Source organism: Mustela nivalis, assembly GCF_964662115.1.
Source record: "Mustela nivalis genome assembly, chromosome: 19".
NCBI lineage: Eukaryota > Metazoa > Chordata > Mammalia > Carnivora > Mustelidae > Mustela > Mustela nivalis.
Genome location: NC_139038.1, coordinates 847,284 through 905,682, shown reverse-complemented (window position 1 = coordinate 905,682; position 58,399 = coordinate 847,284). Strand labels below are relative to the sequence as shown.

The window sequence follows — 58,399 nt, the reverse complement described above, 5'->3', positions numbered from 1 at the left end:
GCTGGGGGCCCCAGATGATCCCATTCACGAGAGGAGGCGGGGCAGCCCTGAAGGATTGTGGGAGTGCGAGTATCCCCCAGTGAAGCTGTGGGTGCTGGCATGGGGGCCCTGCCCCAGAACTTGACCTGGAGGCATCGGGGCTGGGCCAGTGCCCCATGAAGTCAGCCCCTCACATGAGGCCCCAGTCCCTGGCTGCATTAGCATCTCACCAGTTTGGGGTGGGACTGGGGAGCCCACGAACCCTGGCAGGTTCCCAGCAGCGTCCATGGCACCCCAACCTTACCCTCCTACCGGCTAGTGGCTGACCCCCCACCCCCACAGGTCTCCTCCTGCTCAGTGGGGCTACCAGGGGGTGCCAGGGCTGAACTGGCCCCAGAGATGCTGGGCCTTGGTGGGGAGGCAGGACAGTCCGGGCTGAACCTCGGCCTCGGCCTTGGCCTCGGGAGGGCTGGCCCTCGAGGGTGGTGAGAGTTGGTGTGTGCCCGGCTGCTCCGTGCTCCTTGCCCCTCCCTCCACGGGCCTCTGCACCCCGGCCTGGCCTCCGCACAGGGACGGCTGCCATGCCCCTCCCTGTGTGCAGCCGGCTGGTGCCCCGTTCCTTCTCCAGAGTCCCTTCCCAGGTACCCTGGCTTGCCGGTCCTGAGCTCTCCGGAGGTCGGCCCCCATGCCCCTGGCCCCACGACAGCCCCCCAGGTCCAGATCCTGTTGCTTCTCACATGCTGTCCCCATCCCACGTGGCTCACAGTGCCTGGTCTGGGCACGTGACGCTGGCCTACCCCACCCCCTAACTACAGCCCAGAGACCCCGAGAAGGGTGGGCTCTGAGGGGCTGCCCAGCCCAGCTAATGGGATCGCGTCACAGACGTAGTACCCCAGAGTGGCACCTCCTCACCGAGGGGGCCCCAGGATTTCCAGTAGGTGGGTGGCGGGCTGCCCTCCAGCCGGCACACGGAACCTTTGGCACTGGCGTGTGGGAAGGGTCCCAGCAGGCAAGGAGGCAGCTCACCCATCTCTGGGCCTGAGGCCAAGGTCCAGGGGAGCTCAGGGCCAGATGCAGCCCAGGCCCCTGTCCACCTTGGCGTGGCCTGCCCTGCTGCTCCCCTCACTGCACGACAGCTGCCCGACAGAGAAGGGCGACAGGCAGGGGCTCAGCTCTGCCATGGGGAATGCGGGAGCCCCAGTGGTCCCGAAATGCCGCCTGCCCCTGTCAGCGTGGGGAAGACCACGGTGTCCTGGCATGGGGGTACGTGGGCAGGCTGCTCGCTGCGGCATTGGCCGTGGTGGTCACCCGAGGGCCCGCAGGGAGCCAGGCGCAAGGGTGAGACACGCAGAGGGATGGCGGGGCTCGACGCAGGTGTGCAAGCTCTGGCTGTTGTGGGCAGGGTGCTCCCGAGGCGCTGGCTGTTCCCTCGATGCAGGCGATCTGGCCGGATGTCCGCTCCTGGTCACCAGCAGTCTCGGTACTGCAGTCCAGGCGAGAGGTGCGGTGGGGGTAATAGGCTCTGGGTCTCTGGCCGGGACTTGGATGGTTGAGATGCGAGTGCTGGGGGCCGTGGGGCCAAAGTCTGTGCTCGTGACCAGCACCAGCGCCACTCCTCGCGTGGGGAGATGGACAGAGATCCCAGCCACCCGGGTGCACAGGCCGGGCCAAGTGTGGGAGAAGGGGCCCGGCAGGGGTGTGCACGCCCCCAGGTTCCAGCTTTGTGGGCGAGGGAGCGCACAGGAGCGAGGGTGTGTGGGGCCAGCTAAGCCCCCCACTTGGGGTCATCTCACCTCCCAGAGGGTCATGAACTGCCCTGCCCACTCAGCCCTTGGCCTGAGCATGGGGTCTTTGCCCCCACAGGCTTAGCAGGTACCTGGAGCTCAGCCCAGTCATGACCTTCGGGTCCTGATCATCTTCTCACCAGGTCAGCACCGTGGGCTCAGTGCTGCCTGTTGCTCCACGGCAGGCTGGAGGTGGGGTCCTGGCTGTGGGGCTGTTTGTTCCTGGTGGGGCTGCCGTGCCGAGTAGCCAAGAGAGAGGAGGAGGTCCGGTCTCTGGGAGGCTTGGCTCTAGACTCTGGGTTGGCAGCGGGGACTGGGGGCGCCGTGGTGCGTATGCTCCTGCTTGGCCCTTACACCCAGGCTCTCCCCGGGGGGCTCCCACTGGCGGGACGGGCTGTCAGCCCACCCGTGACCTTGGCCTCTGTCTCTCTGATCCCCAATGCCCCTCGATGGTGGCTACCCCTTTCAGAGCCCAGGGTCCCCAAGGTCCAGCTGTGGGGAGGGAACATTAACAGGACCCCCGAGGATGGGCCCCCACTTGTCTGTTCGCCATCAGCGAAGCTCAGTGGTAAGCCGGGTAGGGAGCGCCCTGTTGCAGGGGCCAGTGTGGTCAGGACCACTCCGCTCTGGGGCTCCGAAGCAGTCCAGCGCCAGACTCGGGGCCTCTTTCAATGTAGGAGAGAGGGGAGGCCCCGGTGAGGACGCCGGGCCAAGGCCAGCCCCACTGTGAGGGCAGCTAGTCACTGGGCTTTCTTCAGCAGGTGGGAAGGGGTGGGCCGGGTGAGGCGTTGCCATAGTGACCGGGCACCACTTCCCAACAGCTTCAGGACAAACACCTGGTTTCATTTTCAGTCCCAGGAAGGGGTGGACCCTGACCGGCCTGGCACTCTCCCCACCAGGCTCCCCAGGCCTTGTGCCCCCACATTCACCCTGGGAGGGCTGGCTGACACCCCGGTTTCACAGATGAGGGCAGCGAGGGCTCACAGGGCAGATCTGCTTAGGTCCTAGGTCAGGACCTTCCTCCTTGTCTCCTTAGAGCAACCGAGGACTGACCCATTTAGGCTCAGCCAGGCTGAGGTGGGGTTATTTCAGGTGTCGAAAAGGAGAGTGTGGCTCGAGGCCTCCCCAGGGCCTGCTGTCCCCTCCCTCCCTCCCTGAACAAAGGTCCTGCTAGGACCGCTCTGGAAGGACTGTCCAGTTCCCTTACCCCAGAGCCCACTCACCGGTCCAGACCCCAGTGCCTGGCCCAGCTTGGCCTCCAGGGGACCAATAAGGCCTATGCCTGGGGAGTCAGGAAGAGTTCTTCACAAAAGGTAGATTGCCAAGTGGGTCTTGAAGGATGAATAGGAGTTTTCAGCCGAGGACTCCGCCTATCAACCTACAGTTGGAGCTGCTGGGCTCTGGTCTCTCTTTGGGTGTGAGTAGTGAGCACACGGTGCTGGTTCTCTGCCTGTGCCCTCCTGGCCTGTGGGGTATAGTGGGGCTGAGTGGGCAACAAGGGGCCGGCCTACACATAGTGGGCCTGGGTGGTCACTTGTCTGGCAAGTGGTCTGGTCCTGCTATTCCCAATGGGGAGAGGAGGCGTTGTGGGGAGGTCACACAGCCACAGGCAGAGAGGATCTGGGTGAGCATGGTACTTAAGCTGCAGGGCCCAGGGTCCCTGTGACCGTATGAGGGCTGACCTCCATCTAGCTGCACACCCAGCCTGCTGCCCCTGACCTCAGCCTCCCTGGAGGCCTCCCGAGGATGCGGAGTTGGAGCTGGGGTACCGTGGAGGGGCAGCTGTGTCCCAAAGTTTCCTCAGACCCTCTCCTCTTTGGTCAGCATTACAGCCCGCATCCCAGGAACCCACAGGCCAGACTTGCAGCCCCGAGAGCCTCTGGGATGGCAAAGCATGTGACCACAGGAGCCAAGGGGCCGCCTGGTCAGAGGCCAGTGGGAGGGGCGTCCCCCAACCCTAAATTTCCGAGTTCTTCAGTCCTGCTCTCATAAGGCCAGGGCAGCCTCGCCTGACCTCTCATCCCCAGCCCTGGCTGCCCCCGGCTCTCATACCAGCCCAGCGGTGCCTCGGACACCTCCTTCTCCTCCTAGAGCCTGTGTCCACATCTGTGAAATGGGCCTGAAGCCGAGGCTCAGGGTGGCCGTGAGCGGAGTCTGACAGGAAGTGCTCAGTAAATGACCTGCTCTGTGAACAGAGACACTGCAGTGAGCCGCCCAAGGACACACAGCCATGAGAAGCAGGGCCGGGCTTCCGTGGGCCCTGGGCCTGCCGCCTGACCACCCCCACCAGCCCTTGCACGCTCTGTTTACCAGGGGCTGGGCAGGCCAGGCCTCATTACAAGGGGCTCCTATAAACGGCGTGAGGAGGATTAATAATGTATTTATAACACATCGTCGCGGTAGCCGAAAATGATCTATAAATGTGCGGTAAATGTTTTATAATGTTTTTGTAACCCGTTATAAATGATAAATGGCAGACTATGGATGCTGGATCAAATATTTATAACGCATTGTGTGCGACGTTGGGCTGCTACAGTTCAGGAAAGCCATTAATAATAAAGTGGATGGGAATGGAGAAGTTACCGACATGCCCAGCAAAGCCATTTATAATGAAATGTAAAATTTGGCTGTCGGAAGCAACCCACCAGCCCTCGCCGAAGCACTGGCCAGGCTCTCCCGGAGCCCAGGAAAGGAGCGGGGTCATGAATTATTTGTGAGGTGTTCCGACGCGAATGTGTACCACCCATAGTACGCCATATAAATATGCTATTAATATACCCCAGGCGGCCTGCATTATTCATTGGGCCTAATTAATTAATGGGTGGCCCCTGAAAATGGGGTGTCACAGCTTCCAGCTCCCTCCCCTGCCCGGGCCGCAGGCATGGCATTGGTGTCCCCTGCAATCTGGGTGAAGCTCTGGCCGACCTGACTGTGGCCTTGGGAACCGGGGACGAAGGACATCCCTGAGGTTCTGCAGTGAGGCCAGCATGACCCCCGTCAAATGTCCTTCCTGTGCAGGCCACGTGCAAGCGGGCTGTGGTCCACTTCGGGGGCACTCTGCCCAGCTTGTCCCGCCAAGTGTCCATCTCCTACAACCATGACTGCTATGGCCTGTGGCCCCGGGCAGGAAACCCTATCTCCAGCAGTCACCCTTGGTGCCATCGTGCCTAAACGCCTGAGGATGAGAGACCGTGTCTTACCAGGAAGATGAGGAAGCCCCAGAAATGGGGAGCCTTTCACAAGGTCCCAGGGCAAACTGGTGTTTGAGCAAGGGCGCCAACTTGGCCCACACATCTGACACCAAGCCATATCTTCGGAGAGAGCCAGGGCGCCCACTTCTGTGGAGTTCTGTGGGCACCCTTGTGCAGTGTGGCTGCTTCCATGGGCATCCTGGTGTACCGCGGGACATAAAGGCTCTGAGAAGCCCTGCAGAGAAAGCTGTAGGGCCAGGACACCTCCTTTTGATTTCAGGTCCCCCTAGGTACCCCCAGCCTTTGCTTCTCTCCCGGTTTCTCCTCTCTTCCTCAGAGGCTTAAAGTGCTGCTGTTCCTGCTTGGCCCATCAGTCCTGGGTCAAATTAGTTACTTGGGGTGGAATCCAGTTGACAAGTCTACAGGTCCCAGCCCACCACTGGGACTCTTGCTTGGGCTCAGTGGCCAGTGCCTCCTCCAGAAACCAAACTGACACACCAGCTGCGGTTAGCTTTTGGATGGAGATTAAGAATGTCTCTGTCCCTGTCCCTCCCCTTCCTCCCAGAATAGGCCCCATCATCACTAAGAGGGGCAGAATGTTCTGGAAGCAGGAGGTAGGGGAACTGATGCTGTCTGGCCTCGAAGTCCTGCCCCCACACCAGGGTGACCACGTAGGCAGGACAGGACGCTGGCCTGTGCTGATCCAGGCTCCTCGGGTCCTCGCCCCACACTGGGACTGGGGCTTCTCCGGGCTGGGTCCTTCCTGCTAGTCAGGTAGTCCCTTCTCTTCTTGGGACCTCAGTTTCTTGGGCTACAGGAAAGGGATGATCAACCCACTTATTATTATTATTATTATATTATTATTATTATTATTATTATTATTATTATTTGCTTAAAAGCAGGGCTTAAACTCAACCCTGAGATCAAGACCTGAGTTGAGGAGCACTTAAAGGTAAAAATCTTGGGGCACCTGGGTGGCTAAGTGGGTTAAGCCTCTGCCTTCAGCTTGGGTCATGATCCCAGGGTCTTGGGATTGAGCCCCGCATCTGGCTGTCTGCTCAGCTCGGAGACTGCTTCCCCCCACCCCCTCTCTCTGCCTGCTTCTCTGCCTACTTGTGATCTCTGTCAAATAAATAAATAAAATCTTAAAAAAAAAGAAAAAAGAAAAATCTTAAAAAAAAAAAAAATAAGTCAGACCCTTAACCACTGGAGCCACCCAGGTGCCCTGATCAACCCACTTCTAAAGGATGGCTGTGTTAAAAGGGGAAATGGGTGTGAAACTGACAGACTGGAGTAGGGGGCCTGGTGGCCCTGCCCCCTTCTCCCCAGTTCCTCTGTGGAAGCTGCCCTCGCCTTCTGTATTCCTCAGACCCATCATTCCTGCCTTAGGGCCTTTGCACACACCCTTCCTTCTGCCTGGGAAAGTGTTTCCTGCCCTCTCTCTCTGGATCCTTCAGGTCTCAGTTCCCGTGCTCCCTCATCAGGGATACCCCCTTGCCACCTTCTGAACCAAGGGTCCTTCTTCTACCATTGAGTGATTGGCACCTTGTGTGCCCTTGGGGTGCCATACCAGGGGCACTTTTTCTTTTATGATTTTATTTATTTGACAGAGAGAGCTCACAAGTAGGCAGAGAGGCAGGCAGAGAGAGAGGAAGGGAAGCAGGCTCCCCGCTGAGCAGAGACATGGGGCTTTACCCCAGGACCCTGGGATCATGACCTGAGCCGAAGGCAGAGGCTCTAACGCACTGAGTCACCCAGGTGTCCTGCTAGGGGCACTTTTACCTTTGCTTGTGAATGTGTCACGGGAAGGGAAAGCCAGCTGGCTGTGCCAGCAAAAGGCCCCCAACTGAGCCCAGTGCGTGTCCATGACTCACTTGCCCAGGGGCAGGGGCCCACATAGCCGTCTCTGGCCAGTGAGGCCGCAGCCTTCACCTGCGTGTCCTGTGCACCTGGCCGGCAAACCAGGCAAGATGGGGAGTCGAGTTCTGCAGGTGTGCCTGTCCCCTCTGTTAGCCAGAACTCAGCCCCAAGGCCCCACTGTCCTGTAGGAGATGCTAGAAGATTGAGCCCAGCAAAGGAAAGCGTGAATGTGGAGGTCCAGAGGCAGGACAGTGAGCGTGGACGGGCGGGGTGTGGGGTGGGAGAGGAGCGCAGCCATGGGAGGAAAGGCAGAGAGGCCCCGGCGGGAAGGAGGGGAGGATGGCCGCTCTGATGGCTAGAGGGACATGTCCTTCCTGGAGAGCAGACGAGACTTTGAGCAATGCCTCGCTCCCAGTGTTCCAGATTTTGGGTTGAGAATACACTCTAGGTAGCAAAGCTAATGCAGAGGCAGGGTCAGAAGTTTCCAGTGGGAATCCAAGCTCATACCAGGTGGTGGCGGTGGAGGGGGTGGCCATGGTTGGTTTTCTGCTGCACTGCATTTGGGCATGGAACAGACAAGAAGGAGCCATTAACCACTGTGTGGCCAGCTGTGGGTAGGGCCTGGATGGGGTCCTGGAGGAGGGGCTGAGTTCAGGGGATCAGCAGGGAAGAGGCTCTGAGGCCAGAAGAGGAGGGTGAGGCCAGGGAGGGCAGGCGTGATAAGGACCAGGAGGAGCCTGAACTTTATTCGGAGTGCTGCAGAGGCCAAGCAGAAAACTGCTTGTCCAGTTGGCTTTCTAGAAATCTCCCTTGGCTGCTGGGGAGGAGTGGGCTATGGTGGCTAGAGGGGGCAGTAGGAGGAAGTGGGCGGACTGGGAGTGTCCTGGCCTGGAGGTCCTGGAAGGGAGCAGGGCCAATGGAAGGACATGACATGCTTATGGGGACCCCACCACAAATGCTGCTCTCTAAGTCACTGTCCCTAGAGGAAGCTGCGTGTGACCAGCAGGGGCAAGAATGTAGCTTAAACCCCTGGGACCAGAGCTCCAGCCATTCCCCACTCTTCCTTCTGAGGGAGGTGGGCCTCTAGCCCTGTGTGTCTCTTGTGAGTCCCTGTGTTCACCCCCTGCCCTCCCCCGCAGGCCTCTCCCTTCCTCCCTGGCTTTTCCAGTTCTCCTAACTGCTGCCCTGGGGGGCAGGAAAACCCAGTTGGTTCCTCGTTCCAGGACCAGCTACCAGCCTGGCTAAACTGGCATGACACTGTCCTTTGTCCTCCTACTGGGAAACCCCCAGCAGGTCAGGGCTGTGGTCATTGTCAGCCTTGATCCCATGTCTGGGGGCTCCCTGTCTAGCACCCGCTTGCATGTCCCCTGTGATGGGGAGCTCACCACCCATACACAGGCCTCACTCGCATTGCTGGGCAGCTGGATGTCCACCCGTCAGGGCCCAGCTGCTGTAAAGAGCTGGAATGCCATGGACTGGCTCTGGCCTAGAAGACCATGGTTTTTGCTCCTTCAGGTGGGCACAGAGAAGCTACCCCTTAGCCCTGCCAGGGACCAATCATGGGAAAACACCTTCCTTCCTGTGGGCCTTGTCTGGACAAGCCTTGGAGCTGGGGGGCCGGGAAGGTGAGGTCATCTTCCATTTCTGGTATCAGTGTTTCTGGCTGTCCAGCGGCCTGGCCTTAGCCAGGGCTCCATGAGAATGAGAAAGGAGAATGAGGAAGCCGCCTGGGTAACTGGGAGTCCCACAGGAGGTGCGTCTCCCCCATGACTTCTGTCACAGATGCTCTGGGTGGAAAAGCAGGACACAATGGATCAGCATGACCTGTGAGGGTCGCAGAGCCCCGGGAACAGCCCTATGGACAGGCCCATGGGGGAGACTCCTGGAGGGCTTGACCTCTCCCCCACACTGGCAGGGCCACACGGGGACCGCGCCCCCTTCCCAGCCTCAGCGCCCTGGGCTGAAACCTGAGAGGCGAGATCACCGCCTAGCCTGGACCCCGGCCAGCGTGAGCACCGGGGAGGAAAAGCCCCTGAAAGCCCAGGAACGTGAGGGGCGTTCCCGCGCTGGGGTGCTCGGGGAGGCCTCCATGGGGTCAAGAGTGCCCAAGGTCAAAGGCAGGCCGGGGCGCTCCAAGACTTCCTAGCCTGTTTCCTGTCTGTAGATCGGATTTGTCCCCGACTTCTCCACGACTGTTGGTGGGAGAGCGTTTAAAAGAAAGTCCCGGGGGCACCTGGGTGGCTCAGTGGGTTAAAGCCTCTGCCTTCGGCTCAGGTCATGATCCCAGGATCCTGGGATCGAGCCCCGTATCGGGCTCTCTGCTTAGCAGGGAGCCTGCTTCCCCTCCTTCTCTCTCTGCCTGCCTCTCTGCCTACTTATAATCTCTGTCTGTCAAATTAAAAAACAAACAAACAAAAATCTTAAAAAAAAAAAAAAAAAGAGAAGAAAGTCCGGAAGCAGCCCAAGAGCAGTGGAGGTCAGAGGGGCTCCGAGGGCAGGTGGGGTGGGCGTGGCTCCGGGCGGGGGCGGGCCCTGGAGGGGCGTGGTCGGTTTAAGCGGAGCCTGGAGGGAGAGGACCCTAGGGGCCGTGGCCCTTCCCTGGAGGCGGGACTATTCGGGGGGCGGGCCCTTCAAGGGGGCGGGGCCTCTCGGGGGCGGGCGAGGGCCGCACTCCCGCCGGCGGCGCCGCTGAGGCTCGCTGTAGTTGCGGGGCTCCGGCAGGGTTCTGGCAGGGTTCCGGCAGGGCTCCGGCTGGGCTCCGGCGGCGGTGCGCGGGCAGTCGGCGGTGGGCGCGGGCAGCGGCCCGCGGCTCCAGGAGGCGCAGTCGGAGCCCGGCCGCCGCCGGGGCGCGCGCCGCTGCCCGCATGGCCGCCACCAAGGCGCTGCAGCAGTGGTGCCGGCAACAGTGCGAGGGCTACCGGGACGTGAACATCACCAACATGACCACGTCGTTCCGCGACGGCCTGGCCTTCTGCGCCATCCTGCACCGCCACCGGCCCGACCTCCTGTGAGTGCACCGCAGGCGGGGAAACTGAGGCGGTGGGGAAACCCCGCAGGCGGGGCTGTGGCGCCGCCGGGCGGGGTGTGTGTGCGGAACCGCGGGATGGGCGGCGCGGAGCGGGGTCCCTGCGGTCACGACCCGCCCGGTGGCCTCAGTTTGCCCGTCCACCGAGTGGAGCTGGGCTGGAGCCAGGCCGGCCGGCCGGCCGCCCCCACTGGCTTAGTCAGTCCGTGAGTCAGGCTGGGCTCCGGACACAGCCACTCGGCCCAGCCCGCGGCTTCCCTGGGAGAGCGCCGGCAGGGCTGCCCTTCTGCACACCCCCTCACCCCAGCGCCTTGCTGCCCAGGGACTTCCCCCCAGATGGAAGGAGCTGTGTCTCTGCCCCAGGGGGTCCAGGCACCTTTAAGAATGCAGCCCAGGGACAGTGTGGGAGAGGGACAGGCACAGAGCTGAAAGCCCCAGACTTCCTAGCTCTTGTCCCAGAGGCCTGCCTGGGCGCCCTAGAGTGACAGGTATGAGGTGGAGGCTGAGCCCCTATGCTTGGGAGACAAGTAACGTGGGCAGGGGAAGGGACTAGGGCGACTGCCCCAGGAGGCTCTTGGAGTTGGTGTCTTGCAGGCTGGATCTTGTCCCCACGTCCGTCACGAACAGCAAATGCTGTTTGGCTGAATGACTGGGACCTGGCTTGCTGGGGCAGAGGTCTGTGTGTTGATGGCCTGGCCCCCGACTCATGTGAACTAGAGATGGGTAAAGCTCCAGGGGAGCCTGGACTGGGGGCACCAGGGCTTAGGAAGGGGGTCCTCTGAAGGCCACCTGCCTTCCAGAAGAGGCATGATGTTCAAAAGCATTCTGAGAAGCTGTGGCTGGATTCAGGGGTAGGCTGGGGTGTGTGTTTGCCAGGGTGGTCTTGGAGCTGGGAGAGGCCAGAGACAGTACCTCCGCGAGGCCCCTGTCTGCCCAGACTGGGGAACTGTGAGGCCTAGAGGCCAAACAGCCTGCTGAGGGCACAGAGCACGTCCACGGAGCCGGGGCTGGCCCTCGGGGCTCCTCCCTTGCACTCAGAGGTACTCTGTACTCCCAGGCACTCTACAGGGAAGCTCGTCTTGACAAAGGCCTGCACGTACTTCCTGCTCCTGCCCCAGGTTGTGAAATGCATTACTGGAGACTCCTGGGGATGCCCCATGTGGCATTTAGGCAACAGCTTCTGCCCCTTGCCCAGGGGTGCACCTCAGTCACGCCTGGAGGCAGAGGTGTTGGGCAGAGTGGGTTTCCACAGTGAAAATCCTAAGCTGAGCTTTGATGGGGAGGAGGGCTAAGGGTAGGACCCGGACAGGCCGAGCCCCCCGGGGAGCATGGAGGGTCTGAGGTGAGGCTGGCTGGGGCCTGAGCCCAGGCAGCTGGGACCGAGCAGCAGGAGAAATCCACGGTTACAGGCAAATGGGGTATGGCCATTTCCGGGCCGGCAGCCTCAGAACGACACTGTGGGTGTCACTGGAGACTTAGGGCTTTTCCAAGCCCTGGGCCTTCTGTCTGCTCCTTGCTCTGCTGGAGTAGAGGCCCCCCTGTGGGTGTGTGGGTGTGTATGTGGCGCCTGAGCCTGTCCCAGCAAGCACTGCCCAAGCGTGAGCACAGGTGTGCACATATGGGTGTGTACCGTGCTGGCACAAGCAGGCGTCAAGCAACTGGTCCTTTAACCGTTAATGAGTGCCTGCTGTGTACTCAGCACTGCAAACTGAAGAAGTGAACTTGGCCCCTGCCTCCAGGAGTGACATTGAGGGCATCAGTTATCTTATTTACTGCTGACTTGGTTTTTGTCCGTCTGCCCCCACTGCCCTTTAGCTCCAAAAGGGTGGGGATGTCTTTTTTGGTCACTGCCTGCCCTCAGTGCCTGGAACTGTGTCTGGCACCTGCCAGGTGCCTGGTGGATAGGAGCACATAGCTGGAGAGCTACAGATAAGGGCGTGCACTTGGGGCTCTGTAGGGACTGTAGGGGTTTGGGAAGTGTCATTGCAAGGTTGGGGCTCTGCAGGTGCCTGTGTGCAGGGGGGAGGGGAAAGAGGCCACGTGACCATGGAGGCCAAGACCCAGTGATGGGACCGCACACCAAGCAATGCCTGGAGCCCATGGGGAGGTACAAAGAACAGATGTTCCCTGCGAGCCTCCGGAAGGAGCACAGCCCTGCCGGTGCCTTGATGTTGGACCTCTGGCCTCCGGAATTGGGAGGGAGTGGGTTTCTGTTTGTGGTCACTGGTAGAACGTTAGTAGTTTTTGATGCTTGGCGGGCGCTGGAGGGCTGGTGGGACGCTGTGCATGTACTTGGTGCTGTGTACATGCTGACTGTGGGTACACAGGTGTCCTTTGTTGTGCCTTACGCGCCCCTCCCCCACCCCGGTCCCTGTGCCCCCCTCCCCGCCCCCGCCGACCTGCCGCCTAGGGGTGCGGGGAGGGGAGGAAGTACTAAGTAAGGAGTAGTCCAGGATGCAGTCTCCAGGAGGATGCCTCCAAGGCCAGACTGGACGAGACCCTCCCCCTTAGGCTCCCTGTCCTTCAGAAGCCTTCTGGCCACAGGAGAGTGGACATCCGGCTCTGTGTCCCCTGACTTGGCCACCAGGAAGTCCTTCCCTACGCCCCATCTCCAGCCTTCCTGCTACACCAGAGCCGTTTCCTCCTGCGGTTTCCCGGGGAACAGCTGTGAAGGAGCCCAGGCGCTGAGCCGGACAGGTGGTGGTCAGCTGCCCGACGCTACAGCTCCGCTCCTGTGGCCTGGCTCCGGGAGGCACGTGTGACATGCTGGTGGCCCACGGGGACCCTGGGAGGCAAGTGTACCCAAGATACCCCACCAGAGCTGGCCGGGCAGCAGCGGCCAGGGCCCCTCTCTGGTCAGCTTGCCCCAGAGTGCTAGGCTTTCTCAGGTGGGCCTCATGTCCCCAGGGATGCCACCTCAGCCAAGCAGCCAGGTACATGCCTGAGCCACCCAGAACAAACAGCCCCTTCCTGCCTCGGGCGGTAGACCTGTCAGGGCTGGAGCGGGCGGCTAGGCTCCTTCCTCTTCTGGGCTGACCAGGGGTGGCTGAGGTTTTCAAGGGAGATGCAGGAGGTAGGGTTGGCGGCTGCCACCAGGAAGAGGGGGCAGGAGACCTTCCCAGCCCCTCAGTCCTGAGGTGGGGGGACCTGATACTTCCCCAGGTCCCTCCAGCTCGGGAGGCCGATGTCAGGGCTGGGGCAGAGCCGGTGGAGGGGACGGTGACGCTGCGGCCGCGGCGGGGCTCCCTGAGACGTGCATTGAGACTCACACGTAGTCTGCAGTCCGGAGAGCCCCTCACCCAGATGCTTGGAGACAGCACTGTTTCCCTTCCTGGGCCAGAGCAGAGGGTGGGCTGGGCCCAGGCGGCCGGGCTGGCCTCCCCTCCCACAGCAGCCTCTTGGCCAGCAGGAAGCTGCCTGGGGACAGAGGCCTTCTGTTCCCCGGCCTGAGGGCCTGCTGCCCAGGCCCCCGCGGGCCTCCTTCCGGCCAGACTCTCCAGGATGGACCCAGGAGGAGCTGCCAGCCCACCTCCTTGGGGCCACCTGGGGCCAGTGACCTGTGATACCCACCTCAGGCCACCACGGAACCCCCAGGGCTGACTCTTGGCTGGGCCCTGCCCCGGGTCAGGGTCGGGGTCAGGGTCTACTCCCGCCTGGGGGAGGCCTACGGCTGGGCAGTGAGGCTGAGGGGTCTCACTTGTCCACCGGGTGCAAGGAGGTGGGGCCCTGGGCCCTGCACCAACCGAGACCCTTCTCCCTGCCTCGGGCCTCCGGCGCCTGTCATGTCCCATTCCTCCCCGTGCTGTCCACGCTGCCGAGGTCTGTGCTAGAGTCTGCCCGGTGCCTCCCTCTCCTGCTGTGTGGCCTCGGTCTTGTCTCTGTCCCCCTCCATCTCTGTGTGTCTGTCTCTGTGTCTCCCCTTCCTCTCCACTCCCCTTCCCTGTGGGATTAACTCCAGATGTACTGGAGGTGCCTGGAAAAGGCGCCTTCCCTTCGGCCAGCCCCTCCCAGCCCAGCGCCCACCCCCCGCGTGGCTGCGTTTTGTTCCGGGAAATAAACAGCGTGAGGTCAGCTCTCCAGGAATTCGGAAGGGGGTACGCATTCCTAAGAGCCCCGAAAGCGTGGGGGCAGGAGGCGGGCTGGCGCAACAGTGTGAGGTCAACAGTCGTGGTCAGCTGTGGCCAGCGGTGGGGGGCCGTGTCCTGGCTCTCGTGGCCAGGCCAGGGCTGGGCCCACGCCGGCACCAAGCTGACGGCAGACCAGTCAGCGGCCACAGGACACACGAAGAGACCCGATGAGTCCGTTCGCTGGCCCATGTCAAAAGAATAGATGGACGCCCCAGAAGTCCCCTCGCTCGGGGAGCCTGGGAACTAATTCATCAGCCAGCGTGTGCAGAGCCCCAGGCACCTGGGAGTTGTACCGGAACGGAACTGAATTTAAATGACAGGAATTCGACTAAAACACGATCTACCCGGGGTAGAAGGGGTGGGGGTGCTCTGAGCCTCAGCCGCCTCACCGAGGGGCAGCCAGCACGGCCCCTGAGGGTGCAGCTCATGCATTTTGGTCCAGCAAGGCCTTATATGCCACCTTCCCACCGAGGGTTGGCCGAAGCCGGGCTGTCTGTCTGTCAGGCCTGCTCCACGAGGCACCACACATGGGGCGGCTGGAACAGACGTGTGTCCTCTGAGTCAGGAGCCAGCAGGGGGGGCCCCTTCGGAGGCTCTGGGCCTCCCCCCTGGGCTGGTGGAGGGCCGGCTCCCCTCTGCGTCCGGGGCCTGATTTCCCTTTTTATAAGGACGCCAGTCGTTCTGGATTAGGGCCCACTGTCATGACCTCATTTGAACGGGATTCTGTCAGTAAAGAAGATCCTGTTTCCAAAGGTCACGTTTTGAGGTCCCGGGGCAGGGGTTACTCTCCAACAGATCGTTGTGGGGGGCCCAGTTCCGCCAGTCCCCGCAAGAGTCCCTGATGGTGGAGAGCTGGTCCTGTTGGACTTCCTGGCAGGGACGGGCGTGGTCTCTCCTTGGCAGTCTCTGAAGGGTTTGCTGGGCAACTCAGTCCAGAGATTTCTGCCAGAGCGCCGGGCCAGGCGGCCCTCGGGGACAAAGGCGACGCCGACCGAGGCCCACTGCTATGGGGGTGTGAGCTCACAAGGCCACCAGCCAGAGGCAGAGAAGAGTCTGCTGGGGCCCTGCGGGGGGGTGCCTCTGGGGAGGGGCCGTGGCGGGTGCATCAGGCAGGGCCAGTGTATGCCCCACGGAGGGGGCAGCGTGGGCTGAGCTTAAGACGCTGGGAGGGCAAGACCCTGGGCAGAGAACTTGCTTCAGGAAGGGTGTGGTGGCCGTTTGAGACTGGCCTGGGGAGTCTGGGCCCACTGTGGAGGCCTTGAGGGCCCAGGGTCCTGGGGGCAGGGTGGTCCTTGACTTTGAGTGGAAGGGCCACGGGGCAGGCTCCGACCTGCCCATCTTGGCGCCTGCTCAGCGGGGTCGGCACCACCATGGAGAGGTGCTCCCTTGGGGTCTGGGCGAAGCGAGGCCCCCCTCCCCGCATTCCGCCAGGCGAGCCGCTGCGCCCCCTCCCCACGGCAGATGCAGGGACCGGGGCCTCCTTCCCCCGCGTGTTTGCAGACAAAACAGATCTTGTTATCCTGCCCTCCCGCCACCGGGGCATCTTGCTGAGGACACGGCCGTGCGGGTCAGTGACCCGGGGCAGGTCTGGAAAAGAGATTGAACTTTCAAAGGGATGGGGTGGCAGGGGGGGGGGACGGTGGACGGAGGCCCCAGCTGCCGAGAGCCCCCTGGGCGACGGGTGGAGATGGGCCCCTCCGTGTGCTATGGACACTGGTGGGACAGACCCCGGGTGAGCTGCGTGTGGCTGCGCTGAAGAACCAGGAGGTGTCGCGCCCGCCCCTCTGTCTCCTGGAGACAGGGCTGCCTCCAACTTGTCCCATGCACAAAAGCACCGTCTGTGCTCATGGGGTGGTCTTAGCATCTGGAACACGTTACCTGGGGGGTGGTCCGAGCGGATGGCGAGTTCTCCCCGAAGCCAGGCAGGGTGATGGACCACGGGGCTGGAGGCTGGCGGGGGCCTCCTTGGAGGAAGCTGGGCACACGGCAGCCCCGTCCCCTCCCTGCTGCACCCGCTGCAGCCAGACCCCCCAGTTCCGGTCAGAAGCTGCCATCCTCCTCCCAGACGGGGACACCAAGGCCTTAAGAGAGAGAGGAGAGGGCTCCCCCTGGGTCCAATAGCGCAGCCCGGCTGGGTCAGGTCGCAGCTCCCAGCCTGAGCCCCTCCCCAGGCTGCGGGGCTTCCAGAACCGTCCAGCACATACTGAAGGGGCTGAGCTGCGGCAGAGGCCCCGCGGGTGGGTATCTGAGTGGCCTGTGTCAGGATGGGCGGCTGCCGGGCCGGCCATATTTCCTGCTTGGAGCCACCTTGCAGGGGGGCAGTGAGCTGAGGTGTGCCCATGTTGGACAGGGACCCGAGTCCCGTCCAGGCTGGGCCTGGCACCTCGGACATTCAGCACCCCTGAGGTCAGGTTTTGGCGGTGCCCTGACTAGTGGGCAGCTCCATCCCCCACTGCCTCTTACGTCCACCCCCTGCTCTCACCCCTGGGACACGGGCCTCCGGTGACCCACGAGGCCCACAGGCTTCTGGGAATTTGGAAGCAGCCCACTGGGACATGTGCTTGGCTGTGCTGCCCAGGCTGGTGCCTTTGTCTTGACCAGAGGTGGCTCTGAGAAGACAGGGCCCTGCGGTGGCTGTGGCCCTTCCCCACCCTGTGGGGACCCTCTGCCTGGAGCATGCTGGTCAGCCTGGTTGCCCAGGTGCCGACCAGCATTGCTGAGCCCGGAGCAGGGCCAGCTCTGCCCGCTTGGGGTGCCGGGTGACCTCGTGCCTCGGTCTCCCTCCCTGAGCTACTTCAGACACCTGTCTTTCTCTCTTCCAGAGACTTCAATGCTCTCAGGAAGGAAAACATTTATGAGAACAACAAACTGGTGAGTGCTCCCGTTTCTCCAGTCTTCCCTGCACCGTCAGCCAGGTCCCAGATCCCCTTGGGCACCCCCAGGGCAGCTGTGGGAGCTCCTGGCCTAGCAGGTGAGCACCTGGTGGCCAGAGACGCACCGCTGAGCTCCGCAGCCTGTCCTGAGCCAGGTCACCCTACCCTAGGAATACAGCCTCTGGTCTAGTACCCCGGACCTCCTGGTCCCTTTCTTCCTGTGGGGGAAGGCAGGGGTACGGAGGGGCTGGGACTCAGTTCCCACCCACGGCAGACGGGGGCCAGAGGTGGCTCTGGGGAGGACCAGCCCTGGGGTGGGTCCTGGCGGGCCGGTGGCCCTTCCCTGCCCTGCGGGGACCTGCAGTGCGAGCCCGCCAACCACCTGGCTGCCGGGTCCTGAGCACACTGCCTGCCGCACTGCCGCCAGACCCTTCCCTGCCTCAGTTTCCTCGCTGCAGAACACACCCCATTGTCGTTGGAGGCCGTTGCCTACAGAGACAGACTCGAGCCCTTCCTCCCAGAGCCGGCTCTCCAGTGGGGTGTCGGACTGGGCTCTGGTGGTTTGCCTTTCAATTTGACTTAATTTAGATGAACTAAAGGACAGATTCAGTTCCTCAGCCGCGCTCTCCACGTGTCGCCCTCAGGATGGACAGCTTGGACGGGAGCTCGTCCGTCGCGGCAGGAAGTCCTGTAGCGACACTGTAGCGTGCGCCAGCAGGATGAACATGCAGGGACAGTGCGGCAGAGCTGTGTGCAGCCTCATGAGGGGACAGGGCAGGTCCGGCCCCGGAAAGATGGAGCCCCCTGGGCACTTCTGGGAGGGGCGTGCCTGGTGGGGGGGTGCTCCCCGGGCCAGGGCGCTGGGCAGGCCGGGACCTGGGTAGGAGGAGAAACAGCGAGGCGGGGGGTGCGGCTGGAAGAGAGTGGGGGCACGGTGGGAACAGACTTGGGGAGGCGGGGGGAACAGAGTGGGAGCAAGGCTGGAACAGAGTGAGGGAGGCAGTGGGAGCAGAGTGGGGCTGGCGGAGCATGGGAAGCGCTTGGGCTCCTCTCCTGGGCTGCTTTGTGGGAGTGCTCGGGGTGCACAGGAACTGTGTTGATAGCGGGCCGGCGGCAAGGGGATGATGATGGCCGCAGGAGGAGTCAGATTCTGAATATATTTTGAAGGGGAGTCAAAGGAGATTTGAGGCTTTTGGCCTGAGCATGGCAGGAAGGTCACCCCTGGAGCCCTGTTTCGGAGACCTGGAGACTGAGGTGTTGCCCTCAGGTGTGGTGTGGCTGTGTCAGCGGTTAGGGGAAGGGTGCATGTGGGGCTCGAGGACCATCAGGTGAGGGACGGGCATTTGCAGGCAGGAGACGGCAGGCTGGCCCCGGCAGGGACCAGCTCCTGCGTGGCCAGGATATGGTTCCTGATGGACGGACTGGTAAATTGAGGCTTAGGGAGGTCATGCAGCCTGAGCAGAGCGTGAACCTTGAACCCAGAACTATCTGGGCTCAAGCGGGTTTCTAGCCTCCTTCCTGGAGGAGCTGGTGGGCTGGCAGGGAAGGAGGAGGGGTTGTCCCCCAGCCCACTCATGCTGACCACCCCCTACCAGGCCTTCCGTGTGGCCGAGGAGGAACTGGGCATCCCAGCCCTGCTGGACGCTGAGGACATGGTGGCCCTGAAGGTGCCTGACCGGCTGAGCATCCTGACCTACGTGTCCCAGTACTACAACTACTTCCACGGACGCTCCCCCAGTGAGTCAGGAGGCCCTCTCCCACCTTGCCTCTGCACAGCCCGCATGGCCAGGCCTGCACAGCCAGGCCCACCTGCCCTCTCGGCCCCCATGACACCCCCTCACCCCAGCTCAGCACTGGCTGCCAGTGCTGCCCGGTAGGGCAGAAAGCGGGCAGGGAGGCCCTTCCGGTGCCCCATTTTGGGGCTCCCTGAGCTGTGGTCTCCTCCCCAGGGGAGCAAGGCCCTCCCATGCTCTGGAAGTAATGAGCACGGGTTCAGACCCTGCAGGCCCCCCCACACCTGTCCACCAAACGGATGCGCCCAGATCCTGCCTCTCCTCACCCCCTCGGTCTCAGCTTGCCCATCTACACGCCTGGAAACTGTGCCCACAACTCTTGCCTCAGGCAGCTTGGCAGACCCTGTGTGGGCTCCCAGGCCTGGCTCCAGAGGCCGCACCCCCTACCACGCCATTTGGTCCTGACATTTGGCCTTATAGACATCAGGCTGGCCCTGGCTGGCAGGGCGCGTGGGTGAGGGACAGGCCTGAGGGACTTTATTCCAGCTGCTTTGTGCACCCCAAAGCTCAGCCACTTCCCCTCCCCCCACATTCCTCACCCAGGCCTCAGAAATCCCCGGAATCACTCTGGGCACAGGACCAGCCCCTCCTTGATCTTTCCACTTTGTGGAGAAACAGAAAAGTTCCACTTCCCTGACCCCAGATCGGGGCTCTCAGAGCCAGAGGGCAGGGCCGTGGGAGAAGCCAGGCCCCCGCTGGGAATGTGCACCACTCCTCCCGCGCCCCTGGACAGCGGGAGCTGCCCTTCCCAGCAGCCCCGGGCTCCCACAGGAGACCTGGACTGAGGGTGGCCCCAGATGCTTTCAGAGCCTAACCCTGCTTATGTCATGGCAGTTGGGGGCATGGCTGGTATCAAGAGACCCTCATCCGAGTCCAGCGAGGAGCCATCCGGGAAGAAGGCCACATCCCAGCTGGCCAGGCCCTCACCCACTGCAGCCCAGGAGCAGCCACTGTCTCCAGCCAACAGAAACCCCACCATCCAGCGGAAGGACGGCAGCTCAGGGGGCCTCCTGCCAAAGACCGTGAGTGCCCCAGCCCCCCTCTCCCTCTGGCTCCTGGCACTGAGTGTGACCTCTACACCACCTGGGAGTGAGGTCCTATCCCGAGGTCGGGATAGGATACCCCTTGTACCCATAGGTCACTGAGGCCCAGGGAGGTGGTGCAGGCTGAGCACAGCTGGGACTCTGAGTCCTGACCTTTGTGACCTTCTGCCCCTCTGTTGTGGGTGGGCCAGGAAAGAATCCTGGGTGTGTCCTCCTGGCCTGCCCAGGACGTTAGGGTATCCCCACTTTCAGAGGCAGGGACGAGGCAGGGACTATGCTGTGGTTGGGCGCCCCCTGCTGTTCGAGCCTGCTGTTAGGACTGCTGCCCCTCCCGGGGCTGCAGGAGCTCGTGAACCTGTCCTCTGTGCCCCCAGACCCCCTATGCTGGGGTTGGGCTGCAGACCCTGAAGTTGAAGTCTGGCCGGCTGGGGCATGGGCCCTCCTGGCAGCATCTGGCAGGCTGCTCCTCTCGGGGCCTCAGTTCTCTGGTCTGTAAAGTGGGATCTTCTCGCCCACTGATGGGGCGTGGTCAGGAGAGAGGCCTGGGGGGTGCTCAGAAATGACATCTGGCACCCTTCCCACGGGCCAGGCCTCGCCGAGCAGCTCAGTCAGCAGCACCTGTGGGGTCTGCGGCAAGCACGTGCACCTTGTGCAGCGACACCTGGCTGACGGGAAACTCTACCACCGGAGCTGCTTCAGGTGGGGCCGGCGCATGCGTGTGCTCATGTGTGTGTGCGTATGCCGCGCTGATAGGCACAGGCACAAATGACCGGGAGGAGGGCTGCCTGTCGCTTGAGTCCCCGCCACACACGTGGACATGGGGCTGCAAGAACCTGTGCCCGGGCGTGTGCGTGAGTGGGGCGCGCGTGCCCGCCTGGAGTGTCCTCACGGGTCTGCCTCTGCCCCGCCTCAGGTGTAAACAGTGCTCCAACACGCTGCACTCTGGGGCCTACAGGCCCACCGGCGAGCCCGGCGTCTTCGTGTGTTCCAGCCACCACCCGGAAGCCACGTCCGCAAGCCCCACGTTGCGGACCCCGGGCCCCCGACGGCCAGGGGCTGTGCCCTCGGACTCCCAGCCGCGCAATGCCCCGTGGAAGGCCCAGGAGGCAAATGGGCTCCGAGACACAGGACCAAAAGCCAGGCCAGCGGCCCTGGAGCCGGTGGTGGGCAAATCAGCGGCCAAGGGTGTCCCCACTTCAGCTGAGCCTCTGGCCTCCGCCTCCTCCCACGTCCACGCGGGTAGTTCAGCCAAGCCCAGTTTCTCGGTGGGCCTCCAGGGTGGCAAAGCCAGCATGCGTGTGGCCAACAGCTCCCCATCGGGATGGTCACCACTGGTCCAGGACAAGGCAGCTGTCAGTCCCCGTCCTGCCCTGAAGCCGAGTGCCGCAGACTCTCACTTGGCCACCCCGCAAGGCTCGGTGACCCCCCATGTGGCAGCCCCCCAGACCAAGGTCAGTGTGGGCCCAGCATCTCCAGTCCCAGCAGACGCCCCAGACGGCACGCCATCAGCTTCCAAGATGCAGCAGGCCCGCGAGAAATTCTTCCAGACTCCTGGGCCCACCCCTAGCCCCGGCCTGGCGGGCAGGGTCCCAGCTCCAGCAGATGTGGCTTCTGGGGACAGCAGCAGGGAGCAGGCGCTCAGCTGCCTCCGGAAGGCCCTTCCCAGGCTCGGGGACACCGGGGCCCAGCTGTCTGGCAGGTGGGTGAGGGGCTGGGCAGGGTCAGGGGCAGCTGAGGAGGCTTCCAGGCCCTACCTGGGTGTGCTCTCCAGCCTCAGCTTCCTCATCTGGGAAGTGGGAATAAGACAGGACCCAGAGTGCCCAGTGGTCATCAGGAGGGGACACCATTGTCACTTAGAGCTGTGGTGGTTCGGCTTTCAGGGGCATGGATGCTGTCCCCTGGGGCCTCTACGTGGCACACGTGGAGGACACCCAATGGGGAACCAAAAGATGGGAGAGGTCCCAGTGTCCTGTCGGACCTGGGCAGAGCACATCCCCCCACAACTCCCCCGGTCCCCTCTGCACGCTGGACACGGAACGGGCCCTGATGGATGGAGTGTCCCCGCGGTCATGTGCGGAGGCTACCGGACAGAGCACCGTACTCTGGGGGCTCAAGCGACGGAACTTTGTTCTCTCCCAGTTCTGGAGGCCAGAGGGCGGAACCCAGGGCGGGGGCGGGCAGGGCTGCACTCCCTCCGGGGATGCTGGGGGAGGGGCGTCCCTCCTGCCTCGTCCAGCTCCTGGTGGCCCCGCTTTCCTTGCTTGCGGCCATACCCTCCCTCTTAGCCTCCAGGGTCACCTGAATTTCTCTGTGTCTGTGTCCTCTACTTTTCTTTTATAAGGACACCCGTCACTGGACTTAGGGCTTACACCCTGTTTTCCAATAAGGCCATGCTCTGGGCTTCCAAGTGGATGTGAATGTTGGGGGGTGGGGAGCCGTTCACCATGCAACGGTGGCCTAGTGAGTAAGAAGGTTGCGCACGAGGCTGGCTGACGATGCCATCCCTGCTACCTCGTGCGGCCCCTTATTTGGGGGCGGCATTCTGGCTTAGGGCTGCCCCGGTCACCGTGCACCCAGATGGCGGGGAGAAGCAGGAGGGAGAGACTTGTTTCCTAGGGAGCATGGGGCACATGGAGGAGCTGCTCTGGTTTGGGGAGGTCCCAGCCCCCTGCCCTGGGCCCTGTTGGGAGCTGGCAGTCCTGCTTCCTGCACGCATGTGCCCCAAGAGCGTGCAGGATGGCCGCTGATGGGCCACCCATGGGGAGGCCTCACACAGGTTGCTCAGATGGGGCTAGGCGGGCCCAGTGCATCCTGGCTCTGGGCAGGTAGTTGGAAGGGGGCGGGGCTGTGGGTGTGGCCCCTCCCCACACCCCGTGCACAGTGTGTTTTGGGGGTGTTTTAATCTCAGCCCGTACCAGAGTAAGATGGGAAGGTAATATCCAGGGCCGTATACACCTGTGCCAGAAGTGGGTGCCCTTGGCTACTCCCTTGGAGGGGCTGTCTGTCCCCGTCAGGAGGGTGGACATTAGGAATCAGCTGCCAGGGGAGGCCAAGGGGCTTCTGCCTGGGGGTCGTGGCAGGAAGGGCTCCTGGGTCCACCTGTGCCTGATGCCTACGCTCTCACCCATAGGCCCTCCCCTGCTCTGCAATCCCATACCAGCACGGAAGGGCCACAAGCAAGTCCATCAGCCAAGCTAGCACAGCTGGCACCTCCCCGGACCCTTAGTCCCCCGACGAGGCCTGAGCTTCCAGCCCCCCTGAAGGTGGGCACCACGTCAGGGGCAGCCACATCATCCCAGGCGGGCAGGAAGAGCCAGCCTGTGTGCTCCGGGGCCAGTCGGGCGAGTGCCGGCTCCAGGCCGAAGCCAGAGGCCCCACCGCTGAAGGGTAAGGGTTCCCCTGGAGCAGAGGTGGGGTGGGCGCTCCCTGGCCTGTGGTTCTGCAGTGATTTTCGGGTTCCTGCCTGGCACCTGGGCTCGCCAGCCCTGAGTGCCTGTCCTCTATCTCCTGGGTCACAGCCCCCACCCTGGTCCTTGCTCTCTCCCCGCTCTGCCGGACTCAAGTTTCGGGGCGGCCGATGTTCTTGGGGTGGCGCGGCTTTATGGTCACTGTTAGCCGCCCACCTGCCCCCACCGGCCCTTCTTGCTGAGGCCCTGTGGCCTCGGTCATCGGCGTCACTGTCCCTGGTGACCACGCCAGGGTGTCCGTGATTCCTATCTTGCCTTGCCCTGGTCGTGGCCTCACCCCCTCTTCCCTGGAGTTTCACATCCCTGGTTCCTGTGTGTGTCTGTCCTTCCTGCTCTGTCCCAACAGCAGTGCCCCGGGGCTCCTTGCGTCCTGGAGCCGCCCCTGGGCCTGGGTCCCTCCCAGAGGCCCCTCCCCCCGCTTACTACCATCTTGTGGCCTCGTGTTCCTGGCACCGTTTCATACACTTTTGGGGGTAACTGTGGAGTTACCTTGTTTCTGGGTGCCTGGGTATCTCTTACGGGCGCCCTGGCGTTACTGAGCTCGGCTCACATGACACCCCATGCTCAGTGTTTTACCAGGATCTTTCCCTCAGCCGAGGCCCCCCCGTAAGAAAGCCACTCTGTTCTCAGCCGAGGAAGCCAGCAGATGGGCTGTCCCACGTTAGCCATCCGTCCCACAGACACATGGGCACTCAGCATCCCTGGGGCTCACCTGGCCTCCCCCTCACCCGTTTGGCATCAGGGAAAGGCGAGGCCCAGAGAGGGAAGCGACTCCCCCGAGCGCACACAGCACAGTGTAGGCATGAAGTCCTGAGCCCGACTCCTAGCCCGACTCTGTCCTGTGGGCCCGGCTGGCTGTGCGGGTATTCGAGAGGCGCTGGCTGCAGGAAGCTGGGGTGGGGGTGGGTGAGATCCAGTCTTACCCAGCAGAACACCCCCTGTGACCTGTGTCCCTGCCCCCAACCTAGGCATGAGTGCCAGCCCCCAGGAAGACCCGGAGGACGGGCCGGCAGGATGGAGGGCCCGCCTGAAGCCCGTGAAGAAAAACCCTGCTGAGAGGTGAAGCGGGGGGGGGGGGCGCTCCCCTGGACCTGCACCTGCGCCTTAGGCTTTGTGCTTATGGGGTCTGAGGGCTAACCCAGGGTCAGGCACAGAGTAGGGGCTCACCAGTGCTCGCAGGTGAATAATGGCGCACAAACGGACCGACTGACATACCCATGGGAGGGATGCGTGCACATCTGCCGGGACCTCTCAGCAGTGGTAGTAGAAGCCAGTTCACACCAGCATGAGTGATGGGGGGGGGCAGTCACACCGGCCTAAGTCACGGCAGGGGCAGTCATACTAGCCGCCCTAAGTGCCCTGTAGCAGTGTGTGGCCCGGGGGCCCGCAGCAGGGGTGGGGTCCTGTGCCAGGTGTGCGGATGGGGCTCACACCCACAGGTAAGTGCTCACGGGAATACACATCTGTGCTCTAGGAGGGTCACAGCTGGTCACGAGCTCATCCCTACCTCAGGGTCTGCACCTGGGTGTGGGGGCAGCCTGTCCTTCCCTCAGCTGACCTCCTGCCCTCTGTCTAGGGTCCTGGCAGAGCCCCGGACTGGTGAGGCACTTGGGAAGGCCTGTGAGAGCTCCAAGGGGCCCGTCCACGTTCCCCCGACCCCTCTTTCACCTGACAGGACAGTGGGTGCAGCTAGACCTCCGCCCAGCCCCTCAGGTAATGCTGGGTGCGAACCCGGGGGCTCCAGATGCCCGGCCTGGGAACACGACCCAGTGGTGTCAGAGGGGTTTCAGGTGGGGCAGCGGGCTTGGAGGACCCTGTCCCTGAGCCCTTGCCCACCAGTAGGGAGGGGAGTACCAGATAGGCCCTCTTGGCGTTGGTGGAGCATTTGCACTTGGGGTACCCGGGCTGCTGACGGGGGGGCACAGGGACCGGGGGGTATGATGCCTGGATCTGTCCGTGAGCTCTGGCTTTTGGGCACCAGCAGGGCACCGCTTAGGGCTGCCAGAGTGAGGGGCGAGCAGGGCTGCTGGGCAGGCAGGGTGGGGTCAACACAGCTTTGGGCCTGGTGCCGCCAGGTCCAGGAGACTTGTTTCGCCCTTAGTAGGGAAGCCCTTGGGTTCGGCTGGTGTCCCCTCTTCACCCGGCAAGGCAGTGACCAACGCCACCAGGGTGAGTAAGCCCCCGTACAGGGGGGCCAGGAACACCGCCCAGCGGGGCATGGCCCGGCGTCTCCCACAGCCCCTCACCAGCCCTCCGTCCACAGCTGCCCCCTAACTACATGCCCCCAGAGGAGATCCAGAGGCAAATGCAGGACATCGAGAGCCAGCTGGACGCCCTGGAGCTCAGGGGTGTGGAACTGGAGAAGAATCTCCGTGCTGCGGAGGGAGGTGAGCCGATACTCTGCCTGGTGCCCCAGCCTGGCCTTAGCCAGCTTCGCCCTGGAGCCGCCCTGGTCCCAGCTGAGCCATCCTGGCCCCCCCCCCCCACTCCCCACAGATGCCTCCGAGGACGCCCTCATGGTGGACTGGTTCCAGCTCATCCACGAGAAGCAGCTGCTGCTGCGGCAGGAGTCGGAGCTGATGTACAAGTGAGGGGTCCAGCCGCTCCTCCCCCGGAAGGGGACTTCTCCTGGACGGCCGCCTCCTCTTCCAGCCGCCCCAGCTCAGGCACTGGGCGGGTGGGGGTGGCCAGCCAGGCGGGCTGGGCCTCACGCCTGTGTCCCCTCGGCAGGGCCAGGGACCAGCAGCTGGTGGAGCAGCAGTTGGACCTCGAGGGGGAGCTGCGGCAGCTGATGGCCAAGCCCAGTGAGTCCTGCCTACCCCAGGGAGCCACAGCCAGCGGGGTGGGCGGGTGGGGGCGGCCTCTCCCAGGCCCCTCCAGGCTGCCTGGGCAGCCAGCTTGGCAGAGGCTGATGGGTTGCCCAGGGTCAAGTCTCAGCACCTCTTCTCCTGGCTGTGTGTCCTTGGCCAGGGCACTCACCCTCTCTGTTCTCCTCACTGCAGTGATTACCACCTCCACGCCCATCAGCTGCAGTGGTTACGCGAGCTGATTGTGCGTGCAGGCTGTAAGCCCTGACTAGCACGGCCTCTGGGTACTGCGGATGGTGGGGCTGAAGCCCGGCAGTCCTGCCCTGCCCTTCCTTGCTGTGGGATGGGGGCAGCGGCACTTGGGTCTGATCTGGCCGTTCTTCCACGGAGTCATTCATTCGTTCACTCACCCACCTGTCCAGCGGTCCACCCGTCCATCCGTTTATCTGTCCATCTGGCGTAGCCAAGAGCTCACCGCAGAGGGGCAGACTCTGTCCCCATTGCTCCCAAGACCCTTCCCCCACCTCCAGGGGTGGAGCCTGACCCTCGAGGATGGGGACGCTGTGTCCCTGAGCAGGGTGGGGATAGCAGGGCTGCCACTGAAGGCGGGCTGTCCCTGCAGAGTATCTGAAGTCCCTCCAGGACCAGCAGCGTGAGGAAGAGCTGCTGAGCCAGTACATCAGCACGGTGGATGACCGCAGCAACATCGTGGACTTCCTGGAGGAGGACCGGCTCCGGTGAGGGCGGGGCTTGGGGCCCAGGTGAGGGGCAGCCAGAACCCCAGCTCCTCCCTGCCAGGCCTTGACTGGTCACCTTCTGCACAGAACCTCTCCCTGCCATCAGCAGGGAGGATGCCCCCCGACACTGTGTCCTGCAGGAGTGGGGACCTGAGACCGAGGGCAGACCCAGGCTGCCTGTCTTAGAGGTTGTCCCCCAACCAAGCCCCATGTTCCCTGACCCTCAGGGGTCAGCACCTGCTACTGGAACATTCCACAATGTGAACGGCTCCCTGGGACCCATTCAACAGGGGAATGGAACTTTAGGTTTTATTTTTATTTAAATACACACAGCCACCCATGTTTCCTGGTGCTGCACTGGGCTGCTGGCTTCCTGACCAGCCCTGGGGGTGGCCTCTGGCTTCCAACCAGCCCTGGGGGCAGCTGCCGGCTTCCTGACCATTCCTAGGGGCACATCTGTCCCTATGCATAAAGGAGGGACCTGCCAAGGTCACAGAGTCAGTGGCCAAATTTAAATGTGTTCCCATCTGAGCTGAGGGAGCCCTGGTCCAGGTCCTTCCAGGGCCCTCCTGTCCCTGTGCCACCGATGAGGGTCCGGGCCCAGAGGGGGCAGGCGCTGCCTTATTGGCCAATGGGAGACAGCTGACCCAGGTGTCCCATGGGCTGGGGGCTCGGCTATGAGTCTGACTGGGAGCCCTACGCCCCTCGCCCCTGAGGGCAGCCCCTCACTGCTGTGCTTCTCCTGTTTCAGGGAGCTAGAGGAGGACGAGATGCTACAGAACATGATCCAGAGGCTGGGTAACGGGGGGCCAGGGCAGAGTGGGGGGGTCCAGGCTGGGTCTCCCGTGGGGGTGGGGGCCAGGACCCATGGACAGATATAGCCCGAGGACAGGAAGGCTCACCCCAAGGGAGCTAGCTTCCCATCATTCAGCAGGGCCGAGAGGCAGCTGCTGACCATGTGGTCAGGGTAGGAGGGTGCCCAGGCCAGCGGGAGCTCTAACAGCAGGCACAGAGGCAGTTCCCCAAGGGAGGGCTGAGGCTCAGGGCTCCTGTCGGGGGCTGGCTTCCTCCAGGCTCTGGGAGCCCAGGGAGGGCTCCCAGGGCTGGGCGGGAGGGACAAATGTGGCAGGGGTGGTGGCCAAGAGGTGGTGAGTATCCTCAGTGTCGATCCCCTTCCCCCACTAGACCTCCAGAGAAACAGTGGAGACCAGAAGAAGAAGTCCAAGTTCAGCTTGTCCAGGGTCTTGTCCCTGAGGAGCAAAAGCAGGACCCCTGAGTGAGCTGCCTGGCCGGCTAGAACACCCTTGCCCCTAGTCTGGGCAGGGCGGGCACCGTGGGGGTGGGGAACTGCACCCTCCTCCCTGTGGGTTCTGAGCCGCCACAATAAAGAAAGTGACCACATGGCCTGGGCTCGCTCTCTTACTCGCCACGTGTTCCCAGGAGGCCTGGCACCTGGGCCTGAGGTCTTGGCCAGCGTCTACTTATGCATCGGTGGGGATGTGTCCATGGCTTTGAGCAGGCTCTGACCCTCTCTGAACTGGTCTGGATGCTCCTAGATGGGCACTGGGGCTGCTTCCTGACCTGGCTGCATGGATTGAGCCAGGGACAGGACAGGTCTGTGCCAACTGCACTCAGGGACTGGCCCCAAGTGGGGATCTCCAAAGCTTGAGATCTGTGACCTTGCCTGGGGGCAGAGGGGAGAGGGGACAGAAGAATCCAAGCCCGGGCCTGGTGTCGCACAGGGAGGGGGGCTCACTGCCCTTCCCCATGTCTGCTGGAGAGGGCACAGTTGGGTCAGCGAAGGCCAAAGGGGAGCAGACCCCCTGCAGCTCACCCTGAGTCCCTGCCCCATGCTGCCCTCACTCGGGTACCCCAGGAGAGGAACTTCTCCATGGGCCTGTCTCCCTGTTTGTCTGTGCTGTCTCCAACCACTGTGGGAGCCCATTGTGGCGGTCCTGGTGGACCGTCCCCAGGGGCTCAACACCAGCACTCCCCAGGCTGGTGGCAGACGGGGTCCCCGGCTGAGTATGTTGGGGACCCATAGAGCTCCCACTGCATTCTGTTGCCCTTAAGGGGTGCTGGAGTCTCAGCCGGGCACCCTGGGGACTTGAGGCCAGGGTGTGACATGAGACAGGGAGGGCTGCTGCCTGGCTCGGTGGTCTTGGGCCAGGGCCCTGCCCTCTCTGAGCCTTTGGTGACCGACAGAGGGGCTGCGTGTGGGTCATGTGGGTGTATCTGGACCAGCGGCAGTGGCGGGGGGTGGTGGGAGGGGGGTACTTGAGGCCTTCTGCTGGCCGGCCCATCATAGCAGGACCCCCACTGGAGAGGCAGGAGGGCCCACAGTGGAGGGGTTGGCCGCCAGATCGGTCAGCGGACAGTGGGCCACGCAGGCTCGGCATCGTTCCTGGGTTCTGGGCGCAATGGGCTCTTCTCAGCAGAAGTCCCAGGGTGAGATGCATGGTGGAGGGCAGCCTGGAGGGGTCTGCTCCACCGTCCGGTGGAGACCCGGGCCCACGGCAGTGTAGGCTCTTCACCACCAGGGGGAGGCAGAGGGTCACCCAACAGGGACCGGGCTCCAGAGACCCCGAGAAGCTGGGGTTCTCAGACAAGGAAAGGGGCGCAGAGAGGCCACGGGATCCTTGAAGCTACACAGCAAGCTAGGTGGGGCCTGAGCTTGGTCCCTGGGCCCCCCCCCGCCGAGGCCCTGGGGGCCCCGTGGCCTGGGACCATTGGTCGGGGGGTCTCTGAGACGGGGCTAGGCATGTTGTCCGCCCCGGTCCAGCCAGGGATACGTGTCCCTCAACACGGCTACTACCTGGGGTGCTGGGTGGGTTCAGGATGGTGCTGGTGGTGGAGGCCTGAGCAGGACGTCATGCTCTCCACCAGGGGCCCCTGTGGACACTATCAGAGCAAGACAAGCATGGGTGTGGACTTGGTGGAGTCCCAGGACAAGCACGGGGCTCCCAGGTCCTTGCAATATCCATTCAGCAGGGGCAGAGCAGGAGCGGATCCACAGGTGTGACCGCTTGTGGGGTGCAGGTGGGGCCTGGCTTCTCCGCTGCCTCCCCAACTTGGAGGATTCGCCCAGTTCCCACCCATAGCAAGGAGGCCAGGGGGCTCACACCCCAGTGAGAGAGGGCTCGGCAGGTTCCAGAAGGCACAGCGAATGAGCAGGAGGCCCAGCCAGATACATGTCTGTGTGCTTCCCAGGGCTGCACTGTCTGTGCATACAGGAGGCCCTTAGCACGTGTCTGGGCTTTTCTCTTCCCACATGAGGCCCGGAAAGACCTGGGGTGGGGTGTAAAAGGTTGAGCTGTTCCCTGGATGAACCCCCTCTTACTCATGGCACACACATCCTTGAAGCCCCCCGCTGCCCCATGGGTCTAGGGCTCATGGCTGCAACTTCTGGAGGACATTCAGGGCAGAGGGAAACCATGGACTAAGGGCAGACGGGGTAGAAGTTTTGGGGGAATCTCAGGGTGGGTGTAGCCGGAGGTGGGGAGGGAGGGGCTCATCCAGGCCAGGGATGGGGTGCTGGTATGTGTGTGAGGGGCACATGGGCTCCTGCACCCCTCACTCCCAGGAAGGCAGGGTTTGAGTTAGCTTCCTGCCGTCCCCTCCTCTGTTCACTCTGCCACAGCTCACTGGCCTCCAAGCAGATATACAGCAGGGCCTTTGCACATGCTCATGCCTCTGTCTAGAATCCATCCTCTAGCAAGCTGGCTCCTTAGCTGTGCCCTCCTCAGGGAGCTTTCCTGATGCCCCTGGCTCTCTGCTCGCCACCCCAGCAGATTTTCTCATTTGGAAGTCACCTTCTGGATTCAGGTATTGGTTTTGTCCTAAGACAGACATCCCCTGAGTCAGGGAGCTCATTGGTCCATGATATCACTATGTCCCTGGCGCCCAGAACATGGTGGGTGTGTGGATGGAGTGAATGACATGCATACGTTGAGCTGTGACACTGGACCTGCCAGGGGCCTTCCCAGGCCTCCATTTCCCCTCCCGTGAGAATGGGCGGCCATGGGCCCTGTCTGGACGCCCGCACAGTCACAGATGCGCTCCCAGGGCCTGGGAGAATCAGGGCCTCACCCTGGCAGAGCACCCCCCTGCAGGCGCCAGGGATAAGGAGGGATGCAGGCAGGGGTTCAAGGTCTCTGGGGGACATTCTGGGGCATCTTAGCCCCCTGCCCACGTTGGCAGCATGTTCTGGGGGCCAAAGGACGTCATAGAGAGCAGCTCACTCTGGCCACACCTCACCCCTGCAACCTCCACTGACTTGGCCCAACCCCCCTCCCTCAGTCCCTGCCCTGGGTGGAACCCCCAAGTTGGGGGTCTCAGGCTCTGACGGGTAAAGCTGGCTTGGATCTCCCATGGATGGTGCCTCAGCCCCTGCAACCCCCTCCCATTCTAGAGAAAGGGATCAAGGCCCAGAGAGGGAAGGGCTTTCCCCCGGGTCATACAGCAGGGACAGGCGGGAGGAAGAGGGGGCAGGGCTGGGCAGTGCTAACAGAGGCGACCCTGGGGGGCACCTAGTTTTTCCACAGAAACTGAGGAGTATTGGGCGGCACTCTGTCCCTTTGACAAGAGGGGAAACCGAGCCATGGAGGAGCACCCAGGGTCACATGTCAGGAGTGATGGGTTCTGGGTTTGGCTGCCCTTGGCCTTGACCTGGAAGGATACAGACAACAAAGCTTGGACTCCCTGGCGGCTCAGAGACCCGGTATGGCTGGGCCCACACAGAAGCCCCGGTCACCCTGCACATGAAATCTCTGTGTGGACTTATCTAGACACCCATGTGTCTGGGGTCCGGGAAGAAAGGGCGGGCGGTGTCCTGAGCCTGAGCTGGGTTCTTCCCACGCACCCCATCCCTCCTGCCCCTCGCAAACCTCAGGGCCGTCTGCCCCTTCATCATGGCCACGGACAGGTCCTGGGGCCGGGGCCGGGTCTGCTCACCCAGCAGGCTGCCTCGCTTCCTGCCCAGGACTGTGCACGCTGCTGGCTAGGGGAGCTCATCAACCCCTCAAAGAGGGTTTCAGGGCATCCTGGAGCCCCAGGTACCCAGAACACTCTCCCGGCTGTGGATGTGCATTCAGGTCATGTTCCTGGGGCCCAGCAGGCTCCTGACCCACCGGCAGGGCTGCAGCCAGACCACAGGGGCCTCAGCCCCCCTCCTCCCTTGCCCATCGTGTGCTGCCTCGTGCAAGCAGGGACCTCCCTCCCCTGCCCCCTGGGACCCTGCCTGTGCACTGGTCCACCTGGGGGTCTCCTCCTAGCCTCCCGCCCCAAGCCCCGGGGTTTGGATTCCACACTAACGAGGTCTCCCAGGTGGGCCGGAAACGCTGATGAAGACGGATAGAGTGAATGTGGCCCATTACATTGTTAATAAAGAATATCACACACACACCTTAATCTGCAGCCGGCCTGACACTTTACAAAGTACATTAGGATGTAATCCAATTGAAGCCGCAATATCGAGAACATCTTATCTTATCACAAATTGAAATTATATCATATTCCTCTTTTCTTAAATTAAAAAGCTAAAACCTTTTCGTTTGCTTTCACACGGTTGTGTAAAACTTAATCAGTGGTTTTAACAACATTATATTTCCATATGGGCCATTTCTATCCTCATTTATTTACAAGGGAGAACTTTCTGGAAGGGGCGACTGCATCTGTGGGTGGAGGCCTTGGGCGCTGGGGGCTGGTACCTGGCATGGTGGCTGGGGTCAGGGCCTGAGGCTCTGTAAGGATAGGGTGGGCTCTGGTGTCTGCATCACACGAGGCAAGGAGAGCAGGTTTGGGGGTTCCCAATGTCTTGGGGCGGCTGGAACAGAGTGCTAGGCCAAGGTCTCCAGACAAGCACACTCAATCATCTCCCCGTCCTGGAGTCCAGAAGCGTGAGCTCAGGGGTCGGGGCTGTGCTCCCTCCAAGGGCTCTAGGAGAGGCTTCCTCCTGCTTTGTCCAGCTCCTGGTCGTGGTGCTGGGCTGGTGGCTGCGTCTCTGCCCCCGTGGCCACGTGGTCTCCTCCCTGTGTGCGTGTCTGCGCTCCCCTCTTCAGCTGCTGCTGTGTGACCTCCCCTTAACCATCACACCCACAGAGTCCCTGCTTCCCAGGAAGCTCACGGGGACCAGGGCTAGAACTCGCACAGAACTTTTGGGGGCACAGTGCACCCCATAATGGATGGCACAATCAGCATGCTCGCCAAGGCCAAACACCTGTTCTGTCAGGTGTGGGGTCCACTGGGGCTGAGGCCTGTGATTTGGGGTGGCTGTGGGTGGGGGTGCTGGGAGCCCAGGGGCTGAGCTGTCCCATGGTGAGGGCATCTGGACCCGGAGCATGGATGGCTGAGGATCACCCTGCAGATAGATCTGTTTCTACCTCATGCTCCACTCCTGGCCCCCACTACACTCACTTCTGTCTACTCTTCTTGCAATCTGTCTGCCACTCACTCCCAGGGCCCTGGACACTCTTCCCCACAGGCCACTGCTTTTCCCTATTTTGTTCAGACGTGCCCCCCTCCCAGCCCAGAGAATGAATCATCCTTAGTATAAGCCAATCATGGCCATCCACACCCCTGATATAGGAGGCACCCGGAAGGCACATGCTCTTCTTGGCTAACCATGCCTGCCTGGGATGCATGGTGCTGCAGCAGCCACTTTGTGACCATGAGGGGGGATATGACTGATGTGCTAAAGATGGCAAGACAGAAACATGAAGACACCTGGGTCTTTCATGACATCAGTGAGTGACCCACTGAATTAACCAGTCCTAAAACCTCCTTATCTCTGGATTTCTTGTCTTAAGGCATATAAATCTCCTAGGGTTGTCATAACAAAGTAAGACAATCTTGGTAGCTTAACACAACAGAAGTGTACTTGCTCACAGTTTGGAGGCTAGAAGTCTGAAATCAAGGTGTCAGCAAGTCTGCCTGTGGGGACAAGTGTTGCAGCCTCTCTCCTGGCGTCTGGTGGCCACTGGCAATCCTGGGCCATTCTGGGCTTGGGACCACATCACTCCCCGCTCTGCCTCCATGGGCATGTGGCCTTCCCCTTGCATGCATGTCTGTGTCCAAATGACCCTTTTTTATAAGGACACCCGGCACAGTGGGTTAGGACCCACTCTAATGACCTCATCTCAACTTGATCATCCACAAAGACCCTATTTCCAAATACAAGGCTCTGGCAACTCTGAGGTTCTGGGTGGACACAATGTTTTCAGGGGCAGCATTCAATCCACTACATATGGGGTAACAACCCCTTTTGTGCTTAACCTTTTCCTCGGTTTTTCTGGTATGTGTGGATGAAAGAGCCCTAGCCCATAGGGAATTTGATTCCAGGACTGGGGGCGTGATAATTTACCGGAACCATGGCCGGGCACTGGGCAGTGAGATCCTGCTCTTCGGGTTGGGAAGCAGGTCACTGGGAGGCACCCACGTCAAAGGAGACCCAGCTGACCCCAAGGGGCCCGGGGTCCAAGACCACAACTCAGTAAGGCTGGGAAAACAGTAGGGAAACAGTATATCAGGATTAGTGGACTGCTTTTGCAGCTCTTGGTGTCATACAGGAGGGTCTCATTGAAGGGACTAGTGGGAAAGCTACAGGAGGAGACTTTGGGATCTGCTAAGAGGCCACTTTTGGCTGAAGCCAGACTGATCAAGCATTCCCTGAGTTGGAGACTTACCATATGACAAGCCAACCTTGTGGTTGAAACGGAAGTGCTTGCCAGAGTTGGAAAAGGAAGTAGGAGGCCTAACAGGAGAAAACCTTGAGGTCCCAGGCCTCCCCACAAACCACCCATGAAGACAGTAACATGATTGCGTGCGACCCCACCACCGCCGTTTTGCTGGGGGCACCATGGCAAGGAGAAAGGGTCGCACCGTTGGATAGTCAACCGTTAGGATGCTCAGCTTGGCTTTCAAAACATTCAAGTCAAAGAAACCCAAACAATCCTGGATTATTATCGGCTAGGACAAGAGGTCTACATGAAGGAAGGTTCTAGACTGACTGAATCGGGGCTCATTGACATCAACAGGACGTCAACAGAGACCCAGGCACCTTTCCTGCTTCTGCCCTGCCAGTCTCTGCATGGCGGCTTTATCTTCCCTGATGGTCCCAAGACGGTTGCTGTGGCACCGGGAGTCCCAAGTCCCACCTGGGACTGGGAGCTCCTTGGAGGCAGAGACCTGATGCTGACCATGTCACCCCACCTACCAGCGTGTCCAGGAGGGAGTGGCCCCTGGGCAGTCCTGATGCTTCCCTGCCCTCCCACGGGGTCTGCCGTGGCTCCGTCCTGTGGCTGCCCGCAGGGCCCTGGTGTCCTCGCCAGAAAGGTGGGGACAGAGTGCTGTGCAGTGTGCAGGGCTGGCTTTGTGGGCGGGAGATGCCGCTGGTGGTGGCCAAGGCTGGTCGTAGGGGCGGTGGCCGCTTCACCAGACAGGTGCGGGGGGGCTCAGCAGCTCCCGGTCCTCCAGGCTCAGGTCTGCCTGACACGGGGGCAGGGTTGGGACAGTGTGTGTGCAGCATGTGGTCTGGGGAGCGCTGGCCAGTGGGGGCACAACACAGAGAACTTCTCCCAGCACAGCTTCTGCTCCTTGGACCTCAGAGGTCTGGGGAAGCAGGGTCCCTACCTCACCCCACCCTCTCCCTGCCCTCCTGGACCTTGTCCGTGATGAGGGATCATCGAGCTGGCCCAGGAAGTCCACCTCCCATCTGACCACTGCAGAAGCCTGGGGTTTGCCAGAGCCTCTTCACCCTCAGGATGCGGAGGCTGGGAGGAGTGTCTCCTCAGCAGATTGTTTAGGCTGACCTTTGTGTGACCCTGGGCCAGAGCTCTCAGGCAGGGGCTCCGTGGGGGGGGGGGGGAGAGGGAGGGGGGAGGATGGGATGGAGGAAGGGGAGGAGGCGGGGGAGGGGGAGGGGGAGCAGAGGCTGTGGGGCTGGGCCCGCCAGGAGCGCCTGGCTCTTGGCGGGGCTCCAGACAGCAGCCAGGTAGCCGGCTGCACTCCTCCCTCCCTGGAAGTGGGGGACCCCAGGGGACCCCCGTGTCACATGACCCATCAGCTGACAAAACAGGATGACTCAGCCGGCAGCTGTCGGCCCCCTGAAATAATGACAAAAACAATTAGCAATCCAAGCAGTAGCCTTTCCTTAATTATCTCCTCCGAGTTTAATTAACTAGCTAAATTATCAGCAGTAATGTAGGCATTAATTATGTCAAATTACAGTGTAAAACTCACAAAGTGTGGAAAATGTCAATTCAGCTTGGCTCACCTGCCAAGCGGGGGTGGCGACGGCGGGCGCGTACCTGTGCTGGAAACTCCAGGCGCCGCGGGCGGCGTGGGGCCCGCTGGGGCCGGCGGGCCTGGGGCAGGGGCCACGTGCACCGGGTGGGACGGTGGGAAGGTGAGGGGACAGGGTGGGCCAGGCCCTGGGGACCCTGGCACGGGGTGGTGGGGCTGCTCGGGCTGGGACCGGAGGAGGGAAAGGAGCCTGCTCCCGGACCAGATGGCCAGGATGCTGAATTATTAAATTATGAATATTAATACAAATCAGACACAAAAGAGGTAATAATTTTGCTGCCCTACAGAAATAATTAACATAATTTTGATAAATTACATGATAAGAGAATCTCAAAATTGAGGTAGATTTATCTTAATTAATATCTTGGACCGGCTCGGAAAGGTAAATTGTTCCTCAGGGGTTGGGGCGGGCTCAGTCCAGGGTGGGTTGCAGCCCCCCACCCCTGCCCAGATTTCTTTCTGTCATGTGACTGGGGGGGACAGGGTGGGAAGGTGCGGGGACCCAGTCTAGCCCAGGTGCACTACAGCATCTTAGTGGAGGGGCAGGCCCTCTCTGGGCCCCCGTTTCCCTTTCTGGAAGCCCAGCGGGTCTCACAGGACCTTCAGTTCCAACTGGTGCTTTCCCCAAGTTTTCCCATCAGAATACACTTCTGCACCCTGGGACACCTGCCCACCAGGTGAGGCCCACACCTGTCCATACCTGGTCGAGGAGGCGGGGACCCAACAGGTAGTCCCAATAGCTTATCCCGAGGTTCTGGAGGATCGAGGGGATCCTCATGCTCTCTGGGCCTCAGTTTCCCTTTGGTACACTGGGAGTTGAGCTGCATAGACTTTGAAGACAATTGACTGTCCCTTCTGCCTTACACCTTGCCCGTCCCCCATTTCCCTGCTCATCCTGTGGTGACAGGGAGGGGGAGGACATTCACCAAGCTAGAAGGGCCTCTGAAGCTGGTTCAGGACATCTAGGATCTGCCTGCCCGGTTAGCCCTCAGACTCCAACAGCCTGGCCTTTTGTGGCCTAGGACAGAGGCTGTCCTGTTAGAGGGCTTGTCATCCAGGAGGCCATGGGGTTAGTAGACCCCCTCACCAGTCTCCTGGTTCCCCTCACTCTGCTCCAGCAATGCCAGCTTCTCTGCTGTTATCAAACATGGCATTTGTGCCCGTGCCTCAGGGCCTTTGCACCTGCTACTCCTTGCCTGGGACGTTGCTTTCCTGGAGTACTTGCTTGGCTCCCTCAGCTACTTGAGGTCTCCCATACTCACCACAGGGCTTCCCATCCCCTCTCCCCGTTGCATTCCTATTGCTATTTCTTTTTTTTTTTTTTTTAAGATTTTATTTATTTATTTGACAGAGAGAGATCACAAGTAGGCAGAGAGGCAGGCAGAGAGAGGCTCCCCACTGAGCAGAGAGCCCGATGTGGGGCTCGATCCCAGGACCCAGAGATCATGACCTGAGCTGAAGGTAGAGGCTTTAACCCACTGAGCCACCCAGGTGCCCCCCTATTGCTATTTCTATGGCTACCTCCAGTAAGGGCATCACATGTTTGCTTGTCTGTTGTCAGGGCTCCCCCACTCCCAAACACACAGAATGAAAGTCACGATGGCAGGACTGGCTCCGTTCACTGCTATATCCCCGGACCAGCACATACTGGGGCTCAACACAATTGTGCTGAATGAATCAACTGACTGATCCATCGACTGATTGATTACCATGGTGTCCTTGATGCTATGTATTGATTGCACTGGAGACATACAGACACAGTGCTTGTCACACACTGTGCGCAGCAGTCAGCCTACAGTCCACGTGCGGGCACCGCCCACCCTGAGTGTGGTGCGCCCACAACAGCCAGCCTGTCTTTGTACACGTGTGTGCATCCACATGAGGAAAAAACACTTTGCCCATCCACATGCTGCCTGGCAGGGAGTACGTCGCGCACACGCATCACCGTGCGTTAGGCTGTGACTCCTGGCACGTCACACATGTACACTGTGAGGAATGCAGACCGGGGCCAGCAGCCCACCACAGACCTCCAGCCCTGGCGTGTGCTCACTCGTGATTACATGCATGTGCATGTGCACACAGGTGGGCGTTTCTAGGAAACCTGAGCTTTACAAGACAAACTGGGAACAAATGACAGTTAAGCTGTCCCTGAACCCCTGTTTGAGAGCCTCCTTCCGTTCTCAGCCTCGGTTTCCTTGCTGGCGTGGAAGCGAGCACTGAGTATGGGTCGCACCCAGCAGCAGCCAGCCAAGTGGGGATGGCGCAGGGACCCTCTGGTGAGGTGAACCCACAGGTGTGGAACCCGGGACCCTCCCTTCCAGCGTTGGACTCACTAGAGCTGCAGCCTGGGATCTGGTCCAGGGGCCAGAGCAGGGTGATGGGAAGGCACCAGCCCTGAGTGGTGCCTGGGGTGGCATGCCAGCGGGAGGGTCCCCGTTCACCTTGTGGGCTTGGTTAAGGATTTGGGACTTGACGCTCAGGGCTCCAGGGAGAATCTGGAGGGCATCAGGCCAGGGTGATGCGCTAGATCTGGGCTTGTTTTTTCTTACGTGTTTAATTATGAAACATTTCCTACGCACAGAGGAGTGCAAAAACCAATATAACAGATCCCCATTAACCCGCCACCACGATGAAACAGATGTCAACGATTCTCTGTATTTCAAGCAGATCTCTTGTACGTGCTCCCTCTCTCTTTTTAAAATAAATTTTTTATTTTAGGATAGTGCGGGTTTACGGAAAAGTTGCAGAGACAGCATGGAGGTGACCCGCGCGCCCCACCGCGTCCCCCCTCCCTCTGGTCCGCGGGTCACCGCTGGGGAAGCAGGGCAGGTGCGTGCCCAGGAAGTACAGCCCGCACGTTACTCAGAGTTCCTGTTTCCCTCAGCCCCTTTCCTGCTCGAGGACCCCACACAGGACCCCCATGACATGGTATCATGGAGCCCTGGGTTCCCCTTTCCTGACTTTCCTTGCTTTGATGACGCTGGCAGTTTGGGGCCATTTTGCAGAATGCCCCTCGATCTGGATTTGTCGGGGGTTGTCCTCATGGCTCTGGGTTTTGGGAGGAAGATTCCCATCATCAGATCTGGGATTTGAGACTAGGAGTCTGGCTGCCCAAACAGGTACAGCCGCAGACCCATAGGTGGGCAGGGGTGGCCACATCTGGGCACTTCGGGGTGGGATAGGCAGGACTTGGGGACAGGAGGGCAGTGGGAGAGGGGCTGGGGGAGGCCAAGAACAATGAGTGCAGGGCCAGGTGGGGGTTCAGGTGTGGAAAGCATGGAGGTCGGGGTGACGAGGAGTGGGCCAGGAGGACCCCCATTTCTGTGCCAAATGTCTGGGTGGGTGGGAGGCTGTGACAGAGTTGGAGGGGGGGCCTGCAGAGGGTGAGAGCTGGGTCTGCCCCTGTCACACCCTGCCCCCTACAACATTTCCCCCCACAGAAGGCTCAGGACCAACACTCCACACTCAGGAGTGAGGATGCAAAGCCGGGGGTCTGGCGTCCTCCTGATGAATTCCTCAGACACCGTGCTGGGAAGTCTGATGTTTAATTACAAACTTCTGGGTAACAGTGAGCTTGAAGAGCCTTGGGTGGGGGGATTTTGGGGCCCATCCCACCATGCCTTGCTTCTGAGAGCCTTGTGTCCCGCCCCGGGTGGTAAGGGGTCTCGGGAGAGCTGGTGGAACGGGTCGGGGGGGAAGTCCCCAGGCCCTAGAGTCCTGGCATGCAGGCCCAGAGGAAGATGTGCATGGCCCTGGACCAGACCACGGGACGTGTAGGGGCGGGTGCCCATCTGGGGGTCTCGGAGGGTCTGCGAGGCTGGACTATGCCGACACCACCTGTGCCACCTGTGTCGGGCAGGTGCTTCTGTGAGGATGGGCCCTGAGCGTGGCTGAGAGCCCTGTGGGCAGCCCATCATCCTTGCCTCCCACTTGGTTTCCTTACCGTCAAAGGCAGTTCATGGCAGGTCTTAGAGGAACCCACCTCCAGGACCCAGACATGGGAGCATTAGCCTTGCACTTCTTCCTTGGTTCCTCTAACCAGCCCCCCACGACCTGTGTCCATCTATCCCTCCCTCTCCATCCACCCCCTCATGCCTCCAACAACTGCAGTTGGGAGGTTGTACTGGCTGCCTAGCATCTGACACACCTGTACAAAAGACACACCTGTGGTACGTGGGTGGGCAGGTGTGAGCCTGTGCATACCTGTGTGTGTGTGTGTGTGTGCATGTGTGTGCACATGTGAGTTCGGAGGGAACCGGCAAGTGCTTACAGCCTGGAGAGACATCATGGTCGGGTCTGAACCATCTTGGTCTCAGGCCTCTTGCCCAGAGCGGGGCCTGGGATCGAACTGAGGGGGCTCTGGCCCTCCTCCCCACCCACAGCTGGTGGAAAGCAGGACCCTAACCCCCGCTCTTGCTACTTATTAGCCAGGACCCCAGTGGGGCATCTGTGTGCCTCCATGTGGGAGTGTTGCTGTGGACAAAGGGGCTGTAGTGGGACTGGCCTGCTGGTCTTTGGAGATGAACATATTCTTGGCTTCCGGCCGCTATGCCCCGGCCTTGGGCTGTCTGCTGTAAAACAGATCGTGAAGGCCCGGCTGTGCCTCTCAGGGAGGAGGAGCCAATTCCCAGCATCTGTGAAGTATCTGGACTTCCTTCTTCCCAGGGTCCCAGAGTCCAGGCAGGACAGATGGAGCCTGGGGGACCCATGGGCCCGAGGCTATGGTACAGTGGCCCATGATGGGCTCTGCTTACAGCTGACTCATGGATCAGAAACCTGTTCCCCTCACCTCCTTGGGAAAACCACACAGCCTCTCTGAGCCTCCATGTTCCCACCTGTAAATGGGGCAGACCATGGCACTCCAGCCTGGCTGGCAGGCTAGTTTCGGAAGCAGTGGGCAGCAGCAACATGGAATCTGATGTTGGCACACAAGAGGGCCTTCTGAGACTTTCTGTGGTCCAGCCAGGGCGTGCAGACCTGCCCTCTACTGCTCCAGGCTCCGGTTCTAGCCGCACACTGGGGCTAGAACGAGCCCAGGATGTCAGCCCACTTTCCCCATGAGGACATTAAGGCCCAGAGAAGTGAAGTGACTTGCCCAAGGCTGCACCACTGGCCAGCATCCCAGCTGGGGTGTGCCTGGAGCTGCGTGTCACTGGGTCACCAGTGACATGGGGGTGGATGGGAGAGTTGGGACAGCAGAGGCCTGGGGACTGTGGGAGGAGGCTGGGCAGAGGGACTTGCCCAAGGTCATGCTTATCTGGGGCACTGCTAAGCCAGCTGTTGTCCTCCCCTGCCCCCTCAGGTCTCCCTCTGCACAGCCTCCCCCATCCCCACATGCCGCCAAGTGCAGGGCCTGCCTTGCACTTGGCCGATGCTCTCCACGGCAGCAGGCTCTGTGGTACCCAGGCTGGTACCATCTGCCCCTGGCAGCCCCTAATCCCCGGAGATGCCTCCCCTTGGGATGGGCCACTACTACAGATGGGGGTGGGGCAGGCCGGAGCTGTGGTGGACAGAGGCCCTCAGATTCCCCCTCAGGGATAGCCAAAGGCACTGGGAGAGGTCCGTGGGGGGCTGGCAGGAGGAGAGAGCAGGTGGACCCCAAATCTTTGTACCAGCACAGTCCTGCTGGATTCCTGGAGCAGCGCTGTCTGCGGAGGGCAGGGGTGGGGGGACAGACCCTGTGTAAGGATGTCAGTTCCCACCCCACACTGCAGGGATGGGGAGACTGAGGCCACTTGGAGAAGAGCAGCTGCAACCAGGGGACCTGCCTCTCAGTCCTGCCCAGGATGTCACCCTGAGCCCGCCCCACTCCTGACTTCCTACTCTGACATCCTGAGAGTCCTTGACCTCTGCCCCCATCTGCCCCTGTTCCTGCTGGAGTGGGGTCCTGGTGACAGCTCAGCAGAGGTGCAACCTGCCCAACGCTTTCCCATACTGGTACATCTGTGCGCCTTGCTTGTGAAGCCGGTGTCAGCATGCCTATTGCAATGCAGTGTGAGGGTCACAATGGCTCACAGCTGTAAACAACTTAATTACCAGGTAACAAACCCATCTCAGTGTACCGGTCCTTGCGGAGTGCGCGCTGGGCCCCTGGGCTGCGGGACGCAAAGCCCACTCCTCCGTCTCCACCCTGGTCTCTCCATCCTCATCCGTAAGATGATGGGACGCGGTGAGCGCGCGGATTGGACTCCTGGTATGCGTTTGTGCCCACTTCAGACTGAACCCCAAAGTGGAGACCCCGCTGCCTGCTTCTCGTGGGACCCATAGGATCAGGGTTCCCGGAGCCAGCCTCCAGGGGTGCTCCCCAACAGAACGGGGTTGGGGCCTGGGTCCCACCCGCAAGCCTGGCGGAGGGCGGAGCATCGGACAGATGGGCGGGCCTGGTGGAGGGTGGGGCGGGGCCTCGGGGAACTGGGCGGTGCCGGCAGGGGGCGTTGCCTCGGGCAGGAGGGCGGGGTTTCGAGGAGGGGCGGGGCAGGGCCTCGGGGCGGGGGCGGGGTGTGCGGCGGGGGAGGCGGCCGGGTATTTGGGGCCGGGCCTGCGACTGATAGGCAGGCCTGGTGGAAAAGCGGGCCCGGGTGGGGCGGGGCCTGAAGCAGGTAGGCGGGCCTGGTGGAGCCTCGGGGCGGGGCCCGGACGAGGGGCGGGGCCTGACGCTAGCCTCGCGCCCTCCTTGTGTCCCGAGCGCGGTCGGTAGGTGGCGCTGCGGCGTTTCCTAAGCCTCGCGGGGCAGGTACCGAATACAGGTACCCCGTGCACATATTCCCTGTGCTCCGGGTTGCATGTACACGTAAGCCGCGTGCCTGCGCACCCACTACACACATGCGTACACGGGGGTAGACCTTCGCTGCCCGCTGGTCACGCTCTGCGCCTTACGCAAACCCGTGCTCCTCCCTGAATTGCGGGTGCATTTGTCCGCAAGCCTCCTGCCCCCTCCGCAAGCCATTGCACCCTGCAAATCTAGGCTGGAAAGCCTTCCCCTACCTGTGTCTCACCCGACCTGGCCTCCAGCCTTCTCTATTCAGGGCACTCAGAGTCTGGGGGACATCAAGGCCAGGGGCAAGTCTTCTCCCCAACTTGCAGGTGGGCAGTGTGGAGCCTAGAGCACATCCCTCCAACAGGGAGTGAGCAGCTCTATTTGGCCGCCCTGGGGGCAGGCAGGCCCTGAGCAGGGGTGGAGGCTGGAGTGGGCACTGTCCCGCAGGCACACTGCAGAGCCCAGCCATCCGCAGGCAGCGGGGTTGCTGACCACAGCAGCAATGATAGTAGCAGCTTGGATGGAGCTGTACCTACTGGGAGCCTGCACAGGGCAGGAGCTGAAGGGCAGAGCTTGCTACCACAAGGTTCTCACCAGCGCCTGCTGGGTCCTGTTATCCCCCAGGGGAGTAAGTGAGTGTGCAGAGGGGCAGACCTTGCCAAGGTCACTGGCCGATGGGGCCAGAACTCGAGGTCTGGGGGTCCCAAAGCTGCCCTCGGACTAAAGGACATGTATGCCCGCCCTTGGCCTCCTGGTCCTGTCTGAGCTTAAGTGAACTCCTTAAAAGGGAGCCCAGTGGTGGCCTGCAGGGTCAGGAAGGCCCAGCGCTGCCGCCAGCCCATTGTGTGTCTTGGACAAGGCCCCAATGTCTCTGGACTCCAGTTTTCCCATCTGTCGGGGAGGTGAGAGTTTTCACCTGGGCTGGTCCTGGAGGCCACAATGCAGATCTGTGTGTCATCTGACTGCCTGAGCCCAGGTCCTGCCCTTCCAAACATGGCTTTCTCTGGTGCCTGGCAGCTCCTTAAAGGCCACTGTGGGGTCCCACCTGAAGGCACACGCCCTCAGGGAGCACCAAGGCCTCAGTTCCCTCAGCTGTGCACGGGGCACTCACAGGGGAGACACAACACTGCTGAGACCGGTCTCTGGCCCTGGGAGGCATAGAACACGGGTGTGGTGCACGTGTGTGCACACACATGTTTACATAGAAGCACACAGAGAAAACGACTATGGTCAGCACCCCACAGAGGGTGCCAGGGTGCCTGCACACAGGGGCGAGTGGCGGGCGGCAGGGCTCGGAGCCCCGGCAGAAAAGCACAACCAAGCAGCCCCGCCCGCAGCCCCCCGATCCACACGAGCACAGTTTATCTGTGCAGGTCAACAGCTTGCGTCGTCCGCTCCGCGTAGTTGTTTGAACACCCCGGATACGCCGAGAACACGCCTTAATTAGATTCTGCAGAACCCTGACACACAAACAAAAGATATTAATATCAAGCCGCGCGGTATCCAGCAGCTTACACAGATCAGAGAACGTTTTGGGTGCAAAGAGGTTGTGCGTGTGACAGGTTGTTACTTCACAAGTTGGGGAGGTGGACACGTGACAGGCCTGGCTGGGGGGAGGTGGGGGAAAGGGGATACTGGGGGACCCTAGCCAGGAGCGGGGACCCCTGGGGAGGGTGGGTGCTTGGGGGGCACATGCCAGGGCCATCACTGTTATCATCGCCCTTCTCAGGAGCTCCCGGTGCCTGCTGCCCAGAGCCGATCAGGCTGCCGCTCCCTACCATGGCCCTTGTTCCTTCTCTCACTCTCTTTGTACTTTATAGCTTAAAACTTTCGAGAAAAATAATAGCTTTATTGAGATAAAAGTCACATAAACTGGGTTGAACTGTGCCTCCAAAGAGAGACGCTGAGCTGCTAACCTCTGGTCCCTGTGAATGGGGCCTTCTTAGAAACGGGGTCTGTACGGGGGTGCAGAGGAGGTCATTGGGATGACCAGTGTCCTTGTAAGAAGAGGAGAAGGTCACATGCAGATGGCGGAGGAAGGAGGGACAGGGCAACAAGCCAAGGATCACCCTGTGTTGCCAGGGCCCCAGGAGCGAATCCAGAAGGCTCTTCCCCTATAGCATTTGGAGGGAGAACACCTGCCGCCACCCAGATCTCAGACTTGGGACCCCCAGGGCTGCAAGACCATACATCCCTGCTGTTCCATGTCCCCTGGCTTGTGGGGTTTTGTCACCGCAGCCCTAGGAAATCCAGACCACACAGCACTCGGTTCTTGTGTCCAAAGCTCACTCACATGTTCTCGGTGCGTTCACAGAATGGCACAGCCACCCCTGCGCCCACCGTCTGATTTGAGAGCACTTTCATCACTTCAGAAGAAACCCCGAGCCCATTAGCAGCTGTTCCTGGCTTGCTCCCAGGCCACCGCCCTGTCCCCAAAGTTCCCCCATGTGGTACATCTCAAGTAAAGGACTTGTGGGATGAGGTGCGTTCTCTGTGACTGGCTTCCGTTTCTGGGCAGAAGGTCTTCAAGGGTCGCCCATGTTGGGGTGGGCATCAGAGCTTCATTCCCTTTGTGGACAGACCACAGCACATGTATCCATCCGTCCATCAGAGGACATCTGGGTGGGTTCCACTTTTGGGGCTACGGTGAGTCACGCTGCTATGAACACTTGTGTACGAATTTTTGCGCAGATGTACATTTTCCATTTTTTGGAATATATACCCAGAAGTGCTTAAAGCTTCTCTAAAATAATACAGGTAGCTGGTGTAAAAAACAATTATAGGCAGTATGAAGGGATGAGCTACAAATGCTTCGATTCTACCACGGACCCCAGACCGCCAGTCGCTCGGCTGCTGGTCTCGGTGTCCCATGTATCCAGAAGTGTTTCACAGTTGTATAAGGACTCGGGGAAGCTGTGTCCCCTGAGTGTGCTTCCCTGCATGGTCCCTTTTGCCAGCCACTAGGTATGCTGATAGAGGATGTGACCACAGTGTCATCCACCTGCTCTCATGTGATTTGTTGCCAGGTGTTTGCTGCCTTACACGGGGTGTGGGGAACTGCTTGGGCCTCCCACCACCACCCCTGGCTCCTGACTATGAGAGTATAGATGGGGTAGGTTCCCAGAGTGAGGGTGCCAGGGTGGACGGTGTGTGCCATCTTCCAGCCTGAGCCCCGGGTCTGACCACTGCGTTCCTCCAGGGATAGAGAGGGAAACAGAGGCGTGGGGAGGGGCTGGATCTTGTCCAAGCTCATCAAGAGAGTGCTTACCAGGCACCTGCTAGGCAACACAGATAGGGCCTCACTGGACCCAGACACAGACCAGAAGCCTGGCGTGCAACTCCACATGCAACCCACCACTGGCGAGCTCCTTCCTTTCTCTGCCAACCCTAAGGACACTGAGGTCACCCTGGCCCAGCCTCATTCCCTGGGTGACCTCAAGCAAGTGGCTTCCATCGCTGGGCCTCAGTATTCTCAGCTACATGCTGGGGTCAGCACTTCTAGGCTCTAACTGTGGTATCCACAAAGCCAGGGGAGAGAGCTGAGCACCCCTCCAGCAGGACGCGAACATCCTGTGCACTGCTGGGATTTCCTTGGTATTAGCTGTGCTTTCTTATTGCCTACATGTTGGATGTTCTGACACCTAGGCCTTGCTGACCCTGGACGGACTGCCCCCTCAATTAGCAGAGTCCCAGAGATGAGGACACACTTTCCAAATGCAAACCAGCCCACACAGCCCTCATCTGTGGGGCTCTCACCTCCCAGGCCCTATCTGCCTTCTCTAATCACCCCAGACCAGGGATGGCCCCTTTGCCCCAGAGCCCCATGAGATCATTCACACTAGTCAGTCCCAGACCTGCCCACCCTGCCCCATGTTCCCCACCCCTGCCTCCTGCCCTGAGTGTGTGTGGCCTGCTTTTTCCAGGGGACTGTGAGGATAACACAGATCCTTCCTTCGTGACACTCCTGTCTGTGTCCATGTGTCTTTCTGCACCTGATTAAAGCCAACCCCCCACATACTAGGTGCTCGTGCTTCGGGCCCAGAGGACACACCAGTGTGTCTGGACACCGAGCTCTCTGAGCGTGACACTCTGAGTGTGCAGCACTGAGAACCTTCTAGGCCTTGTTCTCTAAACCTCACACCAGCACATTGACAGCAAGAAAACAGAGGCTCAGAGAGGTTAGGACACTTGTAGTGGGTCACACAGCAAGCCAGTGGTGCAGTGGCAGGTGGACCCCATGAAGGGTGGATTCCAAGGCTCCCATCTCCCACAGGTAAGGTGGGCTGGGTAGTGTGGGGACCCCCCTCCTCCTTCTAGGGGCACTGAGGTGAGTTCTGAGGAGTGGGTGGCCCAGTTATTGGGAAAGGGAAAACATGATTGTTTAAGAGAAACTGCCTCTGATGGATTCAATTATATGTAATTTATATAATGGCCACCGGAGTTTCCAGCCAAAAAAATAATAATAATAATCGCATGACTTTGCTTCCAGGGCCCCAGAGACAAATTAAAATAATGTAAAGTGAGTTGCTAATTGGTGTGGGCTGCGGGGCCTGGGCAGCCTCCAGGTGTACGCCTGACACGGCACCAGCCTGCTCCCCCGGCCGCACCGTGCACATGCACCTGTCTGTGAGCACGCGGGTGTGCACGGAAGCCCCCAGCACACACGCTGGCCCCTCCAGGAGTCAGAGGATGGAGACCGAGGGGCCTGCTGAGGGAGAGCCGGTCCAGGACGCCCTTCCCACACCGCTGTCCCCGCCCCCAGCAGGCCTCTGGGACTCACCCCTGCTCAGGGACTGGAAAACTCATTGGAGCACTTGCCTGAGCAAAACAATCCTTTTCTCCTGCTGGGAGAAAAAAATCCTGTAACAACATCCAGAGGAGATGGTCTGGCCGGGCACGGAGGAGAGCAAGCAGAGCACCCCAGTGACCCTGACCGACGACCCTCAGCTTCACTCTCGCACCTGTAACAGGAAGCAGGCCCCCAGCCTGGGAACTGGGATCTGTTTTGAGAGCTGCATGGGGCCACATCCGTGGGCCTGTGGTTTCGGTGGCCTAGAAGACCCTGAGCCTTTTCCTTAAAAGCACACTTGCAATTCCCTTTCTGTGGGTTTGAAATCACAGGACTAGGGGGGGTTGAGGACTGACCGGCATTCGGCATTCGGGATTCGGGGGTGGAATTGGGGGCGGGTTTCTTGTAACTGCAGGCAGGGGTCTGATCAACGGGCCACCACCTCCCTGCAGGATTACGTGCTTGCATACGTTCACAGGCATGGGAGAGAGCCATGCCCTTTAGGGTCCCCCACCCCCAATGTCTCTTCTCAAGCAGCAGCCCCTAGCTTTCAGGCCACAGAATACACCCCCAACTCCCCTACCCGGCCCATCCATTAGTCTACACCTCACTCCCTCCAAAGCTACCGCCCTGGGACTCTCCTGTACCCCAGTGCCCTGTGCTTACACCATCAGTGCACTTGTGGGGAGCTGTGACTGCTTCTTCTGTCCCAGCGCCTAGGAGCTCTGCAAGGTCAGGGATGGCCATGTGTGGGTGCTGGAGACGTGGTGCCCACCATGAGGGGCACAGCTTACAGCCACGGGTTAATGACGCTATTCTGCCTTGTTTCCAGTGGGGAGCAAGGGCGGAAATGGATATATTTTATATGAATCAATCAGTTGAAAAACAGACCAGCGGACAAATGAAGAGGGAAGGACAAAGAGGGAGAGGAGGCCTGTGCCCCCTGCCCTCAACCCCCATCTGTGGTTCTACGAGGGACCCCCACCCCCTGCCCTGCTCTGGGGAGAGCCATTCTAAATGGGGGCTGGGCGCCCCAGGAGGCTGGCCTGGAGGGGCCAGATCGATCAGCTCCTTCCTTCTCTCCCCGAATCAATCATCCTGATCTGAAATGAACAAAAAGCATCCTTGACTTAGGAGACTAAACTCATTGCTCTCAAAGGTGGGAGGGTGAGAGCTGGGCAGGGGTCCAGGTCCACTGCCTACTGGCCCCATGCGTGCCCAGGGTTGCTGGCCTCGACTGTGTCCAGCTCTGGGCCTGTTCCTTACACCGGGCCTCTGGGTCATGGACCCGGCCATCATGCAAGGCCCGGCTAGGCCCTCCGTGCCCCTGTGTTAGAGATGGGCCAGCAGAAGGGCAGGCCTCCTCTGGGATGACATGGCCTGGGAGTCATGCTGGGGATCCTGCCACTCCTGGATCATGGATCCCAGATGGGCACATGGGGGGCTGGTCCTCTGAGAGCCTGCCGTGAGAGCCAGCCCCCACCCAGATCACCTCTGTTTCCTGCCTCACCTCTTCTGGTCACCGGTCCCTCCTCCCCTGCACCTGTCTGGGGCCCTCCACGCCTGGGACCCCGCCATCCATCTGGCCCCGGTCTCCCCCTTCCTCTCCACTTCTGTCCTCACCCCTCTCCTGTCTCTAGCTGCAATTACAGCTAATCAGATACCTGAGCCGCTTGCGAAGCTATTAGCAGCTCTCCCTGCCCGGTGGGAAATCAGCCGGCTGGACAATTAGCTTTTTAGTTGCAACTCAGATTCTGATGCAAGCAATAAACAAGTCAGGCTGGGCTCCTCCCTCCCCCTGTTCCCCTTCCTCCCCGCTCCCTCTTCCAGCGGCCCTCCCCCTTGGTCACCCTGGGCCCCCAGGTAGAGGTCCCCGGGCCCTGCAGGAGCACTCCAGCCGCACCTCCTCCCCCCTAGCCCGCTCCAGCCACCTGACCTGGCCCGAAACAGGCAGATCCCACAAGGGAAGGCCCCTCTGAGCCAGGCCCCTGTGCCTGCCCTCTGTGGGTTTCAGATCAGGGGTGGAGGGCAGATGGCCTTGTGCTAGTGATGGGTGCGCTATTGGGGGTATCACGGCCTCACCCCCCCACCCCAGGCTGGCCCCTCCCTGCCAGGCTGAATTTCCTGAAGGCGTGTTCGCGCGTGTGCGCGCGCGCGCGTGTGCGCGCGCGTGCGCCTGTTTGTAATTAAGCAGTTAATTGCGCCGGGTTCTTGATTAGCTTTGGGGGATGGTGATGTTCTAGCGAGATGAGGTGTTGTGTACAGTTCAGAGTCATTCAGAGAAATCGGAGCTAATTTTGCTGTCTGTGCTTATTGCCGCATTAATTTAATTTGGGTTGCTTTTAGCTCATTAACACATCTAATTAATTCGTTGACATCACTATTAAGATGTCTCTTTGAAATTGGCGTCTCCAGATAATCAGGATGGAGAGGCTGACACATCAGGCGCGGAGCTGCCTGGGAACGCGGGAAGGGGAGGGAGAGACTAATGAATTTTCCATCAGAATCGCAGGGTTTGTCAGAGGAGGTGCGAGGGGCGAGGGGCGGAGGGGAGCGGTGGAGACAAAGGAAGGGGGAGCCCGAGAGCTCCGCGGCGGCTGGCCGCGTCTTAAATATTGAATTGCTTATGAAAACAAACAACCTGCGGTGGGGCCCGACTGTGCGCGGGGCAAGGCTGCGGCCTCGCGCCCTCCAGGACAGCCCGGCCCCGCCCCGCCCCGCCCCGCCCCGCCCCGCCTCGCCGCGCCCCACCCCACCCCACCCCGCCCTACCCGGTCCCTTATTTCTTGGCCGGTACCCTGGACAGAGGCGCTGGCCAGGCCAGTGTCAGGGTCAGCCTGACGGAGGGCCGCCACAGTGGGCTTGAACTGGAGGGGAGTCCCCAGGGCATGGTGTGACCCCTTATTGAACAGATGGGGAGCTGAGGCCAGCAGGGTGCATGGTTGTCCAAGGTCGCAGGGGAGTTTGGGGACATCCATAGGAAAAGCAGGGACAGCCCACATCCTGGGTGACTAGAGTCTACCCACCGCCCACACTCATACCTTCTGTTTCCCAGAGAACCCTCCATTAGGTGCACATGCCAGCAGGGGCCCATTAACCCTCCAGGGCAGCAAGGATGGGAGACTGTGGGAAGCAGGGACTGCAGTGTGGGGTGGGGCCTGCTGGGGACTCTGGGCAGCCCCTCATCACCCAACCAGTCTTGTACCCCACCACCTCACTTGCTTCCAGAGTCCTTTTCCTTCCTCATCCCCAGGGTAAACCAATTTGTGCTTCAAAGAGTGTTCTCAGATGTCCCCTCCTTCACGAAGACCTCCTAGATTTCCCCTTAGACTCTGGTGTCCAAGTGGCACCCCCGGTAGGGCACCAACAGGCCACATTCTCCTTGTATTTAGCAAAATCAGGTTTTATTCGTTTCCTTAAGGGCAAACCCAGAGACTCAGCTCGATTCCACTGGGCCAAATCCATAAGACCAAACTTTGGTTTGTTGTTCACTTAACACACATTTATTAAGAACCCACTGCACATTGGATCCTGTGTTGCGTGCTAGGCCACAGAGACAAACAGGATTCCCAGGTGCTCACAGTTCTGTCCCTTTTATTTAGGGCCCCACAGTGAAAGTAAGAGGATGCTAAGGACACAGGTCACATAGGGTGTGGATCTTCCTCTTCTCTTTGGAAGTTGCTAAAGGGACACCTTCAAAAAGAAGGCAACCTCTGAGCTGGGCTTTGGGGGACAAATAGAAGTTTGTGTGTTGTCATAGTTGAAGCATGTGTGAAGCAGACAGCAGGTGCTCAATGTTTGTCCCTAGAAACTGTTGGTTCTCAGTGGTGCAGACATGAATGCTGGCCGATATGCCCACCCAGTGGGTGAGCAGTGAGAATCCTGCTTGGACACACAGCTGTGCCCCTGTCTAAAGCCCTGAGTCAGGGCTCCCCACCCCACCTAGGTGCCTCCACTGGGGCAGAACTCGGCCGCCTAGTTCATCTGAGTAGCTTCCACTAGGCGGCTCCCCCAATGGGCAGCTGGAGACTGAGGCCCAGGTCAGTTACCTGGGGGCCTGTCTTCACAAAGAGCCATAAACCAGGCGACTTCAACAGTGTCCCTGCTCTGGAGGCCAGACATCTGAGATGGAGGTGTGGCAGGGCTGGTTCCTCCCGGGGGCTCTGGCGAGAGCCTGCCACAGGCTATCCCTGAGCTGCAGGTATTTGCCGGGAGTCTTGGGGTTCCTTGGTTGGTAGAAGCACCCCTTGACCTCTGCCATCAGCCTCCTGTGGTTTCTCACTGTGTGTTGTGTCCAAATGTCCCCCTTTCATAAGGCCCTATTGCGCTTGGAGCCTGCTATACTCCAGGACAAGCTCATCATAACTAACGACATCTACAATGATGCTCTTTACAAATAGGGTCAGACCCTGAGGTTCTGGGGGAGGGGGACACAATTCAGCCTCTAAGAGCTTGGAATGGGCAGGACCTTGCCCACACACATGGCTGGTTTCCCTGCTTGCAACTTGACCACACACTCTAGACCCAGAACCCAACTCGCTGCTCCCCAGGGTTTCCCAAAGTGAATCCCAGACACACCCTTCCCTGCTTGGTCCTTTTCCAGAATGCCGCAGCTCAGCCTGTAGCCCTGCCATCCCCATGACAAACAGCCTTCCTGGTCTGTTGCCTGTCCTATCTCATCCATCTGGCACACAGTTATGGCTGCAGTGCTAGAGGGCACCAGGGTCCAGCCTTCTATGTACTAGTTATCACCTGCTATGTAACAATACCTCCCCAAACCTACCGGCTTCCAACAACAACGGATACTTATTCTGCCCTCCAGTGTGCGATGTGGACCGAGCTCTGTAGGACGCCCCACGTTCAGGTCAGCTTGGCCACAGTGGCTGGGAGTCCAGCTGGACGTGGCTCTGTTTTGGCTCTTCTCCATGTTAGGCTTCCTCAAAGCATGGTGACTGGGTTCTAAGAGCAAGTGTTCCAAGAGAACAAGGGGGGGCCTGGCTGGCATTTTTATTACCTACCCTTGGAAGTCGCTTCTGCTCGTGGTCAGACAGTCACTGATGTCCACCCAGGTTCAAAGTGGGGGGGGGACGTGGAAACTACTTCTTTATGAGGAAGGTTCTGGAAGATCATGTGGGATGGCAGCCATTCACGGGAAATGTAGCCCACTGTTCCAGTAAGAAGGAAACACACCTGATGTACCAGCTAGGAAATACGAATTATGGAATTTGGTGGTTCTGGTTTGAGCTAAATATCCACATACTGGTATTTAACACTGACATGGCACAATATCGGGGGAACAGAAAGATTAGTGCTTATAATTTGAATTTAAAAATTGTTTTTACTGGGGCGCCTGGGTGGCTCAGTGGGTTAAGCTGCTGCCTTCGGCTCAGGTCATGATCCCAGGGTCCTGGGATCGAGTCCCACATCGGGCTCTCTGCTCAGCAGGGAGCCTGCTTCCCTCTCTCTCTCTCTCTCTACCTGCCTCTCCATCTACTTGTGATTTCTCTCTGTCAAATAAATAAATAAAAAACCTTTAAAAAATTGTTTTTACTGAGAATAGCAACTAAATAGCAACTAAATACCACTAGGGTGCCAAGACCAGTCAACAGGGAAAGGACAGTCTTTTCAACAGTGATGCTGGGACAACGGGGCATTCTCATGCAAATGAGTAAAGCTGGACCCTCACCTCACACTATATACAAAAATTAACTCAAAATGGATGGGAGGCGTATACATACAGGGAAGCTATAAAGCTCTTTAGAAGAAAACATCGGGGCAAACTTTTGTGATGTTGGATCTGGCAATGATTTTTTTGACAATGACCCCAAAAGCACACGCGACAAAGGAAAAAATAGATACACTGGTCTTGATCAAAATGAAAAGCTCTGATGCAACAGAATGCAGTCAGCAGAGTAGAAGACGACCCAGAGAGAGGGAAGGAGCATCTGGGAGTCATGTATCCCTTAAGAGGCTAACATCCAGAAGGCATCAAGGGCTGCCATGTAACAGCAAAACAATAGCCAATTCAAACATAAGCCAGGACCAGACCAGAGATGTCTCTAGGGGAGAACACGAAGGTCCAGTGAGTGCTTGGAGCGATGCTCAGCATCACCGATCATGAAGGAGATGCAGATTATGACCACAGTGGGTTCCTGCCTCCTCACGCTCGCTAGGATGACTCCTATCACAAAGAAGACTGAGGAGAACCGAGGACCCGGGGCGCTTGCTGGTGAGGCTGCAAACTGGGGCGGTCGTGCAGAAAAGACCATGGCGGCTCCTTTAAAAGGTGGATGTGGCATCAGCACGTGGTCAGCAGTCCCACTGCTGGTCTATCCCGCCAAAGAACTGGGAGCAAAGACCTGAAGAGAGGCTTGTACCCACGTTCACAGCAGCATGATTCACGACAGCCCACAGGTCTGGAGATGAGTGAATGGATGGACACGGTGTGGTCCGTCCACACGACAGGCATCACTTGGCCTGAGAAAGGAGCCCTGCCTCCCCGGGGACAAGCCCCAAGGATGGGAGGCAGAGGGACGTGAGTCAGACACAGAACGATGTGCATTGGGATCCCACTCACATGAGGTCCCAGAGTCATCAGACTCACAGACACAGAGAGCAGACGGTGGGGCCGGGGCTGGAGGAGCGGGTGGGAGTCTGTGCATCACGGGGGCGGGGTCTCTGTGGGGGGGGGCGGAACATTCTGGACCCGGATGGGGAGGAGGGGCATCTGCACAGCAGCGTGGATGTACTCAGTGTCTCTCAATTGGATGTTGAGAAATGGTTAAAATGATCCCTTTAATGTTATATCTGTTTTTCCACAATAAAACATGTAAAATCTCTTCGTATTGTAGTGAGTTTCCAACCAGCCAAGAGGGGAGGCCGTGGAAGGCATGGAAAAAGTTTCTATTTTAGCACCTGCGGGAGCAGCTTTTACTGCCTTCCGAACAAGGGACCCACGGTTTCATTTTGCAGGTGACGCGGCAGCCCTAGGTCCTGGCAGGCGTTTCGGGACATGGCCCGTCAGGCGTGATCCACAGTGGAACTTTCAAGACTTTCTGGAAAATCCATGAGTCATGAAAAATGATGGTTCGTTGGCCAGCTGCGACTGACCGACCTCCTGCTAGCTGCCAGTTGCCGCCAGACGGTGGGAAACGCGTTGCTCCCTTCTGTCCTGCCTTGCTTATAATCTCGTTTGTGCTGCTGTTCTTGACTCAGTTTACCATCTGACTCCCTCTTATGAGCTGTCCTTTCACACGCTCTGGGTTTAGCCATCTGGAGACAGGCAGAGGAGCGGAGAGTTTTGGGGCAGTGGTGGCTGTTCCGGGCTGCCCGGCTGGTGTGGCCCCAGACCCCTCTGCAGTGGCATCTGTCCCCCTCACTGTCCCCCACAGGACCTGCCTCCCGGGCTGTTTGTCGCAGGGACTCGAATAGGCTGTCCCAGCGCTGGTTATCACCGAGGCTCCAATCTTTCCTCCTCTTCTTTGCAGGCTTGTTGAGATGTAATTCACATGCCGTGCCACTCACCCTGGAAAGTGTGCACTTCAGTGCTTTTTAGTAGGTTCACAGAGTTGTGCAAACATCCCACCCACCTCCCCAGTGCCAGGCAATCTCGCATCTGCTCTCTTTCTGTGGACTGGCATCTTCTGGACCTCTCCTATCTACAGAGCCACGCGATGACCACCTTCTGTGTCTGCCTTCTTTCGTGGCGCGTGTTTCCGAGATCCGCCTGTGTCGAACCCCGCGGCGGTGCCATGTTCCTTGTTAGGGCCGAGTAGTGCTCCAGTGTCTGGACAGCTGACATCATGTCCATCCCCTCGCCCGCTGGTGGACATCCGGGTCATTACCGCCTTGTGGCTGTCGTGAATGATGCTGCCGTGAGCACCTACCTATGATTTTTGTGTGGATGTATGGTTTCAGTTCAGTTCAAATCCAGCCTTGGAAGTGCTGGGTCGTAGAATAATGGCACGTCTGCCGTTTTGAGGGATGGCCAGACTGTGTCCCCCAAGAGCTGTGCTGTTTCACACGCCCACCAGCGGCAGGGGAGGGGGCCTCTGCGTCCTTGTCAATGTCTATTAGGACCTTTTTTATGTTCTCCATCTATGTATTGGGGAAAGTGGCATCTCAGTGTGGTTTTGATTTGCGTTTTCAAGTCCTTTAACTGATGGCTGCTGTCTCCACGTGGGGCCATGCCAGATTAGTGTGGGCTGATTTTGACAACATGCAAGCGTCTGCTCAACTTGACGCTTTTGTTCCAGAAATGAATCATGCTCGTACGTATTTGCGTGTGTTTTCCCAAGAGGCCCCTAATGAAGACAGCCCCTGAGTCACAAACCGTGTAAGCTGAGGGGCCTCGGGTGCATACCAAACCCTTCTCTACTTTACAATTCTTAAACACTGGGGACACGTTAGCTGTGCAACAAATAGATGGACGGAGAAATGTGACCGTGGAGGCTAGGTTCCTCGGCCTGGAGGATGAGATCGCTCAGGTCTGGAAGGTGGACTCCGGGTTGGGTTTCCACGGCGGTCAGTCTGGGAAGCTGGTGCTGGAGGCCCATCCCTGTGCGGATGTGGCCCAGAGGGCAGTGTGAGGATGGAGCCAGAGGCAGCCAAGTGCAAAAGGGCACATTCCTCTCTGGTCCCACCCACCTAGGCTGGGGTCCTCAACATCTTCCTGTGGCCAGTGCCCCCCAAGCAAGACCTCGCCTACGACCCAGACCTGGGGAGTAGAGGCCCGGGACGGGGGACCGCCCTGAGGGCCGGGGCCTCAGCAGGCTGGTGCTGGTCAGCTGGGGTGACCGGTCAGAGCCCTGGGCTCCTCCACCTTCTTCCCGGGGTTGGGGGGTATCCCACAACTCGGGGAGGAGCGCTCTCTTCCCGTTAATCGGATTCTGGGAGCGCTCATTGGAAACGGGCTCCTTAGCACTTCATTAAACACTTTAGTTTAATAACAACCTCAGGGGATTCCCAGGAAGCTGAGTGGGCGGGGAGCAAACAGCTGCATCCATTAACCCTAGTTCTCTGGGGTGCACTTGGGAGGCAGAGCCCCTCACGAGGGCCCGAGCGGGCATCCTGCAATCAGACGCCGAACACAGCGAGGTTGGTCACCAGCACTCATAGGAGCCCCATTGATTGGGACCAGCAGGCGCTGGCTGCCACAGCCTTCCTGTCCTCATTCCTGGTCCCTCCCACTCTGCTTCTGTCCCTGTGATGTCCCCCTCTTCTCCCAGACCCTTCCTGGCCTCTCCCTTCACCCATTTCTACCTTTCAAGCATCTCTGCTCTTGGGCCTGAGCTGCCTTCCCTACTCGCCCGACCAGAAGCACCACCTGGGGAGGAAAGAGGAGGGCTCGGGGTGGACAGAGGGGGCTGGAGGGCTCCTTCCCTCACTCGTGGGATGACCTGGGGCCAGCCCCGTGCAGCAAGGACCCCTACGACACCCTCCTGTTGAGTGAGGGGTGGGGTGGGGGTGTGACTTGACCGTAAATGGCAGCATTCAGCAAAGGTGAAAGCACCAGCCCCGAGGTTAGGCTCTGTCACATAAAAACCAGCCAAGCTAGCAGAAGGGCCGTACAGATCCCCTCTTACTGACTTTGAAGGAGCAGGCTACGGCGTTGAGAGGGGCCAGGTGGCCGGGAACCGCGGGCGGCCCCTGGGGCCTGAGCATGGCACCCGCAAAGCCACGGGGCCCTCAGGCCTGTGCCCGCAAGACCGTGTCTGCTGCCCGGAACCCGAGCAGGCCAAAAACAGTCTGCATGGGGTGGGGAACCTGCTGATGGAGCTGCTGCCCTTTGACCCTGAGCTGGGCACCCAGGTGAGCTGTGGCCGACCCTGGGCCCCCTGGATTCGCGAGACCACAGGTGTCCCCTGTCAAGTCTTCATGCGACAGCAGAAGGCAAATGGACTCTGACAACACACGCACCTGTCACCAGTCCTCTCTCCCTAGAGCCAGCTCACTCGGCACCTCCTGGAGGAAGGCTTCCTGGGTAGGCCTTTGGTCTGAAGGGCCTTCCCCGGAGCCCCGCGGGCAAACCGGGAGTGGGGGGGGGTGCAGAGTGGGGCCAATGTGGGGCTCTGTGCAGGCCCTACCTGCCCACAGCCTGGGAGCCCCTTCCCTACGACCTGCTGCAGGGAGTCCAAACCCGGCTCTGGCCTCGAGCCCCAGGCGGTTCTGGGGGCCACGCGGAAGGGGGATGCGGCTTCAGACCCTCCCATGTTGGCGGCTTCTCATCTGCTCCTCCCTCCCTCCCAACCGCCTCTGACCTGTCTCCCACCACAAAGCTTGGCTCAGAGACGGATACCAGCCCCTCCTGGGGGACCCCAAGCCCTGGACGGCCCAGGAGGGAATGGTCATGTTGAGAACTCACTCTGGGCTCCGGGGGACTGCTTCCACACAGGGTGAGGCCAGCCTGTCACCCGGCCCACCTCACGCAGCTTCTCCTCAGTCCCTCCACAGACCATCAGTTGCAGGGACCAGACTCCTGCCCCGAATTCGGGCCCTGACTCTTCACTGCCTCCGGGAGAAGGAACCAGCTCCCTCCCGCCCTCCGTTGTAGTCTAGCTGCTGACAATAGCTCAGAGGGGTTGGTTTCGATGCCATCGGATGGAGGTACCCCTGGCTTTCCTTTGCATGACCATGGAGACAGCTGAGTTCCTCTCCACACTGCAGAGCGGTGCGCATCTGCACCGGGGCAATGTGACGTCTGGATGGTGGAGAGCATGGCTGGTGGGTTAGCATGGCAGCCAAGCCCCAAGTCCCACTCTCAGCCACAGAGCACCATGTACCCTGTGGGTCCTGGCTCCACCCTCTGGGGCTCCTGCATCTGCCCCAGGATGACCAAAGCGGGGTACCCCATTTGGGCCCAGACCTG

The 58,399-nt window shown here is 60.4% G+C and overlaps 1 protein-coding gene across 2 annotated transcripts; it reads left to right on the top strand.

The window, feature by feature from the left end:
• The first annotated feature begins 9,454 nt into the window (after positions 1–9,454).
• Positions 9,455–28,087, top strand: MICALL2 (MICAL like 2). Of its 2 annotated transcripts, none has more exons than XR_014306331.1 (16): positions 9,455–9,821; positions 16,789–16,837; positions 18,435–18,576; positions 19,467–19,654; positions 20,265–20,374; positions 20,589–21,374; positions 22,806–23,062; positions 24,111–24,201; positions 24,719–24,855; positions 25,244–25,311; positions 25,406–25,529; positions 25,639–25,729; positions 25,873–25,946; positions 26,572–26,710; positions 27,438–27,484; positions 27,872–28,087. XR_014306331.1 is itself a non-coding variant. In XM_082714042.1 (16 exons), exons 1-16 carry the CDS (start codon positions 9,679–9,681, stop codon positions 27,964–27,966), a joined length of 2,517 nt encoding a protein of 838 aa, XP_082570168.1. In that variant the 5' UTR covers positions 9,455–9,678; the 3' UTR covers positions 27,967–28,087. The 2 variants fall into 2 exon arrangements, 1 of the variants encoding a protein (XP_082570168.1); XM_082714042.1 differs by having other exon boundaries at positions 26,572–26,686.
• Positions 28,088–58,399: the final 30,312 nt, after the last annotated feature.

Bases quoted from the DNA above. Each gene is read 5' to 3' on its own strand.
- MICALL2 (XM_082714042.1), top strand. From the start codon at position 9,679: ATGGCCGCCACCAAGGCGCTGCAGCAGTGGTGCCGGCAACAGTGCGAG. The intron at 9,822-16,788 runs GTGAGTGCACCG...TCTCTCTTCCAG, and splicing joins CGCCACCGGCCCGACCTCCT to AGACTTCAATGCTCTCAGGA. The intron at 19,655-20,264 runs GTGAGTGCCCCA...CCCACGGGCCAG, and splicing joins GGGGCCTCCTGCCAAAGACC to GCCTCGCCGAGCAGCTCAGT.